This window comes from Arachis hypogaea, chromosome 12 (assembly GCF_003086295.3).
Source record: "Arachis hypogaea cultivar Tifrunner chromosome 12, arahy.Tifrunner.gnm2.J5K5, whole genome shotgun sequence".
In the NCBI taxonomy this organism is placed as follows: domain Eukaryota; kingdom Viridiplantae; phylum Streptophyta; class Magnoliopsida; order Fabales; family Fabaceae; genus Arachis; species Arachis hypogaea.
In genome coordinates this window covers 14588319-14660407 of record NC_092047.1, presented here as the reverse complement: position 1 = coordinate 14660407, position 72089 = coordinate 14588319, and the positions used below count along the sequence as shown (strand labels likewise).

Sequence of the window (72089 nt, the reverse complement as noted above, 5' to 3'; positions counted from 1 at the left end):
TAAACTTGGCCAAAGTATGGACGATTATATATTGCTGGAAAGCCCTGGATGTCTACTTTCCAACGCAATTAGAAGCGCGCCATTTTGAGTTCTGTAGCTCCAGAAAATCCATTTTGAGTGCAGGGAGGTCAGAATCCAACAGCATCAGCAGTCCTTCTTCAACCTCTGAATCTGATTTCTGCTCAAGTCCCTCAATTTCAGCCAGAAAATACCTGAAATCACAGAAAAACACACAAACTCATAGTAAAGTCCAGAAATGTGAATTTAACATAAAAACTAATGAAAACATCCCTAAAAGTAACTAGATTCTACTAAAAACATACTAAAAACAATGCCAAAAAGCGTATAAATTATCCGCTCATCAACCTACAAGAGACTCCGATACTTAAGTTAGCATGGGTTTTAAGCAGGTTTTTAGTAGAATCAGAGTATGAGTTATACCTGCGTGCTCCAGTGTATTTATAGTAGTGTGGAGTGACCTTTCTGGAGATCAGATAGTTATCTTATCTTATCTTATCTTTGAGTGAAGTCATCTTATCTTTAAGGAAAATCGCCTTTATCTTTCTAAGCTTTAGCTGCCTCTAGATTTGGGCTGTATTCCTTCGTTTGGGCCTTCTTTGGTCTTCTCTACCGATTTGGCCTAGCTCTTTGATAAGAGGTCGGTAATGGGCCAACCTTCCAAGAGGTCAGTCATGGGCCAATCTTCCAAGAGGTCGGCCAACTCGGTCCTTTATAACTCGAACCGATGCATGAACAGGTTTCGTAGACAAAAACATCCAAATCCTAACTTTTTTGTTGATTTTTTTAATAAAATTTCTAAACTATCCTCACCCTCAACTTCAGCTCACTTTTTCAATCTTTCATATCCCAACTTGCACCTTTAAAACCTTGCCATGGAGTCTGAAACTACTCCTACAATAAGCCAGACCGAAATCAATGGTGGTGGTGGTGGTAGAAGACCTCAACCGGGTGTTAAATAAATCCAGTATGGTGAGCTCTTTCCCATTTTTTCACCACATTCCTTCACACAAAGAAAACCACCAAATTAAGAAAAAAAATTAAAATGATTAAAAAGTGTTCCTTTATGGTTCTTTTTTTTATTCTTCATCAGTATTGGTTGATTCTATTGTTAATTTTGGCACTGCAATCCTCTATTGCGTTACTATCCAGAGCTCCCACCATAAAGGTTCATTTCATCTATCCCCGAAAGCGTAACATTACCATTTAATTTGGTGTCGATACCGTAGCCGTCGCCGAAAAGAAGCTCCATTGCCTGCCGCCATCTTCAGCCGCGTCCTGGAGCTCTTGTTCGGTCCGACGCTAATGTTGCCTTTGAGGAGGATGAAGAGGTTGGAGGTGGAGGAGGTAGTCACGACACTGGCAACGCCGAGGCAGAGGAGGGTGGCAACGAGGGAGGCTTGTGTGAGAGGGTGGGTGATGCTCTGCGATGAGCTAGAGGTCTCCGAGGTGGCCGAGGAAGAGCATGGAGACGATGGAGTGGGAGTAGAAAATGAAGGTTTTGAGTGCGATGGGGAAGGCCATAAGAAGAAGGAATTTGAGTGCAATGGGGAAGGAGGGATTTAAGTGCGATGGGGAAGGCCAAGGAAAAATCGATGGAGCTGAGTAGAAAATGAGGGATTTGTGGCGGTGGAGTTGAGGTTGAGGGTGGGGGTAGTTTGGAAATTTTATAAAAAAATTAAAAAATTAGGGTTTAGATACTTTTGTCATATGGAACCCATCTTCTATGGGTACAACGTTAATTTCCTTAGTTAATGGGTACTTTTATCAGCTTTTGTAAATTTTATGGGTACTTTTAGTAATTTTTCTTTTCAAAAATTACAAACATAAATACAGTCTTTTAATTTACCAAACACAGATTTTGAGTTTATACTTTTAAAAAGGTACAAATACTTCTTTAAAAACCTTTAAACCAAACCTAACAATATAGATTTTGCTTTACCTAATCATCTAATAATTTTTTTTCCATTTATAAGACCACATTTAAGTATAATGATTGAGAAAATCAAATTTAATAGTTGTTGTGACAATGTGTTACCCGATAATTATTGAAAAGAAAATCTTATGGATAAAAACAAATGTATAATTTTAGACTTGTAGTTATATGTGTTAAGAAAATATTTCTAAAAGAAAAAAAATTGATGTTATAATAATTTAGACTATTTTTTTTTTTTTGCAAAATAAAAGAGATTAACACTCCAAACTAATAAGAAAAATAAGAAAAACCGTTAAGCATAAAGCTAACACGCATATCCAAGGATAAGGCATGAAGCATATCCGGAGGGGTTTGTTAAATAGGTGGAGACCAATAGGGAGAACTTGCCCTTTTTATAAAGAGAGTTTGCGGTTAAGTTTGCTTCTCCCAAGATGTGAGTCCATTCAACATGCTAAAGTTCACGCACCAAATTATTGATACGGTAATGCTAGAAAGACAAAAGAAATAGCCATAATTTACCTTATTTAGTATTCATTAATTTTTACAATAATTAATGAATGCTAAATAAAGTAAATTATTGTTATTTTTGGTTAATTTTCTTTAGTTACTAAATATTTTTGTTATTGATATCATCCAACAGCAGTTTATCAGGATGAAAAATAGGACAACCTTCCTTAATAAAATTGATGGTTGATCATAAATCTTATTTAATATTAAGATGATGAAAATTATTTGCACCTATAATTTAGAGTCCTCTAACAATTTCCCAAGCTCCGCATTAGTAATCGAACAACTCTCCAAATTGCAATAGAAACCTAACATATATTACCCAAATGGTTCCTAAAGAGACTTCCATCCGTTGCACTATTGTTTGAAGAAAAGAAGGAGCCACCCACATTTAGTTTGATGCAAAATCCTGGAGGAGACTTCCAACGAATCAACCGGTTAGATTCATTTCTTTTTATTGGATTGAGGGAATAACGGAGCTACATAGTGTTCATGACTTCTTCATTGTGGGATCTAATAGAACCACCAGCAGCAAAAGGTAGAATATTTTTTCCTTAAAAAATGAGAGAGCTTCGATAGTACTACAGGGAGGAAATAGTAACTCCAAAATTGCAAGCCCAATTATTGCGTGTAAAGAGATTTTTTAATCATCCATTCATTGCTATTGAAGTTGAAAAATTAGGGATAAAGTCATGAGGCTTCAAGAGACTTCACACATAATTAGTGTAAAAGCAATCATGCAAAACATGCATAGAGCTTTTTTCATGATGGATGCATCACGAACAGCTGGTAGAAGTTGCTAAGTTCCTTCTTTTTCTTCTTTCAACAGTGGTTAAAATTTCATCATTAGCAACTAATCAAAGAAAAGACCGAATTCTCTCCGAGCCTCTCGACTTCGAAATTAGCTTGAAGACTCTATCCGAATTGTTAGGATCACCATGAATAGATTGATAGGCCAATTTCATATTGAAAATACTATCTGCTGATGGAGTCCAAGCAACAATATCAGGACCTTTCCAAGAGAAAGGAGGACACATCACTAGGATTTTTCTCATAACATGGTCCGGGAGTCACTCTTTGAGTTTGTTCTCATCCCAAGCTCCTGAAACGAAAAAGGTCATTTAGAAATGCACATAAATCAGATCCGGTTATTACCTATTCAGTGTGTTGGGTTAATTTGCCTAAATTAGGCACTCAATTGTGTTCCTAGAACTTAATACTTGAGTAATCTCTAATGCAGAGTTAAACCTCAAAGTAGTCCCTGAAGTTACACTAGAACCTACATAAAGTAGTCTTTGAAGTTAATAATTACCTAAATTTGTCATCAAAGTTGCACTCTGGGAGTCCTAGTAGTCCCTAAGGCACTTTCCATCATAAAAAACTGAGCTGGATTGATTTCTGCCAAAATGACGTCATTTTGTATTTATAAAAAAAAAAGAAAAACCTATTATTAGCCTTCGATTCCCCCTCTCCAACCCCTTTCCCCAACCCCTTTCCCCATTCATTCTGGCCATATCCACATCTATCTCAAGTTCAAGACATGGCCATCCAAATCACCTTCCTCATAAACCAAGTAGTTCCTGAGAAGAATCTTGAGAGCAGAGAAGGAACAGAAGCTCATGAAAACATGCATCCATTATGTCGCTTCTCAAGAGAGCAGGGTCAAGTTTTTCAATATGGTTCGTCATGAAAATGAAGATCTTTTCACATTCTACCATGTTCTCCACCACCACTACGCTGCTGCGAGTTCTATGATAGAATCCAAAGATTTCCCCAAAAAGTTTGCTTCCCAACCTCTTCATACCGCACACTCTAAGGTTCTACTTAATCTTCAATAATTCTCAATTCTGTTGTTTGCTTGTATAGAAAATTTTGAAAACCAAAATCTTTGTATTTTCATTTTTTTTTCTTTATGCTGTTTATTCAAATTTTATTCTTTTTCTTTTTTGATTTTTTTTGTTTCTGTAGAGCTAGATGGTTGAAACGATGACGGAAGATGATTTTTCTAATGATTTTGATGAACGGTCGAGGATTCAAGTCTTTGGAGAGGGAGAGGGATGAGCTTGCAAGCAAGAGCACAGAGAAGAAGGAGCAAATTAAGAAGCTCATGATAGAGATTGAAGGACTCCGCAGCAACGGCGATGAGATAAGGGAGAAGGTTCTGTGATAGAAGATTCTGGATGACAACGTGTTCCCAAAGGACAGTGGCGCCATTGAAAGTGTCAAACATGGTGTCATTGTTGGTGAGGATGAAGGTAAAGGCGGAGGAGTTGAGGGCGCGTGTGAGGCTAAGGCAGTTGAAGATCTTGTTGAAGAGCTTGGGATGACAAAACAGAGCTCCGGTGTGAACGCCGCTTGGAGTATGGTTTAGGGATATGGTGAAGGGGGAAATAGGTTGGGGAGGAGGCATCGAAGGCTAATGGGTTTTTCTTTTTTTTTTCTTTTTTATAAATACAAAACGACATTTTTTTGGTAGGAATTAGTCCAGCTCAGTTTTTCGATGACGGAAAATGCCTTGGGGACTACTATGAGTCCCGAAGTGCAAATTCGAAGACAAATTTGGCTAACTATTAACTTCAATAACCACTTTGAGGCTCAAGTGCAACTTCAGGGCCTATTTTGAGACTTAACTCCTACACTGTGCCAGATAGTATTTTTATCAACATTATTCCAAGCAAAGCATATCCCCTTCCAAAAGTTGGCAGAATTATTTTCCCTATAAACCCTTGGAAGAATATCATTCCCACAATATTTGGATATAAATACTCTTGTTCATAATTACATACTTTTTCTTTACTAATCCATAGCCTCTCTTCATTATGAAAAGCTTGGTTCATATCCCTTTCAAGTCAAATTCTAAGACCTCTAGAGCACTTCACTTGCTAACATCTCTCTAATTCATCAAATGGATCTTTTTTATTGTTCAGTTTCACCCAAAAGGAAATTCTTACACTTACGATCAATCAAGTTACTATTAGAAAATGGTAATAAGGCAGTTTTCATAACATAACTAGGGAGAGAAGAGAAAACAGATTTTACCAGGGTGGTTCTTTCGGCTAAAGATAAGGAAAAAGCTTTCTCGTTATTCAATCTTAAATTTATCTCGTTGATAATCTCACTATAAGTATTTTTTGACACCTTAGAATGGTGAAAAGGAACACCAAAATATTTTTTTAGATAATCAATTCTGGAAAAATTGAAAGCACTCCTTATTTGACTTCTGATGTTATTACCCACATTCTTTGAAAAGACCACACAAGTCTTTTCATTACTAACTTTTTGACCCAAGCTATTGCAGAAGGCATCAAAGACCTTATTAATAACATCATATTTGTCCATACTGGCTTCTGCAAAGAAAATCAAGTAGTTGGCAAATTGAAGGTGAGAGAGCTCTAGGAAATTCCTATTCAACTTAATAAACTTTAAAAAATCATGATCAACCACCGCATTAATAAGCTAAGGGAGTCTTTTCCTGCACAAAACAAAAATATAAGAGTAGATGAGATCTTCTTGGCAGATACCTCTTGAAAGAGAAAATTCATCCAAGGCTTTTCCATTTCAATAAACTCATCATAGCAGTAGAAATACAATTACAGACCATAAAGATGAAATGAGAAGGCAACCCAATATTAGTGAGAGTGTCTTCAATGAATTTTCATTTGAGTCTATTATAAGTATTTTCTAAATCAATCTTGATAGTCATCCATTCTTTTGCACTTTTCTTATTTCGCATAGAGTGAATATCCTCACGAGTGATAATAAATTATCAAAACTATGTCTCACAGGAACAAAACTACTCTGAGTACGTCTAACAAGATTAACTATAACTTTCTGCAATCTTTTTTATAGAATCTTGGCTATAATTTTATAAGAAATATTTCAAAGGTTGATAGGCCTCATTTGTTTCAATTTAGTAATAGGCTCCACCTTTAGAATAAGAGTAAGCAATGTCTCATTGAGTTCTCTAATATTCCAAGTGTGGGCAAGAATAGAGAAAGTATAGGTGAACAACACATATAGTAAACAACGCGAACAACGAATTAAAAAAAGGTTAAATTAATTTTAAATTTCAGCATATTCTTAATTAATTAATTATTATCAGGTTTTAAAATTTGAAAATTTAGGATTAGCAACCCTAAACACCACGTACGGTTGCTCCCAATCCCACCCTAATAAAATTTACTATGTCCGCTGTGCAGCCTACACAGTGCGCCTCCAGTCGACATCTACAATTCACCATCATCACCGGAGGCAGCTTTGTGGCGAGGTGGCTTTCCTTCCAAGAGCGTCGCTATCTTCCATACCCCGTGCAGTCGCAGTCGTATATGTTTCACAATCCTATGCTCCCACCTTCGTTGCGGTTCACTACCCCAAGACCGGTCCGGATATTTATTTTTTATACAGATGAGATGTTTATTTTTTATGCAGATGCAGATGGTTATTTTTCATGCAGATGCGGATGGTTATTTTTCATACAGATGGGATGTTTATTTTTCATGCGAGATAGGTTGCTTACTATTACCAGGGGTGTTGGGGATGGCTTAGGGCTGACGACATGACGACTCCGGTTCTGTAGAGCCAGCGGCGGTAGGGATGCAGGAGGTGGCGTTATGGATGGTAAATGTTTCAAAAAGAAGGGTGTAACACCCTACCACACAGAGTTTTATGCTTAAGTCGTAAAACAGAGGTGGTATGCTATTACGACCTCTAAAATAAAATATATACATAATAATATTGAAAAGGATACAGTATACGAAGAGCCTTGAAAAACGGATAAAGCAAAATGCAAAATAAAAAAAAGCGCAACGCTTAGGAATCAAGATTACTTATGTGCGAAGAAATCCAAGTTTCATAAGTATAACTAAACAGAAAGTAGGCATAAAGGGTCAAAAATACAAAATAACAAGCCCCTAACTCAGCCTGCAAAGCTAAGGCTGGCCGGAGAATATTTACATACATATATACATAACCCAAAATCTGAAATAGGTACATAAACCCTAGTTCTCCTTAATCCTCTAAGAGGTACAAAATAAAGTAAGTTGTCGGAGAGTTAAATACATAAGTTTATACACAATTATACACCAAAATAAAGTCCCAAAAATAACTTCGCTGCAGAACTCCAGACGCCTACCGAGGAGCCTCTTAACCTGCATCTAAAAAATAACAACATTGTATGGAATAAGAACCGGGAATTCTCAGCATGGTAAAGGTGTCACGCACATAAGATATAAGGTCCTGGGAATGCCAGAGGCAATCCTAGAATGCCGACACTCAGATTATAAAACTTAAAGAACTAAGTAGAAACCATAAGTCAAGGTGGTTTTCTAAGGATTCCTAACTTAACCAAGTCTTAAGCCTAACTAAATCCCTAACTTCTCTAACTTTCCTCCGTTCCTCCAACTCCGGTGAATTTACATAGACAAACAAACAGACAATGATAAACATGGATAGAATACAAGTAATACAGATAGCAAGTATAACAATTAGCATATTAAATCATTTAGGCAATTCCAATTAATGCACAAGCAAGTAATTCAAACAATATGCACATGATGTATGCCTGTCCTATGGCTAATGAGCTCATCTGTCGGTTATACATCCATCCCGACATGTCCTAGTAGCTAACCATTGAACAGTCCCTCTGTACGCGCATCCCCAAGCTCAAAAATAAACCATGGGACAGAACCCAAGCTGACATGGGGGAGACAACACCCCAAGCTCAATAATATTTCATGGGAAGAATCATCCCAAGCTGACATGGGGGAGACAACACCCCAAACTCAATAATATATATGCATGCCCATGGGGAACCCGGGGATTTAGAGTACCCGGTCACATCTTACGTACAGGGGGTCAACGAATATCTCAATCATATTCAATCATAAATTAGGTTACATCATTTATTCATTCATTAACTCATATATGCATCTCCGGTATACTCGCAATATTATCATATCTCGCCAACAAATCGTAATCATTTAATAATCAATCATATTTCCTTATTCTCAATATTGCCTGATTCTCTTAACGGCCTCACACATTACTTTCATCATCTTATTAACTCAAGTGCGCTCTTCTAACCACAAGTTATATTTCCTAAATCTTTCTTCAAACCCAAGTTAACTACTTCTCCATAGCTTAACATTTTCACCATACTTACAACTAAGGTGTAGGGTTTAAAAGAGTAAAAGTAGAGGTTTAGAGGTTCAAAATTAAGCTTTAAAACATAAAAATCCACTTTGCTGAAAACTGGGGTCACGCGTACGCATGGCCCACGCATACACGTGGGCATACAATTTTCTATACTCGCGTACGCAAGCACTCTGCTCGAGTATGCGAGATATCCAACTCGAATAAGTTGGTCACGTCGCGTGCAATGGTCGCGTACGCAAGTTATGCAGAGCAGCAAAATGCTGAAAATGCTGCAGAATTTTCAACTTTGCACTCCAAACTTCCGACGCGCATAACTTTTTCGTTTTAAAACATTTTTCATCCGTTATTTGAACGGCGTAGACTTCACGGACCCAATTTTCATATGAAATAAGCTTGAAACAATTTGGGATTCGGAAGCCAAGTTATAGCCCGCCGAAGTTTGGCTGAAAATCATATTTTTTTCAAAAATACCAACCTCTATTTTTACCAAATTTTCATTTTCAAACTAAACCACTATCAACCAAAACACTTCCAAAACACCCATAATCAATGCCAAATGCTTTTCAACCTTTAATCAATCATTCAACCTTTTAAACTATTCAATTCTCAATTCCTCAACTCAATCAAGATTCTCAAATTAATACACTTCAAGTCAATACTCATCAATAGTTATACAACAACATTGTTACATATACTAACTCATACTCATTCAACCAATTTATGCTCATACCTAACTAATTCTCATTTACTCAATGACCTGTCAATACACAAATTCATGAGTTTTAACCCCAAGAATTCATAATCAACATAATCTCGTACTTAAACATTAAAGTATCATCATTAAATCACCAATCATCAACCCATTTCAAGACAACTCAATATTTTCATTAAGGTTACTAACTCATAACATACATACATGCTTCAACCTATCTTATAGTCATCTAACCTAAGTTTTCACAAAACATTATATATTAAATACGAGAAACCTAAACCATATCTTGGACGATTTTCCGATAAACTCGGAACACTTCAAGCATTCTCGCACCGCAAGCTCATCAACACAGCCCCTCACCGAGGAACCTAGCTTCCAAAATCGATCTCAAGCTCTCATATCCTCAAATTAATTCCACTTCTCAACCAATTTCCAATCTAACAACATAATTACCACTATAATTAACATATAATTCTCTACCTCAACATTTCACAAGGAAATTGAGGAAGTTAACCTTGTCCACAGATCAAGTGAGCTAAACCCAACAAATCCCGCAAGCTAACTCGAACCTAAATACCGAAATTAAACAAGATTCAACATGGATACACATTGAATTTCAAAATTGGGAAGGAGAGAATCTAAAACTGGAAAGTGAGTTTCTTACCAAATTGTTGGGTGAGTTTTGTAGAGGATTTCGAGATGAATGCGTGGCCACTGACGGCTCATCAATCGGAGCTCCGAATCAAAAGTTATTGGGATTTGAAGATTGAGCTAGGTTTTGTGCTTGGAAGGGTGTTCTTCCCTTTTGCTGAACCTGTTCAGCATGTTTGCATGAGTGAGGAGGGAGAGATGAGCTGAGCTCATTAAATTGAGTGAGTTGGTTGGGCCATTGGGCCCACTTTGGGCCGGTTTGACCGATTCGGTCCGTTTGGCCCAATTTTAGGACAAATTCTTTAAAATTAGTGTCAGAATTCTTATTTTAATTAGCTTTATCTTATTTTACTATAAAATTTATATTTATAATTTATTTTATTAATATTTAATTTACTAATTAATTATTCACTAATTTTCACGAGGTTTACAAAGGGTGGCAGCACAGCAAAATGGTGGTATGGACTGGATGAAGAGCGGCAACACTGACGTACGTCTTTGATGGCAACGACGACGGCGTGACAGAGAAGATGAGTGTGTGTTTGGGAGGATACTGTAAAAAAAGGTTATGTTTTGATATAGGCTAGGGGTTTTTTATGGTTATTGGACCTGAAATGTGGCCCGTTATTTATGTTGTTCGCATCTCTCATTGTTCAATTAGCGGAATTCACAAGAATATTATCAACCATCCTACATAAATCCGAGGCAACAACATTTCTCTTATTCTAGTAAAAGCCTGCTTGTATATTATATCTCCCAGGGACTTTGAAATTGCCCATACTAAAAAGAGAATCTTTAATCTCTTGGTGAGAGACATTGTAACCAATAAGATTCAAATCTTCATCACTTAAGATAGAAAAGGCATGATTTAGCACAAATGGAACATAAAAAAGATAATCACAATAAAGTTTGGAGTAGATCAATTATCTAGTTTTCAACATCACCTTGTAACGTAATTGTACCATAAATTTTTTTTATGTTTTTGTCACCACAATTAATTCACTAGCATTCTTGACTTTTGAAACCACAATATCTTCTCCTTAGATAGTAGATCTTCATATTCCCTACCACAATTAATTCACTAGCATTCTTGACTTTTGAAACCACAATATCTTCTCCTTAGATAGTAGATCTTCATATTCCCTTCAAGTCTTAATAGTAGTTTTCTTCCATAAAAAATTAAAATAACCCTAAATATTCCTTTTTATAATATTTTATAATTTATCTTACATCAAACACAAAATATAAATATTACAAAAATATTTTGTTTCTTTAAAAAAATTAAAAATTTTATTTAATATAAAAATTTAATCATAAACTTTTAAATTATGGAAACATAATTATAAATTTGATGACGTATAAGAACGGCCAATAAAATTATTAAGGCTAATTTTTTTATATGAAAATTATATGTGTGTTACACTGGTTATGGAGGTTAAGGGGCTATACATTGTTGTGACGGCGGCATTTTTTTGAATTGACGGAGAAAAAATCAGACTGTCCAATTTCTTTGCGGAGAGAGAGGAACATAAATCGGACGGTCCGATTTGTGTGGAACAAAAATGTTCGATCTTTTGGGTATGAAAATTGGACCTACCGATCTGATGCATTAAAAATATTTTTTTTATTTCGTTAGAACGCTAATCAGACGGTTCAATTTGAATTCTTTAAAAAATTTGAAATGGTAAAAAGGAGGTCGAACCATCCAATTTGTTTAGTTATATAAACACCAACTTAGCCGAACTCCCCACTTCTTCTTTGTCTCTCAATTTTCAGATCTTCTAAAACTCCTTTCCTTTGTTCTTCCTCTCTATTGTTTTAAAAAAAAATAATACCAAGATTGAGAGTGTTCAATGTGAGTATATTATCATGGATGATAGAGGTATGTTAAAAGTATATTATCATGAACAGATTTTGTTACAACATCTGAAGGAGTGAAATTTGTATGTGAGAGTCCATTAGATATTGTTATTCCATTCATTCTATCATTTGAAGAACTAAAGGGTGTGATTTGTGAGAAGATGGATTCTCAAATATCTAGGAGAGTGTTGTGTATTTTGTCCATATCTCATATATCTGTGTTTGGTGGGTTTGTTCAATTTCAAACCAAATATGTAACCAATGAAGCGAGTATGCAAGAAATGTTTTCAATGTATATTAAAACTCGGTCCCGAATATCGTTCATCGAATTGTATATTGAGTTCGGGCAATTTGAAGTGGACTGAGATATTGAATTGGAAGATTATAATAGTGATAGCGAGAAAGAATTTGAAAGTAACTATGAGGTCGTTGATTCGGGTGTAGACGAAGATCAAGCTGACGGCACTATGGAGGCAGATGTGGCGGATGTGGCAAATGTACTAACAAACCAACATCCGTTTGAGGAGCCTACTTTCATGCGCTCGTTGGACTTGGAGGCAATGCATGCACCGAAATTTCCTCAATATATAAATGTAGGTATGTAATTTGCACATTTATATGATAGAGGGTACAGGACCAACATGTAATCTGTGGAATATAATTTATTAAATAGCATTGGATAACTTATTTATTTAATTAAAATATAGGATAATTACCTATTTATATATATATTTAATAATTGTTTATGTATATTTTTTAATTTAGTAAATAGCATTTGATTACTTATTTATATTCATTTTTGAATAATGACAAATATTGAATTATAATTTTTTTATTTATACATAGATTTTATAATTTAAAATTTATTTATTTAGCTAAAATATTTAATAGTTATTTATAGATAGATTTTAACTATTTAGAGATGTATTTAATAATTATTTATCAAAATATATATTTTGTGGTATGATTGTAGCAGAGCTTCCTGTTGTGACGGATGGTGAATTCACCGTCGGAATGGAATTCAGTTCTAGGGCGGCAGTGATTAAGGCAATGAAAGATTATACCATCCATAGAGGTGTAGATTATCGGGTGTATGAGTCAGAACCAATGACATTCTATGCTAAATGTACACGATACAACGCAAGTTGTGATTGGCTAATCAGGATTAGCAAAATGTGCAAGAAGTATTGCTGGGAGATAATCATTAAGGAGGTATAATGGTAATCACACTTGTACTAGGACGACCGTTTTTCAAGATCATTCGAAGCTGGATTCCAACATGAAGGTTGTAGAAGGCTTAGAGAAGAGGGGTTTAATCTATGACCTTCTTTTGCTTTAACGAAATAACCCTTTAATTACTAACTTCCAATCTGAATCTGTTTGAACTCAGCAACGGAAAATTTATGAGACAATTTTGTTTTGTCTCATGAATATCAGAAAACAGAATAGAAAAGGGAAGAGAGAAAACTGACACCATCATGTATTCTGGTTCAGTTGCCTCGTGCAATGCAACCTACATCCAGTCTCCACCACAACAGTGGTAGAATTTCCATTATAGTTAAAGTATTATATATACCAATTCCACAGGATTGACACAATCCTTTCCCTCTCAAGTTCTACCCTAACTTGACTTGGCTATGCTAATACCTAACTCTTCACTCTTAGTGCTTACTTAACTAAGAAAGGGGTACCTCATAGGTACAAGATACAAGACACAATAAATTACCTAAAGAAATCTGAAATAACTCTAGACTTTTCACTCAAGTGTATCACTCATCCTTTTGTCACTCTTTGGCTTTTTCTTAAGCTCTCTCTTTCAGCCTTTTACCACTCAAGAAATTACAGAAAGATATACATTAAAAAATAAAATTACAATCTGTAAAATATGAAGGAGATTGATGCTTCAGCAGCCTCTGTTGCTATGTGTCTAACCGGGTTGAGCAAACACTAATCAAGTTTTTTATCTTGGCGGAATGCTTCTTTCTCTAGATAGCACTGTCCAAAACGTTGAACCTTCTCAGGAAGCTCTCAATGAAACTCTAACTCTGGTTCTCTCTCCTTGCCTTCAGAAGGATGAAAAATTTTCTTTTGTATCTCCTTCATGTTGCTGAGTTGCTCTCTTCCAAGTCAACTCCTCGAGCTGTGTGCTACCAACTTATCCTTTCACTTTCTTCCATTAATCTCCAAAATGAAATTTTGAAGCAGATCCCTTTTTCTTGACTGAATGCCTCAAAACAGCAAGAAAAATATTATCAATGATAAACCCAGATCTAAACCCTTGAGCTACTACTTTGTCCTTAAGAAATAATCTTGGCCTTTGATTTACAGCAGTGTTTATCATAAATCCCTTTCTCCATTTATCTCAAGTTGGAGTGGCAGAGAGTTTGAGAAGGAGAGAAGAAAGTAAGATGCATGCAAAAGGAAATGAATCACCTTTAGCTTCTGACTTAGCTTGATATAGTTTGATGTGGGTGATTAGACCTCAACCTTTTTTCTTAACCCTTCTCTTTCTTTCTTCTTTAGTGAATAACTTAGGAACGAAGCTCTCTCTCTCTTCTCTGAGTCTGACCGAAATAAAAAAGTGAACGTTGCTTTGAAGGCAAGCACTTAGAGAGATCATCTTGAGAGAAACACCTTGGGCTTGGATTTTATTCACTTACCATTCAGCCCATGTGATTTCTTTATCATCTCTTATTTGGGTTTTGTTTGTAAATGTTGCACACTATCAGTGCTTCTAATTTTGTTACCTTTATTTGGGCTGCTGCAAGATTAAGTTTTGGCCTGCATCACTTTAAACAAAATCATCAAAACTAATTGGGTAGTTAGCCTAATAAAATTAATGTTTGTCATCATCAATTATGTTAGTTAATTTCTTAACTCAACAATCTCCCCCTTGATGACAAACATAATTGTAACATTAATCAAAAGGAATTAAATTTGAATAAAGTTAAGGAACTTCCCTTTGAGTGTTGTTACTTGCTTTTGTGTTGCTCCCCCTTTCTTTTTCAAGGGTTGCTCCCCCTAGATTTATGCTCTTTTCTTCTTTCCTGTTTGCATATTCTCATAGGAAGCATAACAATTGGACTATACTCAACCTATTATTCATCAATGAAGCAAACAGCAACAATAATTTCAAATTCTGATAAAAATATATCAAATTCTATGCTGCTACTACTCCCCCTTTTGTCATCAAGGGTGGAAAAACACTCAATACCAAGTTAAAAGTTGCACCTTAAAACCTGCACAAAAGTGTTAATACAAAGTCCAAACATCTAATTAATTGAAAATTAAGGCAACAGTGTTTAAGCAGTTTACAGTCATCCGAAACAAAACATAGAGTAGTTCAAAAAGAAACAACAACAGTATTATGAGACAAAAGTAAACAGAAGGCAGTAGCAAATGAGACAATTCTAGTCATCTGAACCAGCCTCCTCAGAATCATCCTCTTCTTCAGCATCAGTGGCAGCATTGTCATCCTGTTGGAGATTATCAATGAACTTTAGGAAAATAGTCATTCTATCTCTTGATTTTCTGAGGAAGTTCTCATGCTTGCTTGCTAGCTTCCTATGTTCTTTGCTCATAACAATCATATGGTTTGACTAGGAGACAAATTTTTGTACCACATCCTTAACAACCCCAAATAGAATGGATTTTTGTCCAGTTGATACTGAGGTACCCTCGGTAGAAGGAAGAAGAGAATCCTCAGGAACAGATTCATCATCATCATCATCATCTAGAACTATCCTCTTAGAACAAGTTTGTCTTTTTTCTGCTGTTTCACTGAACCACTTCCTTTTAGATATGAGTGCCTATTTTCATATGACTCATTGGATAAATCAACACCAAAATGTTCAAAAATACAAGTTAAGAACATGCCATAAGGAAGGGCTTTATCTTTCTCACTTCTAACAGAATCAAACATATATCTTATCATTAAATAAGCAAAAGAGATTTCTGTTTTTGTGAGAATAGCATACAAAATAAGAGTGTCAGTGTAAGATACCCTTTGATATGAACCACTCTGAGGAAGGATGATATGGTTCACTATGCGGTGCAACTGAGCACGTTCATAACCCGGGGCTTTGTGAGTAGGGGTGATGTCATCAATCAAAGAAATATGTTCACATACATATGTCAGAGCATCACTGAAGGGGAGACCTACCCCTTCATCCCACTTACCCAAAGTGTAAGCACAAGCCCCAACTTCAGTGTATTTTAATGAATCACTAATCGTTTCATTATTTAACACAATGTCACAACCTTTCACATAGGAATGAACACTGCCCTCATGATAAGTCATATTAGCATAAAAATCTTTGACTAAAAGTGGGTACACTGGTTTTTTTATGTTAAAAAGATGATTCCAGTCCAGAAACTCCAAATTTTAACAAAAGAAAAGCCTTTCTTTTTTAGAATGGGTAAATCAGCAAGAAAAGTGAGACACAGGGTTTGGTACTAAATAACTCCTTCATAAAAATCATTATTCATGGCAGACCTAAATCTGTGAGGGTTATAATTTGAGTGAGAGGTCATGAAGTGTGATTTGTGTGCAAAGGGGTCAATGTTTGGTTCCCTAACATGTTTAAGAGGAATATGTGGTTTACCTCTCTGAGGACGAATAGGAACAGACCTTAGCTTAGGTTAAGTTAGCTCAGGGACTGGTTCGGCTGCAGCAGGGCGTTTCCCTTTTGAGGTACTGGGTTTCGAAGAGCTTGGTTTCGAAGGAGGCTCCTTTGGTGGTGGCATCGGCTTGGCAGATGAAGGGTATCTAGGTGTGGTCTTGGTCCGCGCTATAGGATTCATGCAAGGAGGAGAGTTAGGAGGAGAAGGTGAGGGAGTGAACGTCTGGTCTCATGAATGGGTAGAAGAAAAAGCTTTTGATTTTGCTGGAAGCTTGAGAAGCTTTTCACGAGGAGGTTTTTGAAGAACAGTTTTCTTCTTCATTAGGTTTAACCCTGATTTTCGAATGAAGTGTAGCACTAATGGTAGTAGGGGAAGAAACCGAAGGGTTAGTGGAAGACTTTATGAAGAGAGAGATTTAGTAACTGCCGTAAAGGAGGTTTCTTGTACCCATGCAACTGCATCACTGTGACTTGACACTGAAAAGACTTGACATCACAAAGAAAAAGTGATTAGATTTTATTAAAAATAAAATAGAAATAGAAATTAATTTTAAATTTGAAAACTTTTGACTAAAGGACAAAAAGAATAAAATAAAATAGAATAAAACACATGGATGATGTAACACTCATTTGGGCCTATAGGTGGTTTATTTTAAGGAAACATGTTGGACCACCCAGAATCTGAATTTTAAGGTTGGCCCAAATGATTTAGCACATGCACATCAGCCCGAAACGGTTCGGAGAGATGATTCTTCATTTGTCCAGAATTGTCTCATACTAACCTGTGAGACAAAAATCTCAACAAATACATTAGCAATTTTCAAATAATGAATCATGACTTAGAATCCCTAGATTAGTCCTAAGCATGCAGAATCTGTCTTTAGCTAGTGGTTTGGTGAAAATATCCGCTAATTGGTCCTCTGATTTAACAAATTGAATGCTAATATCCCCTTTTTGAACATGTTCTCTTATTGAGTGAAATCTCACTTCAATATGTTTAGTTCTAGAGTGCAAAACTGGATTCTTTGAAATATTAATGACACTCATATTGTCACACAACAAGGAAATATTTTCAGCATTTAATTTATAATCAGCAAGCTGTGTTTTTAACCACATAAGCTGAGAACAACAAGAAGAAGTATCTATATACTCAGCCTCTGTAGTGGATAAAGTCACTGTGGACTGCTTCTTACTTGACCAAACATTTAGAGACTTTCCAAGAAAACAACATATGCCTGATGTGCTCCTTCTATCCACTCTGTCTCCAGCAAAATCTGCATCACAATAACCAACTGCAGAAAAATCATCAATCTTAGGATACCACAAACCAAAATTGGATGTGCCATGAACATATCTAATGATCCTCTTCACTGCTGAAAGATGTGACTCTTTTGGTTTTGATTGGAATCTTGAACACATTATAACACTTTACACAATATCAGGTCTAGAAGAAGTTAAGTACTTAAGAGAGCCAACCATTCATCTATATTTAGTCTCATCTACATCTTTCTCAGTTTTTCTCTTTTCTAATTTTGAATTAGGGTGCATGGGAGTTCCCATGGATTTGGCATTTTCCATACCAAATTTCTTAACTAGTTCCTTGGCATACTTCTCTTGATGAATAAAAATACCATTTTCAGTTTGCTTAATTTGAAGCCCAAGAAAAAAATTAAGTTCACCCATCATACTCATGTCAAATTTACTTGTTATGAATTTTCCAAATTCAGTACAAAGGGATTCATTGGCTGATCCAAAAATAATGTCATCAACATAAATTTGGACTAGAATGAAAGAATCATTAGAATTCTTGATAAATAGAGTAGTGCCTGTGGTGCCTCTTTGAAAACTATTTTTCAAAAGAAAAGAGCTAAGTCTCTCATACCAAGCTCTAGGAGCTTGTCTTAAACCATAGAGAGCTTTTGATAATTTGAAAACATGGTTAGAAAATTCTTTATTTTCAAAGCCAAGTGGTTGTGCCATATACAATTCTCTATCTATTATACCATTTAAAAATACACATTTCACATCCATTTGATATAATTTGAAACCACAATAAGCAGCATAAGCTAGAAGAAGTCTTATGGCTTCCATTCGGGCAACAGGGGCAAAGGATTCATCAAAATCTATTTCCTCTTCTTGGTCATATCCTTGTGCCATCAATCTTGCTTTATTTCTAGCAATGCTTCCATCTTCACCAAGCTTATTCCAAAATATCCACTTGGTGCCGATCATTTTCTTTCCACTAGGCTTTAGAACTAATGTCCACACTTGATTCTTTTCAAACTCATGAAGCTCATCCTCCAATGCCTTTACCCAAGAATGGTCATCAAGTGCTTCCTTGACGTTTTGAGGCTCCATTTAAGAGAGAAAAGCAATGTTTGTTTCTTCATTTGCTTTTCTAATGGATGAATGAGTTTTAACACCTTGTGACACATTCCCAATGACAAACTCCTATGGATAGTTCTTCAAGAATCTCCATTCACGAGGTCTTGTGGACTTAGAAGCAGATTCAGTCACTGAGGGATTTAAGGAGCTGGTGGTTTTTAGGATTTTCTCTAGATTCATGAGACAAAACACAATTTTCTCGTGTTGGATTTTCAGCACCTGCAAGTTCTGATTCAGTTTGCTCAGAATTTTCACTTTCATGATTTTGGGCTTTTTCATCATCCTTTTGAACCTAATTTCCTGTATCACAATCTTCCAAAATACTTTGAACCAAGTTAGTGTCACAAAATGTAACATATATGGACTCCTCAATTATTCTAGCATCTTGATGATAAACTCTATATACTTTACTAGTTGTGGAATAATATCCTACAAATAAACACTCATATGCCTTTAGATCAAATTTTTTCAAATTATCTTTGTTATTTAGATCAAAATATTTGCATCCAAAGATATGCAAGTAATTTAAATTTGGTGGGTGACCTTTCCAAAGTTCATAAGGTGTTTTTTTTAGAAATTTTCTTATGATGGTTCTATTCAAAATGTGGCAAGCTGTGTTAACCACTTCATCCCAAAGGAATTTTGGAACATTACTCTCACAAAGCATAGCTCTTGTCATTTCTTGGATGCTTCTGTTTCTTCTTTCCACAACACCATTTTGTTGTGGTGTTCTAGGATAAGAGAAGTTGTGAGATATTCCAAATTCCTCACAAAAGGATTCAAATAAATGATTTTTAAATTCAGTTCCATGATCACTTCTTATTGAGGTGATTTTTAAATCCTTTTCATTTTGAACTTTCTTGCTAAAAATTTCAAAGGCGAAAAGGCTTCATTTTTGTGTGCAAGGAATAAAACCTAACCAAACCTAGAATAGTCATCCACAATTACTAAACCATAGTGTTTACCACCTAAGCTTTGAGTTCTTGTTTGACCAAATAAATCAATATGTAGCAATTCAAGTGGTCTTTTAGTAGAGATGTCTTCCTTTGATTTAAATGAATTCTTAGTTTGTTTTCCCATTTGACAAGCCTCACAAGTAATGTCCTTGTCAAATTTAATCAAAGGTATACCTCTTGGCAAGCTTGTTTATTTGAAACATGCTTGCATGACCCAATCTCTTGTGTCATAGCTACTTTTTAGATTCCTTAGAATGAAAATAAGCTACATTTTGATCTTTTAGTTCATCAAGAGTAAGTCCATACATATTATTACAATGCTTAGCAATAAATAGTACTTCATTTGTCTTTTCATTCACAACACAGTATTCCAATCTTTTGAAAGTCACCAAATAACCCAAATCACACAATTGACTTATACTCAAAAGATTATGCCTCAAGATATTTACCAAAAAGACATCATCAAAGAAAGTAGAGTGATCATTACCTACTTTTCCAACAGCCACAATTTTACCTTTTCTATCATCTCCAAATGTCACAAAACCTCCATCATACTTGTTGAGTTTGATGAAGAAGGTTGACCTTTCCAGTCATGTGCCTTGAGCATCCACTGTCCAAGTACCACATATCCTTTTTGTTCTTGGATGCTAGGCAAATCTGCATTAAAACTTCAAGTAACCTTAGGTATCCAAATTAATTTTTATCCTTTGAAGTTAATCCACCTTGGTTGCCCAAGTGCATTGAAATCACAGACAACATTGTAAATTTGGTTTCCTACTTTTCTTTTTTCGATGAAGCATTGTAAGTAAGAGTGACCAGTTTTCTTACAATTAAAGCAATGATTTCTTGATGCATGTTGCTGAAATTGATTTGAATTTTGATGCTGAAAATGATTAAAATGTTGAGTTTTTCTGGTTTTTGAAGGATAAGTATTTCTTTTGGCAAAATAATTTTTGTTGCTGCTTTTCCTTTTTGTAAATGCCTCATAACCATAATTTCTGAAAACATTCGGGCCTTTTGAATATGAGGTTCTATTGTGAAAATGTGGATTTTTGAGAGAAACCTCATTTGTTGAAATATAGCCCAGACCCGACCTATTTGATGTAGGTTCGGTTCTTGATGATGGTGCAGTTTCACTAGGACAAAGTTCTTCAAGTTCCTCTTCATATGTGGGAATATATCCAAGATTAGATTTGTTGGAAGTGGATTTAGTTTTTTATGAAGAAGCCACAAATTTCATAGAGGAATCATTGAAAACTGCACTTTCATTCCTTGGTTACAAATCCTAAACAAAATTTTTCAAACAATAGTCTTTGACTAGTAAGTAATTTGTCCAAGTTGTTAGAACTTTGAGCAAATTTTGCTAAGTCATCATTCAATCTTTTAGTAATTTCATTTAGTCTTTCATTTTCAGCAATAAGCTCTTGAGAAGGATCCATAATGTGCTTTCCTTTTAGTTTTTCAAGTTCATATTTTAGAAATCTGGTTTCTTCAATAATATCCAAAACACATTCAGGTTTCTTCACCTTTTCTCTCAAAAAATCATTTTCAGCTTTCAACATTTCTTTTTCAGATTTACATTTATTGTATTTTTCCAGCAGTTTTGAAGAATTTAGTGTGAGATCATCAATTATAACATGTAAATCATCTATAGACAAGTCATAGTAATTTACCTCATCAATTTGATCATCACCAGCCATGAAGCAGATTTGTGCTTTGCATTCGGAGTCTTCTTCCTCATCCAAATCATTCTCAAGATCTTCCCAAGATGCCATGAGCACTCTTTTGTTTTCTTTCTTTCCTTTGTCCTCCTTCTTGAGTTTTGGACAATTGAACTTGAAGTGTCCAGCCTCCTTGCAATGGTGACAAATCACTTTGCTCATGTCCTTCCTGTATTCCTTTGAGCTTGAACCTTTGTACTTGCCTTTGTTTCTCATTAGCCTTCTGAGTCTCCTAGCAAAAAATACAAGTTCATCATCTGAAAAACCATTACTAGACTCACTCTCTTTTGATTCTATTTTTGACTTAAGGACTATTCCTTTTTTCTTTGTGTCCGGGTTAGTGTGTGTGGCTTCATAGGCAAGGAGTTTTCCTCTCATCTCATCATAGGTTATGGGACTTAGATTATTACTCTCGGCTAGGATAGTGGCTGTTGTTTCCCATTCCTTTGTGAGGCTTCTAAGGAGTTTTCTCACTATGGTTTGTTCTGAGTATGTTGTACCCAGAGCATCAAGGTTGTTGATTATGATTGAGAATCTCTCAAACACTTCATCAATACTTTCTCCATCCTTCATGTTAAACATCTCGTACTCTTTTCGCAGCATATCAATCCTCGTTTCTTTGACCTGTTTAGTTCCTTCATGTGTAACCTGAAGTTTTTCCCAGATTTCTTTAGCTGTCTTGTATCTAGACACCTTTTGGTACTCTTCAAAGCTGATAGCACAGTGAAGAAGGTTGATAGCTTTAGCATTCAGCTCCATTTTCTTCTTGTCGTCATCATTCCATTCAGTTTCTTCTTTTGGAGTCACCACTCAATCAGCACTTGTTTTTGTTGGAATCTTTGGGCCGCTGACAACAATCTTCCATATGTTGTAGTCAATGGATGGATGAAGATCCACATCCTCTCTTTCCAGTAAGCATAGTTCTTCTCGTTGAAGAAGGGAGGCTTATTGTTTGACTGGCCTTCAGTTAGAGTATAGGCAATTGTGGTTGTGCCCAAGTTGTTTGCCATTGGACCTTTGCTCCAAGCGATGAAGCTTGATTCTTGAGACCTTGGCTCTTGATACCAATTGAAGGTTGTAGAAGGCTTAGAAAAGGGGGTTGAATATATGGCCTTCTTTGGCTTTAATGAAATAACCCTTTAATTACTAACTTCCAATCTGAATCTGTTTGAACTCAGCAACGAAAAATTTATGAGACAATTTTGTTTTGTCTCATGAATATCATAAAATAGAACAGATAAAGGAAGAGAGAAGCTGACACCATCATGTATCCTGGTTCAGTTGCCTTGTGCAATGCAACCTACATCCAGTCTCCACCACAACAGTGGTGGAATTTCCACTATAGTTAAAGTATTACATACACCAATTCCACAGGATTGACACAATCCTTTCCCTCTCAAGTTCTACCCTAACTTGACTTGGCTATGCTAATACCTAACTCTTCACTCTTAGTGCTTACCCAACTAAGAAAGAGGTACCTCACAGGTACAAGATACAAGACACAAGAAACTACCTAAAGAAATCTGAAATAACTCTAGGCTTTTCACTCAAGTGTATCACTCATCCTTTTGTCACTCTTTGGCTTTTTCTTAAGCTCTCTCTTTCAGCCTTTTACCACTCAAGAAATTACAGAAAGATATACATTGAAAAATAAAATTACAATCTGTAAAACATAAAGGAGATTGATGCTTCAGCAGCCTCTGTTGCTATGTGTCTAACCGGGTTGAGCAAACACTAATCAAGTTTTTCATCTTGGCAGATTGCTTCTTTCTCTAGATAGCACTGTCCAAAACGTTGAACCTTCTCAGGAAGCTCTCAATGAAACTCTAACTCTGGTTCTCTCTCATTGCCTTCAGAAGGATGAAAAATTTTCTTTTGTATCTCCTTCATGTTGCTGAGTTGCTCTCTTCCAAGTCAACTCCTCGAGCTGTGTGCTACCAACTTAACCTTTCACTTTCTTCCATTAATCTCCAAAATGAAATTTTGAAACAGATCCCTTTTTCTTGACCGAATGTCTCAGAACAGCAAGAAAAATATTTTCAATGGTAAACCCAGATCTGAACCCTTGAGCTACTACTTTGTCCCCAAGAAACAATCTTGGCCTTTGATTTACAGCAATGTTTATCAGAAATCCCTTTCTCCATTTATCTCAAGTTGGAGCGGCAGAGAGTTTGAGAAGGAGAGAAAAAAGTAAAATGCATGCAAAAAGAAATGAATCACCTTTAGCTTCTGACTTAGCTTGATATGATTTGATGTGGGTGATTAGACCTCAACCTTTTTGCTTAACCCTTCTCATTCTTTCTTCTTTGGTGAATGACTTAGGAACGAAGCTCTCTCTCTCTCCTCTGAGTCTGACCGAAATGAAAAAGTGAGCGTTGCTTTGGAGACAAGCACTTAGAGATCATCTTGTGAGAAACACCTTGAGCTTGGATTTTATTCACTTATCATTCTGCCCATGTGATTTCTTTGTCATTTTTTAGTTGGGCTTTGTTTGTAAATGTTGCACACTATGAGTGCTTCTGATTTTGTTACCTTTATTTGGGTTGCTGCAACATTAAGTTTTAGCCTGCATCACTTTAAACAAAATCATCAAAACTAATTGGGTAGCTAGCCCAATAAAATTAATGTTTGTCATCATCAATTATATTAGTTAATTTCTTAGCTCAACACAATACAATTGCAGAAACAATAAAGCCGTTGGTAGAAGTTGATCCATCTATAAGGTGAAATCAGTCATTACGGAAGTACAGTCAAAATTTAACTGCACCATAAGTTACCGCAAAGCATGGTTAGCAAAGCAGAAGGCAGTGGAGTCAATTTTTGGAGGTTAGGAAGCTTCATATGAAGCTTTGCCCATATGGTTTGAGACCATGTGTCATAAGGAGCCATCAGCAGTCGTTCATTTTAGAACAATGCTTGCGTACCAGGGGGAAGACTTGGTTCCTAATATCCGTGTACTACATCGAGTCTTCTTGAATTATTACCCTTGTATTTGAGCATTCAGACATTGTAAGCCAGTAGTGTAGATAGATGAGACTCATTTGTATGAAAAATATAAGGGTTGTTTGTTAGTTGCAATTTAACAGGATAACAATAACAATATCGTGCCTATTGCATTTGCGATAGTGGAGGGAGAGATATCTAAGGCGTGACACTTATTAACTTGCGACAACATGTAGTGACCCGTAATGGTGTGGGCCTCATCTCCGATCGACACGAATCCATCAGTTTAGCTATTGCTCGTAGTAACGGAGTTTGATCTCCTCCTAGAACTTTCCACATGTTTTGTATCAGGCAAATATAATTTAACTTCTTGAAGAAGTTCAAGGCTTCGTACCTGCAGAAATTTATCAACAATATCGGTAAATTTGCATAAAACAAAATTTGTTATTGTTATAGTTACTATTATAATGAATTTTGTTTATAGTTGACCTTTTTTTATCATAGGATATTCGAGGACGATTCGCGAGTACGAGATGCATTATCAGTGATTACGCAAGCAGAATGAGACTTACCCCAATTGGCTGAACCGGATCCCACACAAACAATATGTTTTGGTATTTGATGATGGATAACAATAGTTATAGTGGAATACATTAATTCGATCATGAAAAGAACATACAATCTCCTAGTCACTACACTTATTAAGACAATATTTTACAAGCTTAATGAATTGTTCACCAAAAAAGAGTCGAGATTGAGGCTCATATTAATGCTGGACATGTGTTCTCTAATTTCTTCGACACATACATCATAGTACTGTAAATTATCCTAGGCCTAATAATCTTGCCATATACCATTCCTTATCCTATATCAAAATTAAAAAGTTCAATTATTAACTGTTTCCTGATCGACAACTATTAGTAAAAAAAAAAACTTATATACCTTTATTTTCAGTGGGACATAATACATTTAAAATATATCCAAATCAAATCTTATATCAAAAAGAAAAATCAAAATCTTATCTATATATTTTTTGAAGGTATCTTATCTATTATTTTCACTTACCTTCCAAAAGCAAAATTTAGTAAATAATTTCAACCTGAGAATTGGAAATGATTTCTGCGCAATATTCAATTATACAAAATGGTTAAAACACTGCCAAAAATTAAAGGACACGACGTTTATGAAAAGCTTTTAACTAAAATAGACATAATTATCTTCACGCGTTCATTTTAATTTGACCAAGATTGCATCATAAATTCAGAATGGATAAGTACTCTGTTAACAAATTATTCAATTAGACAAATTTATTAATCATGTTTACAAATCTTGTTCATCTAAAAAAAAAAAATCAATAAACTTTATTATTGATCATATTCATTGCCATTAAAAAAATTGTCAAAGGTCTGGAAATATACAAATTTTTAATTAAGGAAGATACCGTTATAAAACCAATTAATTACTATATAATTTTAGTATAATATTTTTCTGTTAATCGTTTGATCCTTCGTGCCTCGAGCATGTCACCACCGTATAATAATTTTAGTATATTACTACTATCTGCTACTATATATATAATAATTAATAAACCACATGTATAAATTTAATTGCGAGTTTAATTAAAAAATTTAATATAATTATAATTTAATTTTAAAATACTAATAGTATATAAATGAGTTTTAAATTAGTAAAATTACTATTTATATCAAAATTTGTAATTATTTATTTATTAGTTTATAATCAAATATTTATTTATTAGTTTTTTTTTTTTTTTACCAAAGATATGAGACTCGAACCCGCAACCTCTTAATTGAGTATGGGGAGACTATGCCATTTGAGCTATTACTCATTGGCTAGTTTACATTTCACTATATCTGACAATTTTATGTAATAGTTTTATTTGTTATAACTAAATTATTAATTAGAAAAACCCTAGCAGAGAAAGAGTACGTACTCCGTACTCAAGGAGAATGAGAGAAGGAGAGAGCGGGGGCGAACGGTTGAGGGTGAAACACAGTGAGGAAGATGGCCATGCCATCGGAAGAGATAAGGGGGAGAGCGTGGGTGGGTGTGTATCCGGTGTTAAGGAGGGTTCTTCTTGAGAGGGGTTAGAAAAGTCATCCAAGGTCTCTTTTAGAGATAAAGTCATTGGTGCAGAAAAGTCTAAGGCCTTTGCATTAGTAGGGTCTTTATTTGGGGATGGTATCGCGACGGTGACAGGTAAGCAGGGTGATTCTCGTCCACCAAGTGTCAATTTTACCAAGGAGGCAAAGAGTTGTCTAGCTGAACCTTATAAGGAAGCTATCGTGATCAAGGTGCTGGATAAGCATTATGGCTACACGGCTCTCATGCATAAGCTTCGGATAGTATGGCGCATCAAAGGAGGGTTTGATTTGTTGGATGTGGGATTTGGATATTTTTTGGTTAAATTTGATATTGCTGCGGATCGTGAGAAAGTCATTCTTGGTGGCCCGTGGTTGATAGACGGTCACTATGTTGCAATAAAGCCATGGGATGTGGATTTTAGGCCATGCGAAAAATCCTTTGGATCAACGCTGGTATGGATTCGAGTCTCGGGACTTCCAATTTGGTGCTACCAGGAACAAGCAATGCTGCGAATTGCTTCTGCAATAGGGATTCCGGTGAAAGTAGATTTGGCTACTAAGCTTGCAGAAAGAGGAAAATATGCCCGAGCTTGTGTTCAAATTAATCTTGAGTTGCCTGTAATCAAACATATTATAGTGGAGGGTGTGACTTATGAAGTGGAGTACGAGAGTTTACCGTTGATTTGTGCTACTTGTGCACGATATGGGCATGATAAATCGTTGTGCATGGAGAAGGAGTCCTTGGAAGGAAACGGGAATTCCTTTGGTGATGAAAAAAATAATGAAGCCCCGACACTAGTGCCACACAACAATCATGAGATTCAACAAGAGGCTGAATCAGAAGCTCGTGATTTGGGTGAGAATCCTCGTAATTTGGGTGAGAAATTAGGAGTTGTTAAAGGGAAGGATGTGGTTACGAAATCATTGGCTCCTCACGTGCCTGATGGTCATGTTAATGAGGCATGCATGGATGATGGAGAGGGCTGGCAACAAGTGCTCCGTAAGGAAAAATTCACAATGGGCCAGTCATCAGGTTTGAAGGACCAAGATGGAAAGCAGCACAAGTTTGGTTCGAGAAGGGTTCCAAGACCCAATTTGCATGGTGATGGAGGTAAATCAATTGGCATTAGGATGTGGAAGCGAGAAAAACATGAAATTGCGCCATCTCCATCACGCAGAACTCCTGCACGTCGTGGAATTTCTCTACGGAAGCGTCCTCGGCCTTCCTCCTTGCAGAACTCGCCAGTTGATAAAAATGGTGGCACAATGGAGGAAACCTTAGTAGATGGAAGCATGGCAGGTGCAGTGTCAGGAGGTCCGAAGGTGGCAATTATTGAGGATCAGAGTGTGCCAGTACCGCAGGACAAACCACCTATTGAGGTTGGTGATTCTGTTTAGAGTTTTATGTTCTTATTTATTCTGTCCCTATTATATATGGATAGTTTAAATATGATTGTTTGGAATATTAGGGGTGCTTCTAATAAGTTAGCCCATGTGCATTGCAAGGAACTTGTTAGGAAATTTAGACCTGTTTTTTTTATTATGGTTGAAACTCACTCCCATTTTCAGCATTTAAAATTATTCTGGGAAAGATTGGGGTATCACTCTGTTGGTATAGTAGAAGCAGAGGGGCATAAGGGAGGTATTTGGTTTCTATCCTCTATGAAGGGTGTTTGTTGTAAGTTCATTGATGCTTTTGATCAGGGTGTTACTGTTGAGGTTCACTTTGATAATTTAATTTGGAGGTGTAGTGGTATTTATGGCAGTCCTCAATTTAATAAAAGGGTTCTCCTTTGGGATTATCTTGTTACACAATCCATGGTTTTTCAAGGACCTTGGATTGTTCTTGGTGATTTTAATGAAGTCAAATTTTCTCATGAATCTAAGGGCTGTCAGTTTTCTCATCAAAAAGCAGACATGTTTGCTACTTCATTAGGGGATAGTGGTTTGTTTGATCTGAAGACTATTGGGAGGCAATTTTCTTGGTACAGGATGGTGAAAAATTATGTTGACGTGGCAAAAAAGCTTGATCGAGTCTGTATAAATAATAGTTGGTTATCTATCTTTCCAGAGGCTTATGCAGAAGTTTTAAATAGACTTCAGTCTGATCATTGCCCTATTCTGGTGCGTTGTAAAGGTTGTCCTCAGCCTAAAAAGAATCGACCTTTCCGATTTGTTGCTGCTTGGGCTACTCATCCTGGGTATAGGGATATTGTGAACCAGTCATGGTAGTCTGGTAATAGAGGAATTCATGGCAAGCTTTCGGAAGTACAGAAGAATTCACTAGAGTTTAACTCGAAGGTATTTGGTAACATTTTTGTTAAGAAATGTGAATTAGAGCAGCAGATTAATTATTTACCAAAGCGTTTGGAAGTGGTGGATAGTATTTATTTGCGTCAGAAAGAGCGACAGTTGCTTGATGATTATAATAACACTCTAGTGCAAGAAGAGCTCCTATGGTTCCAAAAGTCCAGAGAGCAGTGGGTAAGGTTCGGGGATAGGAAAACAAGATTCTTTCATATTCAAACTCTTGCGCGAAGGAAGCATAATAAGATTCATGGCCTTTTTCTCAAGGATGGAGTGTGGGAAACTGATCCAGAGGTTCTGAGTCAAGAAGCAGAGTCTTTCTATAAAAGCTTATTCTGTCATTTGGATGATGTTGATTTGGGTTGCCTTGGTGATGTGCCTCTTCCTTCTCTAAATGAAGAAGCTTGCAATAACCTTACGGCACCAGTTACTATGGAGGAAGTCAAAGCAGCGGTTTTTCACATGAACTCTTTTAAAGCTCCGGGTTCTGATGGGTTTCAAGCTTTCTTCTTCAAAGAATATTGGGAGATCATTGGTCTTGATGTTTGGAAGATGGTTAAGCAGGCATTCTCCGGTGTTCCTCTTGATCCGAGAATGTTGGAGACTTTACTAGTTCTCATTCCAAAGGTTGAATCACCAGTATCTATGAAAGATTTCAGGCCGATTAGTCTCTGCAATGTAGTTTACAAGATCATCACGAAGGTCCTTGTTAATAGGCTTCGTCCTCATCTTGCGGAGATTGTTGGCCCGCTTCAAGGAGGATTTATTCCGGGACGAGGAACTCCTGACAACATCATTATTGCCCAAGAAGTCCTCCACTTTATGAAGAAGACTAAATCAAAGAAAGGCACACTGGCATTTAAGATTGATCTGGAGAAAGCTTATGACAGAGTTGACTGGAGGTTTTTAGCTCATACCCTTAAAAGCTTTGGTTTTCCTATTCCTACACTTAATTTGATTATGAATTGTGTCACTGCTTCTTCCTTATCTATTCTTTGGAATGGGAGTCGTCTGAATGGCTTTACTCCTAGCCGAGGTCTTAGACAAGGAGACCCTATGTCACCCTATCTTTTTGTGTTGTGTATGGAGCGATTGGCATGCTTTATTAGTCATCAGGTTGATTTGGGCTTGTGGGAACCGGTTGCTATTTCTAGAGGAGGACCAAGAATATCCCACTTAATGTTTGCGGATGACTTGCTTCTATTCTGTAAAGCTACAAAGAGACAAGTGCAAAATGTGATGTTGGTTTTAGAGACTTTTTGCAAAGCATCTGGGATGAAGATTAATGTGGAGAAGTCTAAAGCGCTTTGCTCCAAGAATGTCTCTGCAACAAGGAAAGAGGTTTTCACTGGGGTATCCTCTATCAGATTTGTCCAGGACTTGGGCAAGTATCTTGGAGTTACCCTTAGCCATTCTAGGGTGACTCGTTCAGCTTTCAATGGTGTCCTGGATAAGATTCGGAGTAGGCTAGCAAGCTGGAAAGGAAGTTTACTCAATCGGGCTGGTAGACTTTGCTTGATTAATTCTGTTGTCGCTGCTATTCCCACGTACCAGATGCAGGTCTCTATTTTTCCCAAAGGAATCATTAGTAAATTGGAGTCTATGATGAGGAATTTTCTTTGGAAAGGACAAGTTGATGGAAGAGGATTGAATCTTGTTAGTTGGAAGGTACTGGTTACTCCAAAAAAATATGGAGGTTTAGGGATTAGAGATCCTTATTGTGTAAATATTGCTCTTCTTGGGAAGCTAGTTTGGACTTTCTTCCAGCAGCCAAACAAGCTATGGGTCCAATTGTTGGATGCAAAATACCGATCATCTCTATATGACTGTTTTAGTTATCCTAAGAACAAGGACTCTCCCATTTCGAGGTGTCTTTGCAAGGCTTGGGAAGTGTTGAAGGATGGGTTTGCTTGGTGTATTGGAGATTTGAACCAGAATTTTTGGTTTTCTAGCTGGAGGAAAGAAGGACGGTTATCTAATGAGATCGATTATGTTCACATTTCTGATTCGAATCTCCGGATACAGGATATTTGGTCGGTTGGTAGGTGGCATTTGGATACTCTTTATTCTCCTTTATCTCAAAATCTGAAAGATAATATTCTTTCTTACAATCCAGATGAACAAGCAGGTCCAGAAGTGGGTTGGTATTGGAGTGGGTCTGCTGCCAAAGTCTATAACTCTCGCAATGGTTACTTGTGGTTGTGTAAGCAGCTGTTTGGTTGGGAGGAGCGGGAGAATTGGCTTTGGCTTTGGCGCCAGCTTGTTCCGGAAAAGCATAAATTTTTGGCTTGGTTGTGTCTTAAGGAGGCTCTTCCTACTGCAAGTTTTCGCTTTAGAAGAGGGATGTCGTTGTCGGATAAGTGTCCAAGATGTCTTTCTAGCCAGGAATCGGTTTTACATTGTATTCGGGATTGTCCCAAAGCTCAGCTTGTCTGGCATAGGTTGGATATTTCTTGTCATCCTTTGGATTTGAAGAACTGGTTCTTGTATCATAGCAGAGAGCATCCGTTCAAGTTCTTTTCGGGACTTTGGTGGATATGGCGAGTAAGGAATAATGACATCTTTAATCCCGATGAAACTTGGCCTCCGGAAAAAGTGATTTGTCTAGCATTAACTTCAGAAAAGGAGCTTAGGAATATCTTTGAATTACAACGTATGTCCCTTCCCTCTACTCTAAATGGTTTTTGGAATCCCCCATCCATTGGTACTTTTAAGATTAATTGTGATGCTAGTTATTTTGGTTCGGGTGATAGTGTTGGTTTTGCTTGTGTTATTAGAGATTGTAATGGGAGCTGGCAAAGGGGGTGTTTGGGAATGATTGAGAGTAATAGTATTCTTCAAGGAGAATTGTTTGCTATTTGGAGAGGATATCTCTTAGCTTGGGATGTGGGTCAACGAGATGTTATTTGTGAGACGGATTGTGTGGAAGCATTTAATCTTGTTACTTAAGATGGTTTTGGGTTTATTGATCCACTGGTGCTCAAAATAAGAGATATCATGCATTGGAATTGGCGGGTTGACTTTCGTTTGATTATGAGAGATGCAAACACGGTGGCAGATACTATGGCAAAGATGGCGATGAAGTTACAACTTTCGCATGTGGAGCTTCTTTCACCTTGAGAGGAGTTTAAGAGTAGTCTTAAACGGGACTGTCCCTCTATTTAGGCAGTTCCTTGTTTTGTTTGTTTTGTTTTTCTTTGTTTAATTTATTTCAGTCACCAAAAAATATCCTTAATATACAAAAGTCTTAAAAACAATTCTATCACTTTCTCTCTGAATTAATCGGTGCTTATTTAGTAATGAGATTTAAGTTAACTAATATGTATTTTAAAAATATATATTTAAATTATTAATACATTTTTTTATTTTTTAAATATTTTTTAATAAATACATATCAAATATATTATTAACTTAAGTTTTATAATTTTTTTTATGTTTTTTTAATTAATAATATTAACATATATCCTTATAATTAAACCATATTATTTTCAAATAACAATTAATTTGATGAACCTTAGCTTCATGATTATACTCTCAACAAAAAAAAAGGTCAAAGATGAAAAAAAAAGGTATAAGCATGTAGAAACTAAATTCTATAAATATAAATTCAAAATCAATCCTGATTTCACAGAACTACAAAAACCAAAATTTTATTTTTACTTGTTTAGCGAAAACAATAAATTGAAAACAAAAAGAGTGAAAAAAAAAAAAAAATAATAATAAAGGCGCGCAAGGTTCCCGCCTTCCTTTATAATGCATTTTAAGATTGACGCATTCGCGTTTGCATTTCCCTCTCTACTTTCTACCCTCACAATGCATCACTCTCACCCTAAGGTGGCCGCCCTGCCACCACCGGATGCGAGTGGTGGTGCCGTCGATATCTCCGACGGTAAGCGCGGGAAGAAGCGTGGCAATTACAATTGTGGCCGATGTGGCCAACCTAAGAAAGGCCACGTCTGTAACGTGAAAACTCCCATCTCCGCCGCCGTCACTGCCGTTGCCACCGCCATATCAACCGATTCGTCTCACTATGCCGTTTCTGCTTCTTCCTCCGCATCCGCGCTCCGGCAGGCGGCGCCGTCTCGCCTCCGCCGTGCCCTGTCGTTCGATGACTTCGATGACGGTGGTGCTGCCATTCCCGGCGGAGGGATCGATGCGTCGGAAATGGAGGATAGAGCGGTTGGTGATTCGTTTGCGGAGGCTGATGATGATCTAGATCTGAGAATGGATCTGGATTTGGATTTGGATTCGTGCGGTTTGCCGGCGAGTCTCCTGTGGGAGGTGCTTCGGAGGCTGCCGCCAGCGGGATTGTTGGCGGCGGCGCAGGTCTCCAAGGGATGGAGGGAGACTGCCAAGAGACTTTGGAAGGCGGCGGAGGAGCTGAGACTTAGGGTTCCGGCGAACGTTCACGTCGGTTTTGTGGCATCGATGTTGCAGAAATGCCCTGGGATCGTGAGGCTCTCTCTTAGAATGGAAAGGTGTGACTTTGTGTAGCAGATTTTGGATCTTGTTGCGTTTTGATTCGATCGAATAACAGCAACAATAAATAATAAATAACGAAATCTAAAATGTGTCGAAGCTTTGAATCTGAAATTGGTAGTTAAGAATCGCAAGAAGAAACTAACGCTGCTGTAATATGAATGAATCATGGGAATGGTGATAAGAGAAACCGTAGTAAATGGATAAAGTAAAAAGATTGGATTAAAAAAAGAGGGAGTGATCTCGTTGCTAGCTCGTAAAATAACACTTTTTTTTTTGGTTTATTCATGAATCTAACTCGTTTTGGTTTTTGCAGTGATTTTGACTCAACGATGCTGGCTTGCATTGCGTTTTCGTGTTCAAATCTGGAGTATATGGAGGTCTCGATGTCTGATGGCGCAACCAATCGGATCAATGGGTATTATTCGTGTTCTCATTCTTTTTAGTTTTAGTGGAAAATGAGTTCTTAGTGTTGTTGAACACCTGCATATGTGATTCATGTTAAGGTGTTTGGTTATACAATGTGACCTTAATGTTGTTTTGATTCAATACTTCAACCCTAGAAATTAATGAGCTAAATCTACAGTAACTAAATAATTTCTAGTACGATTTTGGATCTCAAGTTGTGTGTTAACATTGCTTTGTGGTGTAAATGTTGGTTGAAGCCGTGAAGAACTATGTGGTATATTGTCAAACTGTTTTTATAAGTAGAGGGTGCAACTTTTGTTTTGCCCCATTGTTGGTTTACATTTTGTTGATAAGTGCTCGAGACTGTAGTAGCTATTGGGTTTGTCCTTTCCTGTTAATTTCTGTTTCATAAGTGAAAGTCTTCATTTATTTTTAATTTATGTCCAATTACTTGTTCCCTTCTGAATTTATGCTACAAGCTACAAGTTGCTTTAATCCTTAGCTCTATACGAAAGATTGCTGCTTTGTGCTTATTTGCTTTATTTGTTGTTCAACGATGAGAAATTCAGGGCTGAGTTAGGCCGGTTTGTTGCTGACAAGAGAAGCCTCAAATGCCTCAAGATGGAAGGTTGTTCTAACCTGGGTGGCTTTGTCCTCTGTTCGGCTAGTCTTTCTACCCTTTGGCTGTCAGATCTGCACTCTCTTTCTAAAATGGTATTGTTACCTTTCCTTTCTCCTCTTGATATTGTATGGTGTGATCAAACTTTAGATTGATAGAAATGGGCAGGCATTGAGAGGGAGCTTTAGTTACTAACAGTTGCTTCGAAATGTCAGGTATTTAACTGTCCCCAGTTGAGAGAGATTTCGTTGGAGTTTTCTCGACAAGAAAATGATAGTACTGATCTAACAACTATGATTGAAGGACTGGGCAGAAATTGTTCAAGATTGCAGAATATACATATAGCTGCTTTGAGGCTTTCTCATGCTGCTGTGCTTGCTCTTACAGCTGCTCAATTGAGGTTTGTAATCTTGATCTCCATTTTCTGACTGTGATTAACAAATTTTGTTCACATAGAAGTTTTAATCACAATACTCTGAACTTTCTACATCTACTAGTTCATACATATTGTGCAAGCATTAAACGTCTACAAGTTCCGGATGGAAGACCTCCTACTTCCAATTTATGTGGCATGTCAAAGGATGTATATGAAATGAAACTGAATGCGTAACCTGTATGTAACATTCACACACAAAGATCATTAAATTTGCAATGAAGACTTTGGGATCAAACCTTAAATTTATTCCCAACCTCAATTTACATATCTGAAATCCCGGGCTCTTATCCGACAGGGATAAACATGCTATGTCAGGCCTATTTGTCATAAATTCAATAAACATTTCAGTTTTGTTTTTCTTCTATTTTGTTATGATACAAAATTCATTTGATTGGTGAACTTATTGGAATTCATTAAATGTGGAATCATCAGGGGGCTGCGAATGCTTTCTCTTGTTCTCGGATCTGATATTACTGATGCATCTGTTGCTGCTATTGCTTCGAGCTACCCTAATTTAGAATTGCTTGATCTCAGTGGGTATGTATTGTACCTACTTTAATTCATTCACCTTGTTGACAAGCTTCCGATGAAACTCAATGCAACATATTATAATTGTAGTTTGCCTCCTCCCCCCCCTCCCCCCCTCTCAATTTTCTTACACTTCTGGAACATATTTCTAATGATTATCCTTCATCACAGATCTGGCATAAGTGACAGTGGCATAGGAATAATTTGCAATGTGTTCCCTGAAACATTGTCAAGACTCCTTCTTGCCCTTTGTCCGAATGTGACTTCAAGTAATTTCCTCTTATAAGTTCGTTTACTTCACAAAACTCTAGTACTTGCTTGAGTTTCTGCTTACTAATCTACTGTAACATTTTTCAGGTGGCATTCAATTTGCTACTGCTCAGCTTCCGCTTCTTGAGCTTATGGACTGCGGCATGACCATATGTGATCCTGATTCACTTAATCCAACCACTGATGAAGACAACTGCAAACCACAGGAAACATCCAGCACAAATATGCACCTTACAAATCAAAAGTTAATTATCAAACATAGCCATTTAAAGAAGCTCAGTTTATGGGGTTGCTCTGGCTTGGATGTGAGTTTTATTAAGCTGAATATGTTTATTAAATATTATTTTTCCTGGCTTCGGATCTTCATATTTCTTCTTTCAATTAATATGCAGGCCCTATATTTAAATTGTCCACAGCTTAATGATCTGAATCTAAATTCTTGTAGGAATTTGCATCCAGGTATCATTTCATTTCCCTGTTTAGTTATTATTGGCTGAAGGTTTTATTTAACCATTCCAGTGATTTCTTGAAAATTGTAAGATTGATTTTTCTTTTTTAACTGAATTAATTGGCTCAGAACGACTGCTGCTTCAGTGCCCCACGTTAGAAAGTGTGCATGCATCAGGTTGTAAAGATATGTTAATTGGGGCTATTCAAAGTCAGGTAACAGTTATTCACATACTATTTTCCTTATATGTTTATGGATTAATGTACTAAATTTTGGGTCTGAGTTATGTTTAAGGAACAAATTTCCAGTTCATGAATTGAGCATAGTTATTGTGACCTTGTGGTTTAATTCTCCATGCTTCCATGGTGCTGATGTAAAATATATTTGTATAACTTGTATGCAGGTTTGCAATGCCTTTACTGCTATGGAGAACCAATCACCTTCTAAACGTCTACCTGATGGCTCGAAAAGAGTTCGGGTTCCTTATTTACTGGAGGATGAGGTAAAGCACAGAAGAAAAAAACGTAGAACTGCTTTACAGTACTTCTTTTCTTGAGTGGAACAGATGATCTCTTAAGTGTTTGGTTTTTGTTTTAATCCCCCACAATAGAAAATTGAATTAACTAAACTAACATAGTTTGCTTAATTCCTGCTATGCTTTGAATTGTTACACATGAAGATTTAATCTTATTTTTTGCTTTTACAGTGTTCTGAGCCTGATGAGAAGCGGAGGAAGATTGAGAGACGGCTTTGTAATGTGCTTGTGAACTGATCATCTCATGCCCTTTAATTTCCAATGTATACTTGTGCAATATATTGTATGTTGTGATTTTTAAGTTTCAGAAGCATAATCCCCTTAGTAGCCGGATATAAACACGTCATATTTTATTTTATTTTATTTTTTCATGTTAGGCTCCTTAATGAATGCCCTAAAACTGTATCTCATTTCAATTAGATAAATGTTCAAGTTGAGCCATTGTTATGAACATATGGTGACAGCTTCATTTTCAATAAATAAACATTTTTTCTTATGAGATTCATTTTTACCCCGCAGGCTTGTACTAAAGAGCTGCGAAAATGATTATGCTTGGATTAGCGTTTAGAATTCTGATAAATTTATTGTTTAGATAAGTAAATTGCATAGCTTATGTAGAATGTTAAAATCATGTAATATAGTCCAACAATTGATTCTTGAAACCTCATTACTTCAGGTAAAGATTGTTGCTTCATGATGAATTGATTAGCATTCGAATCCCAGGACAATGAGTGTAGTAATACATTTCAACAAGAACGAACAAGAAACAGAAAATACTAGTGAAATTGGGACTAAAATATAACCAATTAAGCAATAAAAATGAAACAATTGCTGTATGGAATGACATTAAACTCAACAATCAGTTTCAGTTTATCAATGACATCGCATGTAGTGAGGAATTGGATCATTACTAAGCTCAGTGTGTAACTGAAAAGGAAGAGACTTAATCATGAGAAAGAAGAATCAGTTTATGCAATTTTTTACGATGAACCTTCTTCTGGTGAGGAGATTATTATAAGAAACTACATGGGACAATTCATTGTAGGAGAAAACACTGAAATCCAATGGCATCACAAAGCCAAGATAGCTGAACTAAATGCTGGTCCTCCTTTGAAGAGAATTAGTATCGGATTTTTTTGAAATGATGGACAAGATACCATGTCGTAGACTATGAGCTCTTCTGCCTCTTCAAATGAAAGAAAGAAAATGACCTCCTACTGAGTACTTCGACTTGCATTATTTGCTCTGGGGAGAGTCTTAGAGATTTCAATTATACCAAGAGAGGGTTCATTTGGTTTCTGCATCCAAGCACATTTTCTCCATTAACCTGGCTGGTTAAGCTTAAAGTTGATGGTAGCTTGAACCCTTCTAATACCAGTGGATGTGGTAATGTGTTTAGGTCATCAAATGGGTCTTGGGTTCTTTGATGAGATTTTCCTCCAAAAGTTTGCACCATGAAGAAGACAAGTGTGAGCAACAAAAAGAAACGCCGTTGCCGGGGATCGAACCCGGGTCACCCGCGTGACAGGCGGGAATACTCACCACTATACTACAACGACTTGTTGTCTACGAGAGGAAAATAATATTTATTTATAGTAACTTTTTTGTTTTCCTATGCTGTTGTTGGCACTCTTGCAGTGTTGCTAACAGGCTGAAGGAGAAAAAACAATCTCTAAGGATATCTGGTTGTTTCATCCTTTGCATCTATGGTGAAATAACACCATTATTTAACCATGCTTTTCGATCAGAACCCGGAAATGGTATACATCTTTGTTTTGGGAAGGAAATCATTTAACATCTTAAATAGTATTTACTATGTGTTACTAGTTGCATGGTATTTGGCGATATGACTTTAATGATCTTCATTAAGTATCAGACAATTTTCACCTCCTTAGTTTTTAGAGAAAAAAAAAAATCATAAATAGTTGCTGATAATTATTTTAAAAGACAACGAAGTCTTTAAAAAATAAATACATTTTTTGGTTTTTGATCTTTATTTTTATGAGATTGATTAGCTCTTCTATCAATATTTTCTATTTGTATTAACGAAATAAGCCTATATGTTATGTTAAATTATTGATTTATCCATTAAGAACCAACTAGAATTAGCAAATTTTTTTCTATCAAGAGTCTCGTCTTTTAAAGATAATTATTAAGGCCGTTTAGTTTTTATTTTTATTTTTTTATTGCTTTTTTCAAATACTTAACTAAATTTATTGTATAAAATTAAGAAATATTATTAATTTTTAAATTATTTTTACTTAAAAAAACTAAATAAAAAATATATTAACGATTAACATATCACATAAATATGTTTTAAAAAAAAAAATCATTGATAGAGAAGCTAACTAATTTGACAAAATTAAATATCAAAAATTGAAAAAGATATATTTTTTTTTATTTAAAAATTTTGTAGTCATTTACAAAAATTATCAAGAATTGAGTATTCACTCTAATTTTTAGGAATCAGTGACCAAATCTCTGATTAATATACCTGGTATCACCTTAAATATTCAATCTTACGATTTTCACACTTCAAAAGTCTAATTTAGGGGTGAGAAGGATTTATTATTAGTTTTATTTTTATATGCATATGACTTGTACCAAAAACCATATTAACATATGACTCATTTCTCTTTAGTAAAATTTCATGCGGACAAATAACACAAATTATATACTTGTTGAAATTAAACCAAATACTGCATCATCATCACCTTTATATTATTGTATGTTAACAAAAGTATAAATGAGTTTGACACTCCTCAATCTACTAATTAAGGATATGACATGCTTCTAGGCTCATCCATGAATACTTAAGAGAGGATTCATGGATCATCTATCAAAATAGCTTTTATAAAACCAGAAAAAACCAAACCCATATCCTATATATGAGATATATTTAGTTTAATTATTTTGTTAGTCTTATAATTTTATTAAATTTATAATTAAGTTTTTATATTTTTTTTAATTGAATTTTTATACTGTTTTTAATCTTGTAATTAGGTCATTTTCATATTAAAAATATTAAATTAACAGAATATTTTTCTCTAAAGATATGTGATTAAAGATCTAATTAGGTTCTTAAATTATAGATATCTTCAATTTGCGAAAAAAATATTCCGTTAACTCGAATATTTTTTACACTAAGAAGGATCTAATAACAAAACTAAAAACAGTGTAAGAACCCAATTGAAAAGAAGAAAATATATAAGATTCTAATTAAAAATTTAGTAAAACTATAGGAACTAATAGAATAATTAAACCGATATATATATATAAACCGATATATTTCAAGTTTTTTTTAAGTATAACAACTAACAGAATAATATGTATATATAAAACCAGAAAAAACCAAACTAACCCATATCTTATATATGAGATATATTTTGTTTAATTGCTTTGTTAGTCTTATAATTTCACTAAATTTATAATTAAGTTTTTATATTTTTTTAATTACATTCTTATACTGTTTTTAATTTTGTAATTAGATTATTTTCATATTAAAAATTTTAAAATTAACAGAATATTTTTCTCAAAGATATGTGATAAAAAATCTAATTAACTTCTTAATTATAAATATCTTTAATTTACGAAAAAAATATTCAGTTAACTTTAATATTTTTTATACTAAAAATGATCTAATAACAAAATTAAAAATAGTATAATAACTCAATTGAAAAAAAAATATATAAAATTTTATTAAAAATTTAGTAAAATTATAAAGACTAACAGAATAATTAAACAGATACATTTCAAATTTTTACTAAGTATATTATGTATATATATATACACACTCCATTTAATTTCTATGTAGTAGTAGTATGTAGTATTTGTTTAGAGATTTAGTTTTAACTGATGATGAGTGTATTATTTTTTTGTTTCCGTAATAGAACTTAATCATGGCTAAATTATTAGAGTTTAGTTTCTTAATTAATTCTTAATAGAGTTATTTCTTTAACAATAATGCAAAATCTACTTTACTAAAATAAATTAAAGTGCATGCATATGATAATATAATGGCGGGGCACAGCTTCTTCGATTTGTCCTTTGTCACACAGTATAAATAGGAGAAAAGATAAATAAATAATAGAATTTTTGAAATTTCATCAATTATTTTTCCATCACCCTTAAATAGCTAGGCTAGTTGTAGTGTTTATTTAACAGGATTCTGAAAATGGGGAAGCAACAATTGTGGTTCACCATGACAAGGAGGGAATTTCCACCATAAAATTAAATAAAAGACATTATTGCAAATAATTTTTTATACATTTTGAGAAATTCTTGGAAATAATTTGCGGTGATGATAGTTATGTTTAGAATTATTGAAAACAACAATTTGATATATTGAGTGTATATTTTTCTTGAGAAGTAATTGTCATCAAAATATAACTATAGTACTGTACCGTTGTATTGATGAACCATTAATTCAATTATGATATTAACTCGTTATTTTTGGTAAGGTCTAAAAACTCACATTATCAACTTGCTGTTGTGGGGGCCTAAAAAGAGTACAACTCCAAATATAAATTGAAGATTTTGTTGAAATTAATAAGTTACATTTTGTCAGAAATTTAACTATGTGTCTTCTTTTATCAACTTAAATTTTTAAAATAAGTAATTTTATGATATTATATTAGAATTTTTATAATTGAAAAGAATAAAATTCGATTTTTTATTCAACTTTTAAAAAAAATTAGTACAAGACAAAAAAAAAAAAGAAAATCTATATAAATTTCGAACAAATCTAAAATAAACTTTTATTTAAAAGAATGTGTTAAAAATATAAATATTTATATATTTTTTTATTAATTTAAATTTTTATAAAAAATAATTTCATAACAGGTTTAATATTGATTATTCTATTAATCTCATAGTATATCATCTCTCCAAAATTCTTTAGCATTTATAAACGAGAAATGGTTGATTTTTGTTTTGGCACATTTTCGAATGCAGATAAAGTGCATTAATTATATTTTTCTCTTCTCATCATTATACTTATACACTTCCGTAGAAACTTAGGTACAGTCAATTTCACATGAAGTTGATAACTGAGAGTTGTTAGATAAAAATTTAGTCAAATCAATCAAACTATTTAACGGCTCTCAACTATCAACTTCACATGAAGTCAACTGCACTTGAGTTTCCACCATACACTCTTAATTAGTTAAACCTAACAAAAAAAAATGAATAAAGTTCTACATCAAAGTAAAATATTTAATTAAATTTATTTAAATTATTATAACAATTTTTTAAATTAAATGCTCCTTCTCCTTTTCATTCTTCTCTTTCTCTTCCTTGTATTTCTTCTTTTTCTTCTTCCAAATTCACGTAAGTTCTTCTTCTTCCCTTCTTTTTTTCCTTCTTCTTCTCCTCCTCATTATTTTTCTTCTTCCAACGAAAAACATGCAGACTTCTTTTTCTTCTTCTTTCAAATTTGCACACGCAAGTTTTTTTTTCTTCTCCTCCTCCTCCTCCTCCTTTTTTATCGTCATTACCAATAACACTAACATTTTGCAAACGTGTTTATTAGTTCTGATTTTCTCTACTGCCATCATTAAATAATTTCGGTTCATTTTTAATTTATTTCGGTTTATTTGTGTGTTAATTTTGGTTCACTTGATGCTGCTGATAAGTATTGACCAAATTTTTTATTCACAAGTAAACTGAGATTAATACACAAATGAAACAAAATAAATTAAAAAATGAACTGAAATTATTTAATGATGGCACAAAAAAAAAACCAGAACTAATAAAGAAATTAGCAAAATGTTGATATTGTTGGTGATGACGATAACGAAAGAGGAGAAGAAGAAGAAGAAGAGGAGGAGGAAGAGAAGGAGAAGTAGAAGAAGAATCTGCGCGCACGAAGAAGGAGAAGAAGAAGAACAAGCGCGGAGGAGGAGAAGAAGAAAAAAGTGCGTGTAACGACGCTCTTTTAATAAGAATAATTTTTGTTGGTATTGGACTTACTTGAATAAACTCAGATAAAAATAAATACTTAAATGTGTAGTAATTCTTAAAAAAATATATATATACTATAAAATATGCACAGCAAAAAATATATAAATAATATTTTTCCGTATAAAAGTACTTATAAATTATTTATGTATTACAGTACACCCCAAATTTACATTCTTATAAAAGTAATATTATACCTCTAAATTTTTTTATGAATAAAATTTAACCAAATTAAATAATAAAATTTAAAAAAATATTAATTATAATTAATTTTTATTATATTAGACAAATTTAATTAAACTTAATTAACAAAAAAGTTTTTGATGTATAACATTATTATTCTTACATAAAAATACAAATCTTTTCCTATTGACTATTTCAACCATTTTGGAACATACATCCTTGTAATTGCATTAATTGCTTGGTTTTATGAATAAGAGAAAATGAATGATGACACAAGAAATATCATAATCAAGATTTCTGTCAGCGCCCTACATTAAATATCACAAAATTCTATCGATGAATTAAATGAAACCAAGATAAGGGACCATATTCAATTTCAAAAAATGTTTGGTAATCGATAAATATTAATAAAAAATAATTAAAATTTATTTTATTTAATATTTATTAATTATTATAATAATTTTTTTTATCTTTTTAATATTACCGTTTAATTTAATTTACCGGTTTATAAATGCATTTTGAAGAAGTTAGCTCAATTCGCACCTATACATATATATGTTTGCACTAATAATTTAATTTAATATTTATAAATTTATATATATAACATATATAATTACATATTTATTATATTTATAATTATCCAACTAATAATTCTAATTAATAAAAAATTATATACTTATTCTAACAGTAATTAAGAATACAATAAAATAAGGTTAGATGGTTTTAGACTAATTTTTTAATTTTCTTCCAAATATTTTATTTAACCAAAATTTGAATTTGCACGTTCATATAATAAAATAATAAATAAATTAAAGAACATGCATCAATGGTTATGCATAAATGCTCCATGAACATGCACATGATCTTGTTCCCCCCATCCACCATGTTCAGGAAACATCTCAATTATAGTTTAGCTAAGCTTGGTTTGGTTCTTAGTTCTTAGACATAAAACAAATAAAGTCTTAAAGGAATAAATGAACAATGATAAAATAAAATAAAATAAAAAAGAAATGCAAATTGAAAAGTTAAAGTAATAGAATACCATAGCTACAACAACAAACAAGCACATTATTAACATTATTATTGAGCATCCACACACAAGAAGAAACTTATTTTTTTAGAGAAAAAAAAGAAAAGAAAAAGAAAATGGTCATGCAACATAATTTAGAGTCGTTATAGTTTATGTTTCATAATTTATGCTTACACATGCATATGCATAATGCATTTAGCTAGTGCTATGTTTGATAATTGATATTATATATAACAAACCATGATAATACACAGATTAATTAAAATATTATAATTAAAACTATATATTTTGAAGACCATGCTCTCTCTGTCCATCTTTGTCTGCTATAGTCAACTGGGCACCACAAAGGGATATGGAGCAGGTTATGGACACTGCTATAACCACCACTACTCTCTAGCTTCTGTTCTTGCATTTCTCCATGGCTCTAGGTGCTACATTAACAAAATAAATTATCTTTAATATTCTTTTTAGAAGAAATAAGATCAACATATTATTATTCAATAGTAAAAATTTATGTGCAATTATATTCATGTGAAATTATTATTTAAATAATTTAACATATTTGACTAAATTGTTATCTAACGATCTCAATTAACAATTTTACGTAAAAACAATGCACGTGAAATTTTCATCTTATACAATATATGTATGCACTTCATTTCTTTCATTATTTATTATTTTTATGTTAAAGAATGGCGTTCATACGAGTAAATAGAAGAAATTATTGAATAATGATGACTAAATATATAAGGGTTTCATGCGTGAAATAAAATTGGAAAAATAAAAAGAACAAAAAAAAATTTAAGATACTAACCCAGTCCAATTGCTTCTTTTCCTTTCATGATACGTAAACGCTTGCATGATTCCACAAACATCCTGGTTAACATCAAAGCAAATATTGATGTTATGCTAAAATCATAGAGTATATATATATATAGTTACGTTACTTGGCTTGTACACATGTTAAGTTAGCCATCATGGAAAGGCATATTAAGAAAGACAAGTAATAGAAAGCAAAAGAGTGAGGGAAAAAGAAGTACATAATAATTTAAGAGGAGTACTAGGGCCATCAGATTTTGTGAGTTGTAGCTATCAATAATGTATTTAATAGTGTGAGATTTCATTTAATGGTGGAAAATCACTCATTTTCTTTTTACTGACTAAATGCTAGCCAAATTTTAATAAATCTATTGCCCCTAGACTTTCCCATAATTTAATCCACAACTTAGTAGTTATAACAACTCAGATGTTCTTAATTATGAAAGATTTCTAATTTTCTTTAATGATACAATAATTATGATATGTATTATATAATGGTACTTGTTTCTAATTTAATTTATTTGAAAAATTTTGTTCATTCTAATATATCTTGATAAGATACTTTTATTTGGTGAACTGTAATAATCCTATAATAATTAATAATACAACATAATTAATAAAATTTAAATTATTTATTTTTATATTTACAATATATACAATTTTTTTTTTTTTGAAAAGGTATACTCCAAACTATTCTTTTTTTTTTTTTTTTACTTTCATTTTTTCCCCTTTTAATTAATTACAAGCTAAGCAAGTAGGTCCAAGAATAATGTGGTAGAAGTGATGAAAATAATTTAGAAAAGAAAAGAGAGAAAATGAACATACTCCCAAGGAACATCACCGACAAGCATCCAATCTCCATCCTTATCTTCATAAGTTGGGACATAATCAGAATTGTTCAATAAATCCATCAAAGCTCTCTCATTCATGAAGAAATCCTTCATTCCTTCTGATTCACAACTTCCTTCATTGTTTTCAATCATTCATACCATTAGATATCTAATATGATTCAATTATGGATATAAACTAATAATAGTAAAATTTTGCATGCATGGTTACTTGTTTTCCCTTTCCTAAGAAACTAATCAACTTCAAGATCCGTTATTTTCACTAATTAGTTAGATAATTTTATATATTCATATAAATGCAAATTATTGAAATATTAATATTAAGAAACTTAAATAACAGAAAATAAAATTTTATTATTTTTTTAGAGAATCTAAAACAAAAATTACTAAAAATAAAAATAAAAAATACAAATACAAATCAAATTTATCTTTAATTCTTTTTTAACTTTTTTTTATTTAGTATTATCCTAATAAAAAAATATTCTTGAAAAATAATTAATATACCCATACAAGTAATTAATTAAATCTCCTAAAAAATTCATTAAAAAAATATATAATATTTTAAAATTGAATAATATTATTTTGGAGGAAAAATATGATTAAATAGGAGTGTAGGATGAAGGTGCAAACCAATAGTGAAAGAGCTAAACATTTTGCCTAAGGCATCAGAGAGCTGAGGGTAACTGTTGTAGTTCTTCAAGTCCACTTTGCGAAGGTAGGGTGCACCATCCATGCTTACCTTCACAAAGCTTCCATTACCATTTCCATTATTGTTATTCTTCTCATTCTTCTGACTCTCTTCTGTGCTGCTTTTTTGAACTGCAAACATGTTCTTCCTGTATGACCTCACTGGTGGCCATCCCACCACTTGAGCCCTATACATATTTTAATAATATTTTTATTATTTTCATGCATAATAATAATAATAATAATAATAATAATAATAATAATAATAATAATTTATACAAATAATAAATTATTTGTTAAATATGAGTCACACAAAGTTACAAATATTAATGAAATCATTTACTGTAGTGGATGACGAAAGGCTACGAAAGATTTTGTGGCAGTTTTAAATTGTCACCATATGACCTTAAAATCATCACTATTAATTTATATAAATAATAAATTATTTTTAAATATGAGTCACACAAAGCTATACTTGTATAAATATTGATGAAATCATTTACTATATATAGTATTTTACAAAAAAATTGGCAAATAGTGGTGGCTGACGAAAGACTACGAAAAATTTTGTGATTATTTATAAAAAAAATTGGTAAGTAGCGGTGACTGACAAAAGGTTTCAAAAAATTTTTAAAAACTAACAAGTAGCGGTGGCTGATAAAAGGTTACGAAAGATTTTTTGGCAGTTTTAAATTATCACCATTTAACCTTAAAATCATCACTATTAATTTATACAAATAATAAATTATTTATTAAATATGAGTCACACAAAGCTACACTTGTATAAATATTGATGAAATCATTTACTATATATAGTATTTTACAAAAAAAACTGGCAAATAGTGGTGGTTGATGAAAAATTACGAAAGTTTACGAAAGTTTACGAAAGTTTTTGTGGTTATTTATAAAAAAAGCTGGCAAGTAACGGTGGCTGATAAAAGATTACGAAAGATTTAAAAAAACTAGCAAGTAGTGGCGGCTGACAAAAGATTACGAAAGATTTTGTGGTTATTTATAAAAAAAGATGGCAAGTAGCGGTAGCTGACAAAAGGTTACGAAAGATTTAAAAAAACTAGCAAGTAGCGGTGGTTGACAAAAGGCTACGAAAGATTTTGTGGCAATTTTAAATTGTCACCATTTGACCTTAAAATCATCACTATTAATTTATATAAATAATAACTTATTTATTAAATATGAGTCACACAAAGCTACACTTGTATAAATATTGATAAAATCATTTACTATATATAGTATTTTACAAAAAAACTGGCAAATAACGGTGGCTAACAAAAAATTACGTAAGATTTTGTGGTTATTTATAAAAAAAAAATTAGCAAGTAGCGGTGGCTGACAAAATGTTACGAAAGATTTAAAAAAAGCTAGCAAGTAGCGGTGGTTGACAAAAGATTACGAAAGATTTTGTGGTTATTTATACAAAAAACTGACAAATAGCGGTGACTGACAAAAGGCTATGAAAGATTTTGTGGTGGTTTAAATTGCCATCATTTAAGTTTAAAATCGTCACTATTAGTTTATACAAATAATAAATTATTTGTTAAATATGAGTCACACAAAGTTATACTTTTATAAATATTGATGAAATCATTTATTATATATAGTATTTTACAAAAAAGCTGACAATAACAGTGGTTGATAAAAGATTATAAAAAAAATTTTTAGTGGTTTAAAATCGTCATTATTTAACTTCAAAATCATCACTATTAATAATTTATACAAATAATAAATTATTTATTAAATATAAGTCACACAAAATTATAAATATTGATAAAATCATTTACTATATATAGTATTTTGCAAAAAAACCGGTAAATAGCGGCAGCTGACGAAAGATTACAAAAACTTTTGTGATGATCTAAATCGTCACCATTTGACTTTAAAATCTTCATTCTGTGTGTAATGGTAACAAACAAATAAATTTAAATGTATAAATCTAATTTCAAGAAAAAACAAATTAAGTGGAATAATCCTAACAACAACAACCTAGATTTGAATCATAACAATTTATTTGTACTCTATCATCAAAATCAATTAGCTTCTTTAATTGGAGTGTTAGGCTAGCTTAGCCTGTGGGAACATTCATATCTTTAAATAATCTTATATTTTTTAACATTTTTCTTTTTCATAAATAATTTTTATTTAGAAAAAATTTAGGTAATTTAATTAGTTTTTTCTCAAGTAATGAAATGATCGAAATAAGTGAGTTATGTGAGAAAAAAGAAATAGCAGTAGAATAATGGAAGAGAGAGAAAAATAAATAGGAAAATTTTATTAACCCCAATTATGTAAAATGGTTTTTATTTATTTTAAAACTTTAATAGTTTTAATTTATATGAGTATTTTAAAATTAAACAATCATTTATAAAAATGAAAAGATATATAACTACCGAAATCCATTATTATACAACACATCAAGATTAATCATACGAGTGTATGTGTGTGTGTGTGTGTGTTTTCTCTAATGCTAATTCATGTCTCTTAATTAGCCTTTCCATTATTGAATACAAAAAAGATAAGTACCTATGTATGACTTAGCTTAATTATTATTGTAGTTCATCTATCACATGACAATGTTGTCTATCCTATGATTGATTTCAACCAATATTTTCCCAAAAAAAAAAATTATTATGAAAGCTAATTAAATTCAAGTAATTGGAGGGTTATTCAACTTAATCAACCAAAGTCTTAAATTTGAGTCATTTAGATGAAAGAAGATAGCATTTGAAAAGCTTTACCCCCCATAGTGGGATAACCTGACCCAACCTAAATTAGTTGAAATCCAATAGACATCAAATACATACACTTTGAGAAAAAAAAAAAAAAAAACACCCAAAAAAAAAAACATACACACACACAAAGAATTACTATACATGTGCATATTCATGTATGTGCATGTTCATCATCACCACCATATATATAGTACATAAAGAAATACCAACTAACAAATTATTAGATGAGTAGTGGTAAAAATTTATTTAGTTTATTTAGTCTTCCATAATAATAAGAATAACAAGGCATAAGCAAAATCAAATTATAGAACACTTAAAATGATCTATTCTTTGAAATTATATTATAAGAACAATATATATATATATATCAAAAATTTAAACAAATATATATAAATAAATATTTTGTGCACATCCACTTTTCCCTTTTTTTTATATTAAATCAATATATATACTCTCTTCTATCAAAAGAGAAATTATTATGACACCCAACAATTTCATACCCAGTTCAACTAAACAAGACTAACTTAGTGATAGATATACAAAAACGGAAAAAAACCGCAAATACATATAACATACATATGATTCTAGTATTATATATATAATCAAACATGTGACTTATACACCAAAGTTTAACCACAAAATTAATCAACCGCATATAATATATATTAAAACATATAATTAATGATTTAAAATTTTTAGAATAAAATACACTAAAATCAACTATTAAAATTAATTATTAGCATAAAATATACGTTAAAATATAAAATATATATTAAAAATAAATTAAATTTATTTTATTTATATAAAAATATACAATAATTAATTTAATACGAATTTTTTTATAGGACTTACTTAGCAGGAGGCTTGGCAGGATCAGAAGGAAGAAGATTCTTCTCCTTATTATTATTAGGAGATGAGTGGTTCTCAGCAACAACACCATTATTGTTGTTATTCTTATTTGCTTCCTTCTTTGGTGATGAGAGATTCAGCAACAAATCCACGGTAGTGTTGGAAGTTTCATCACTATTATTGTTCTCATCACTCTCAGTTTCAGATTCGGTCTCAGAGAACCCTCTCTTCTTTTCATTGTTCTTCTTCTTGTTGTTCCCTGGCAGCCCAAGCCTGAGCTCAGTTTCCTCAAACACCATCTTCTCCATTGATGATTTCTCTTCTTTCTTTTGTTTCTCTCTTTCTTAGCTTTCACTTTATAACTCTCTCTCTTTCTAAACCTCTTTCTCTTCTCTCTCTAATAAGCATATAGCTAGTGCTTTAGTAGTAATAATAGTGATGATGAGTTGTTATTATTATTATTATTGCAAGGGTATGTATGGGGAGGGAGAAGCTTTTGGGCATTAACATTAATAGAAGGGGGAGAGGGGGTATTTTTGTAATTTGGGTTTGGTATTATTGGAAGCAATGGGATTTTGACACGTGGAGGGGGATGTGGTGGCAAGAGTGCTGGGTGTAGTGAGGACAAGGTCATGTTATCTTTCCTATGATTGTTGAGTGGGAAGAAGTGGGAAGTGGACACCAATGTTGGACTTGCATGCTTTCTTTATTATCTCTTTCTTTTTCTTATTACTTTCTTTTATTTCTCCTAGGGTTTCCCCTTTCCACACAAACTTATTATCAAAAATTGAGTGAATTTGTTATTTCTTCCTTTATTATCATCATTGTTTTAAATTGTGGAGAAAAAAAATTAATTGTCTACCTTTTTTTTAATTTCACGTGGTAATAGTTACAATATACATCACAATGACTGCCATCTATTATTGCAAGTAGTAATAGCAAGAGAATCAAGTCAATTTTAGAATCGGTTTAAATTTGATAAGTTTGACTTATAAAATTTTGAGTCAAATTTGAAACAATGCATAAAATTTTAGAATTAAACTCATACTTTATAATTAGGATCAATCGTTAATAAGTAGCTCAATTTTTTTTAATGATATTTTTCAACTCAATAAACTAATAAATTGTTATATACACAAATTTAAGATGAGATTTATATTTATTATACTTTTTATTTAAGTGAATAAATAAGCTAATTCTTTAAACAACCTAAAATTAAGTAATAACTCAATTTTCATGCGCCGAATTTCACCGCATCATTATAAGTTTAATATTACAATAACATCTCCATCAACTAATAAAAATATCAACTGTTACAACATATATATATTTGTTATGTATAAAAGTTAAAAATGTTTTCTACATACAGAAGAAAAGTTTTCTAAACATTATTGGAGTTTATTATTAATATAAAGAATTTCAATATTCACTTGGTGGTATATAAATATATGGAGATATATGGTAGATAGCGAATACATTAGTAATTAAATTTAATTTGTTGGTGAAGCTAAGATCAGATATCATATATAGTTGCAGCAGGTGATGAACTGCGCTATTCATCTAGTTATATTATCGATGTTGGATCGATCATTGATCTTAATAACTTGCTAGCTAAGCTAGCTAGGATTGGTCAACAGAATTCCGAACCCAAGTAATTGATTTCCAGCTTCAACTTAGAACAAATAATTAAATGATGATCTAAAAACATATATATATATATATATTAACTAAGTCGGAAACTGATGGTCGACAAGTATCTCTGCATCACTTAAAATTTCTTTTTTTTTTTCTCTACCTAATAATAATAATACTAATAATAATAATTTAGGGTATTAATCTCTAAGGTGTTGCTTCAATCAGAATGGTGCACCAACACATGGTTGACACACTCACCAATTTGCCTTAAAAAAAATGCAAGAAAAATAAATAAATAGAAATAAAGGAACTGAAAAATTGTGTCCAAGATTTCTTTGCTTGTTGGCTAATTGTAATTAATTAATTAATTAAGTAGAAATATATTCATCAGGTACGGTTGACATTTGACAACATGCGTAGCTTCAATTTTGAGACACCAAAAATCTTGCATTTGACTATGTCTCTAACTTGTGGGGTGACTGTGATCCTCATTAATGAAAGTTCAGGGACATATATAATCTCAAGTAAATTAAATTTGATTTTGTAATCGACTCCCTTAACTTGTGAGGAAGCAAAGCAATAAAATGCATTTTGAAATTTCTAAGATTAAAGCTCCTAGATATATAGTGGATGTCTACTATTTTAGTTTTTAGATTACAATCTTTACTTTTTGCCATATTTAATTACATGTATATATACTTTTTGTTGTAATGTTGACCTAAGCTTATGATTTTCTACACAAATCCGTATACATATATAATCTTCTGTAAATAAACAAAATAGCTAGGTTGAAATTTGGTGTCCACCCTTTTTTTTTTCAAAATAATCAGTGATTGATTAGTTTTTCACGGTTTCCAATCTGACATACCAAAGATTAATTCGTCGCAGATTAGAGTTTTATTTAAGAGCTTGTTGTTGGCCAATGAGTTGCTGCATGCACAAAGCGAGATAGATCGGAACTCTATTTAAGAGTTTGTCATTAGCCAATAAGTTACTACATGCACAAAGCGAGATTCGAAACTTCTGACACTTACTTAAACGGACTAGTAAGTTAACCATTAGATCAACCCAACTTGATTATTATTATGATTATTTAACTAATGAAAAAGTCTAGGGGCCAGCAGATTTTGTGGTTTTTAACCATCAATTAGTCATCAATGATATTTTTAATGGTGTGAGATTGCATCTAATGATGTAGAATCATTCAATTTCCTTTTGATGGTTAAGTATTGGCCAAAATTTAACAAAAATACTGACCCTCTAGCATTCTTCTTAATTAAATTTGAAATCATTATGTATATAATAATTATTTCTAGGAATATGTATATTTTGAAACAGATAAATAATTAGTATCACAATTAATCAATAAAAATGTATATGGAATCTAATTTAAAAAAGTCAGTGCTAATAATGCCATTAAATTGGTCAAATGATTAATAAATTTGTATTATTTTCACAAGTCTCAATAATTTTGAGTTTGGGTTGTATATGAAAATTATTTCACAAACTTATTTATTAGAGAAACACAAATACAATATCTTAGTCGCATAATATATTCATTTATAATTTTTTTTCCGATAATTTAAACCGTCACAAAATTCTATATAAAAAGTGTAAAAAAATATAAGACCACATAAGGCACGAGACAAGATACATCTAAAACTAAAAAGATTTAAAAAAATACAACACAAACATCACTAACTTCAACATAAATAAGTGAGAGAATAAAATAGTAGAACACAATTAATATGATATTATTAATCTATAATTACCGTGTAAATAAGATATTATTATCAAAAAAATATGTTAAAAGAAATAGCCGCATGCATCATTTTGAGGCAATCAATCATGTTCCTAATAATGGGTTAATACATAATTGAGAAAAGAGAACTAAAATTTTGAATGGCATTATTGTTGATTAAGAATATAATTTAGGGTATGAAAGAAAAAATTAATTTTGGTATGAATAATAAAGAAAGCCCAAATTTGGCATTGGAAGAGAAGGGTGTAAGAGAATGTGGAGCCCACAAAAGAAGGCATGTGAGTTTGTTGGCACAAACCCATTCCCATGTGCGCCGCTGCAGGGCACCCCACTCACCCTCTTTTTTCTCTTTGCCTTCCACCAAGTCACCCTACTCGCTCAGCAAAATAATTTCCTTCTTAATTATTTAATTGTCCAGAGAGTTTCAGTATATCAAAATTTTTAATTTATCAAAATATAACAAAAATGTAAGAGATGTATAGAGATAAAATTCTAAAGTAGTCTCTGATATAGAATCTTGATATTATGTCATAAAATTATTTATTTTAAAATTTAAGTTGATAGAAAAAGATAATATTAATAGTTATATTTTAATATTTTTCTCAAGTAAATCTCTTTTAGATTTATTTAATTTTTGTATAGGTCTTTTTTTCTTTTTATTTGTCTTGTATCATTTTTTTTATTTTTAGAGTTTATCAAAGATACTCTTCCTCTCAAATAAGAGTTTCTTTTGGATTTGCTTGATTTTTGTACGAATCTTTTTTACTTTTTATTTATCTTATGCAATTTTTTTTTTGACTTTTGGATTTTCCAAAAATACTTATCCCAAGAACTTAAACTGATAAAAGAAGATAACATTAATGATTATGTATCTAACACTTTGTCGCAAACAAGAGTCTCTCTTGAGTTTGTTTGATTTGCCTTATACTTTTTTTTATTTTTTTATTTTTGGATTTCTTCAAAGATACTCATCCCAAAAACTTAAGATGATAAGAGAAGGTAATATTAATGATTATATATTTAACACTTTTCCTCAAGCAAGAATCTTTCTTTGGTTTACTTGATTTTTGCATAGATATTCTTTTTTCCGTTATTTGCCTTATGTTATATTTTCACTTCTGATACCATATCATGAAACTACTAATTCCAAAAATGTAAGTTAATAAGAAAAGATAACATTAATAGTCATATCTCTAATAAAGAGTAACTCAACGGAAAGAAAGTGAGTAATTAATATGGTGCAATCTTTTCAATCTTAAGAAATATTTATATTGCAATTGAGATCTCAATGACATTTTTCAATGCAAGCGATTAATCTTATAAATCACTTTGGGGTTTAACTCGAGATCGACAAATAAAAAAATTGAACGATAACTAATATATATTATCACTAACTTCCAAAGATTATTGATATTTTAGTTACATGTATAGATACTCTTGACTTAATGATTTCCACAAGAAAGAATATCACTAATCACTAATATCAATTATATATCTCGAACATATTATAAAAGAATATAAAATAATTGAAGAAATGAAAGTATCCCATGTTTATTTAGAAAAAATTACTATTTGTATATACTAACATTTAAAACATTAATAAAATTATCTACAAAAGAACAAAATTAACATTGTACTGAGAAAAATGAATTTTGTTTGACAAAAATACTAAACACTAAATTTTGCTTGATTCCACTAAAAACTTACTTAAAATTTTCGAACTACCCTCATCATTCCTACTATCACACCCTTATTTTTCATTATCAAGCCACTTCACTGTTATCATCATCAGCATCATCATTATCTTTATTATCAGTCAACACCATTCCTCGCTACTCTACCACCGTCACTTCTCACTCGTTCTCCATCATACCTTTATCTCTCAACGTCAATCTAACTTACTGTTGTTATCATCAGCATCATCATTATCTTTATTATCAATTAATACTATTCCTCTCTACTTCTCGTCCGTTTTCAATCACACCCTCATCTCTCACCGTCAAGCCACTTTATTGTTGTCATCATTAGCATCATCATTATCTTTATTATCGATTAACACTATTCTTCTCCACTATACCACTATCACTTCTATCTTTCACCGTCAATTCACTTTACTGTTGTCATCATTAGCATCAACATTATCTTTTTTATCAATTAACACCATTCTTCTCCGCTTCACCATCGTCACTTCTCATCCGTTTCCAATGTTAGTCTCGTCCCTTTGTGTTTTCAAATTCAACCTTTTTTCATTAACTTCACCACTATCTCCTTCACCACCAACTTCCAATGTCGCACTCTCCAACTTCACCACCACTACCGCATTATCTTCAACACCATTAGTTATGGTGGCACTGCTTACTATCGCATTAACCACACTGATTTAGCCTCCTCTATTGAGAGATTCGTATTTGACTATAAAGACTCGAACCCTAACCTGAAGTGCAATGTAACGTCTGAGAAAGTATCAAACCTCCTAAACATGGAAAATTAGGAGGTTGATGTAGAAGCCAAGACGAAGAAGAAGGAAGAAGCCCTTAACGACATAAGTGCCTCGTGTCAGAACTTTGGCTTCGAGCAAATGGTTCGATAAATTGAATCGTCGTAACTTTTTCTATGAGTAGGCTGGTGAGGGAGGACGCTAAGGTTAAAGTGATATTCGCAATGCTAAAGTGATTCTCCCAACCCATTGTTGCAGTCATATTGTCTTCACCTTCACGGTTCAAACCTAAAAAGCATGTTCTTCTTCTTCCTTTATCATGTGAGAAGCTAATATTACTTCTACCTTTGTCAATTCATCAAACTCTAACAAATTTACTAATTTATTGTTTTTTTCTCAATTACATTTATTTTTTGTTGAATTTGGAACTATCTTTGCTTCTATTGTTATTATTATTAAATTTGCTTCTAAATTTTTTGATGTTGTTGTTGTTGGTGGTGGAAGTAGTTTAGAATAAGAATAATGGTGACGGTTAAGACAAAATAAGATCTATTGAAAGTGGTGGCAATAGCTGGAAGCATAGTGAGTGTGAGGGTTAGAATTTGGGTGGATATGAGGAGTTATAGGATATGATGGTGAGACAAGAGAATATGATGGTGATAGTAGTATAGATGTTGAGAGTAATTTAGGATTTTTGAATCATTTTTAACCAATTAATTCAACCAAAGTTTAATATTTGGATATTTTTATCAAACAAAATTAATTTTTTATAGTTACAATATTGATTTTATTATTTAGTGAATAATTTTGTCAGCATTCTAAATATTCGTGATTAGAAATAATAATTTTTGTGTATTTAAAAAAATATTTAAATTTTTGTATATAAATTCTTTATCATTAAATAGTAACAAATTGTATATTTAAGAGTATCAGTGATATTAACGTAAGTTGGTACAGATAGATGTAGGTTTGTGTATTTTAACTATCTTTTTTGAGTTCGATACTCACTAAAAAATAAAAATAAAAATTATTTATTTGCAAAAATTGCCCACTTTATATTTCTACAGTACTCGATCGAAAGATTAACTTTTAAATTTTAACCTGATAAATATCCCGATGCACAAAAAAAAAAAATCAATGATACTAGAACCTTTATGAATTCTGATATTAATAATTAATAAGAATAATGAATCCTATAAATGCGGCATATAATGATTCATATTTTATACATTTATTATAAAACCTTTTGGTGAATATTCTTTGTTACTTTACTTTAATTTCCCTCGCTTAATATATAGCATGTAATAAATTAAAATAATTATCAGATTCTTTCCAACAATCTCATTCAAAGAGGATAATTATTTGTCTATTTAAATAAGTATTAAGAATTGAATTTTATTTTGTATATATAATAATTCATTAATTAGCAACAAATTTTTAAATGTAGTTTAGATTTGTAATAAATTAATTTTTAATTAACGAGTTATTAGAAAATACTATGAATAACCAAAAAAAAAAAAAAATAGAAGCCGAAAAAAAAAGGAGAGAACATTAGTAGTGTATCTTCTCTAATAATAATAATAATAATAATAATAATAATAATAATAATAATAATAATAATAATAATATCTTTCCTTTTATTCTGGTTGAAAATAATTGGTTCAGTAATGATTATTCATCATTTTAGATATTGCTAGTTTATTCTTATATAGGAAGGTGGTTAAGACTTACAGGAGTTACAATATACAATAGGGCATATGGAAAAAAAATGCGAAGCCTTAAATTGGGATTTTTGAGATTTGTTGAATTATTAAGAAATGAGAATGATAAAATAGAATCTACAACAGAAAAATTAAAAAATATAATAATATGATTTTTTAAAATGCATGTTATACATATTTACTGAATGATATATTTTATTTTTTTTTTAACATAAAAAAAGTGCTGTGATAGATAGAAAAGATAAAAATTATGAAATTTGTACATAAATTTTTTTTAGGATAAATTAAAAAATTAGTAGTCAAAAGTTTATATCAATAACAAAAATAACTTTAAAAGATACGAAGGATAAATAAATTTTCGAAAAATTTAAAAATGTGACAAAAAATTTAAATATTAAGTAAATATCCTAATAAAAAGATTTTAGAGATAAAATTTTGATGGAATTCTTTGCAAATATTATTAAAAAAATAAATTATTTTCATTCTTAAAATAAATTTAATAATTTTATTTCAAGTGAATTTCTTTTAGAAAAATATTGTGAATGATTATGTTTTTTCGAAAAAGGAGAGATTGAATTTTAATCTTTTTCTGTGCTCCTTTAAAATAATTATTCAAATTTCGCTACAAAAATTTAAATTAAATATAAAATTTATTTGTTAAATACAAAGTTATCATTATAAAAATGTAATATTTTTTATTTTTTTTTGTCATATTTTAAAATTATTTAAAAATTTATTTATCAATCGTATATATATTTAAGAGTTATTGTCAACAGTTTTATCTTTTTTACGTTTTACCGATATAGTATTTTATTGTAGTAATTTTATTTATGGATATATAATTTGATCCAATCCGGTCAGGTAAACTTACCAATTCGATTCGTTACGGAAAAAATTTATTGAGTACGGAACGAGTTGATTTACAAGTCGAATAGGATACCAGTTTAGGTTCAACCCTAATTTAAATAACTCATAATATATATATATATATATATATATATTATTGAATATTATATTTTTTATGTTCTTAGGTCAGATACTTGTAGGTTGAGAACGATTATAATTAAAAAGAACATGTTACAAACTCTTACAAATAAGATAGAATTGAATTTTAATAAAAAAATTAATTCGAAAATAAAATTAAAATTGGGTCTAAATTCTATTGATGGTCGCCCTAGTGAAAATATGTATATACATTTCCATAGAGAAATAATTTTTTTGAAAAACTACTTCTTGAGTCGCAAATCTAGCTAAAAGCAGATGTGACTTTTGAACATGGCTTTTTAGTTTTTACAATAGATATATATGGGAAAAATATTAAAAGGAATAAATGTAAAAAGTTAGAAAAATGATGAGACGGCGATCCTATATAGGGATTCATCACAGGGATTAGCTAAGAGTTGAAAAATCCAAAAAATGCATATTAATATGTTTTCTTATGTATTTTGAACGTAACTTTTTATGTTTTACATTGTTGTTTAACTAAATATGTATATATTATATAGAGAAAGTTAATTTTATTTAAGATAGTAAATACGTAACTATAACAATATAATTGTTATACTCTATGAAGGCAAAACATCAAGCCATTAATAAAAAGGAATTGAACCATCCTTAAGAAGTTTCCTAAAAGGTTTTCATTCTTTTTCATTTTTTGTTTTAACAGAAAATATAATAGGTTGTGTGTACTAACCTATGAATAATATATAGGGAAAAAGACATATTGGTTCTTGACTTTTTAAATTTTTGACAAATATATTTTTGATAAAATTTAAATACAAAAAAGTCTCTGACTTTAACAAACAGAGGACAATTTAGTCATTTCGTCTATTTGCCTCTTATACACCAAATGGAACTGACTAACGTGGCTGAAACGGTGTTCAGGTGTCCGTTACGGTGCCATGCTAGAAGGGGAATAAAGTTCGAAGGACAAATAAGTCATTGACGTCATTTTGCAAATAAAGTTCGAAGGACAAATACGTCCTTGAGAATTTAGTTCATTATACTTCTATTATGCTTCTATTATGAGAATTTAGTTTATAAAATTATGCTTGTATTTTGAAATCTAGTTAACTTGTTGTATTCTGCAATTTAAATTATTTGTATTAAAATTGCAGAAATTGGGATTGTTCTGTTTCTACTTTTTTTCTTAAATTGCATTAGTTTAGTTTTAGTGCATTTGTGTATTATATTAGAATTTGTTAAATTGCATTAGTTCAGTTTTCATCATACCAGTGGCATTAGTTAGCATGAGTTCATTTATGCATCAAGTTAGCATTAGTTCATTTGTGCATCATTCATGTATTAAGTTAGTATTAGTGTATTTGTGTATTATATTAGAACTAGTATTTTTATCCATAATAACATTACGAGAATAAATTTTTTAAAAAATTATAGTTCACTTTGTTCTAACAGTATAAACTATGCATGACACAAAAGATTTATAAAATCAAACTACTTTTACAAAAAAGTCGTAAGTTAACAAAAGTCTCCGATTAAGAAGACCAAGATACCTGCAGATAAAAAATTAAATAATAAGACTTTTGGTTATTATTTTTATATGAAAAAGTCTATTTTTTTATTAATAATTAATTTTAACATTCGTCATTTAAAATTTAAAATAATTTAATGTGTATACTTTTACATTTAAAATATTTTAATTGTAAAAAAATATCGGATGACATATTTTGATTTGTCAAATTACTAATATAAAATATAGGGTAAAAAACTTGATTAAACCAAGGGAGAAGAAAATTTACGGAAATCAGCCAAACTGAATTCCTAGACAGCATTCAACCAGAATCAAATTATTATATAATTCGAATCTATACGTTTCGAATTAAAATCCTATGTAGTTCGATATGACTTAATTCGAATTATATGCAAGCATGAGAAACAAGTAATTCGAAACAACTGGTTTTGAATTATTAAAGAGGAATTCGAATTCAGTTAATTCGAATTACTAAGAAAGGCTTGACGAAACATAAATCGAAACATATTGTTTCGAATTAGTAAGGAATTGTAATTCGAATTTATTTGATTCGAATTATAAATATATAGTGCGAATGTAGTTGATTCGAATTACCATGAACCGGAGCTCTATATATATGCTGTGAACTCAGAGTTTTTCTCATCAAAGAGGTGAGATGGCTAGTGAGGATAGTTTTCTAGTGCTGGTACACCACAGAGGATCGATTAAGAGAAAAACTCGGTCCGGCGTGAAGTTCACTGATAAGGATCCTCTATGTATTATCGTGAGGCCAACCACCAGCTACGATGCTCTCGTTAGCTCTGTGCTGGAGAAGCTTGGTCTGGAAGGAGTTAAAAGGGTTAAGAAGTTTTTCTATCGCATCCCAACCACGGTGCTCCATGATACCGTGAAGTATGATTGTTTCACGATCGGGAGTGATGAGGACTTGCAGGTCATGTTTCTTTGTCGTAGGCAATTTCCCGAGGTAAGGACACCAGAGCTATTCACGTCTTACTTGGATGCCTTATGTCCACCAGGTCTATCGCCTTAGTTCCGTTTTCGGTGTCTATCAGATGGGATTTACACCTCCCATTCCGGAGGGATTCTGGCCACCTTATGGCGGGCCTACCGTTATACCGGATCCGAACATGAGGCGTGCGAAGGAGGGTCGTCCGAGGTCCACCCGCATTCGCACCAACATGGATGATGCAGATCCGAACCGGCCAAAGAGATGTGGCCTCTGCAGGCAGCCAGGACACACTCGTTGGAGTTGTCCGCAAGCCGGACAACCCATCGGGACAGCTGGGAATGAATAGGAACGTTGGTGTGTCTGTTTTTTTTTTTGTTCGTATCAGCAGCTGTATTTTATTTCAGTTAGCAATCAATGTTCTAGGTGGAACTCAGTTGTATTGTATAAGTGATGAAAGTTGTAATTCGTACAAGATATGCTTGTTGAATGTCTTTCTAATTATGTAGTTAAGTTAAATGAGTAAAATCATGGAAATGATGGGATGACTGATAATACATAACATAACATCAAAGTAACTGCTGCACGAACAACTACCTTAATGAAACCATACATAACACTGATAACCAACAAAAAAAGATACATAACATAAACATAACAAGACGACATACACCACGATCCCCAAATCATCTAAAGAGGTGTGACCCCGTGAAACAACGGCGTGGAACCCGTGTCCTCTGACCTCTCCGTATAATAAATGGCTCTTCATCCTCAATGGAGTCATCGTCGTCATCCGGAGCTGCCTGTGTCGGCGTCCTGGGGGGGACATGCACGGGTCTGGATGATGACGAGCCGGCAACGGAATATGACCCCAGAGTCTGGGCCGATGCTGGCGTCCCACCCAGGGCAAAAGTCTGCACAGGAGGCACCGTGGCAGGCTCGTTCAGATCTACATCTAACGGTGCCTGTGTCCCTGTCGTGTGAACCCGTCCTCGTGCAGCATCATCCTCCTGCATGATGGTCCGGATATCCTCAAGGAAATGTGGTCCACCGAACTCGGCGACAATCCCATCACTAGCAAGGAAGTCTGGAAACATGGAGCCCGGACTCACCCATGGAGTACTCTCCTGAAGTGTCTAATCGTCACCGAGAACACCGACGAAATAATCTCCAAGAGGTCCACCCCCAAGCCCAGCGTCAGTGTGACTCGTGGGATCTCCCATACCAGATCCATACCACTCACCATCATGCCCCCCCTGACGGGGCCTATCAACCCCCACCCCATCACCTCCTCCAGCTGCATCCCCCCCAGGCTGATGGGCACCCTCTCTAGCAGCAGCCCCCCTCCTCCTGCCTCCACGCCCACATCGTCTCCCGCCACCCCTACCTGCGTCCTCGACATCCTCCATAGCATGATCCAGCCAGTTCCACTCACGCTGGCTACGACGTGTCCCGACTCGAGCTCTCCTCTCAAGACGACGTTTGTCAGGAACATCGTCGACTCGGTCCATCTCTAGAACTCGGCCTGCACCCCTCTGCGTCGCCTCATCCGGAATAGGAAGACCTCTCGGATCCCCCAATAATATCTCCGGCGACAGGAACCTCTTTCCGTGCTGATGCCACCATGCCAAGAAATCATGCGAGGGACCCGGGTCAGCCACTATGTCGAACTGTAAAATGTGCTCCGCACGATTCTGCCAGTGAAGATGCCAGTCAGGTAAGTGCGACGGGAACCAACGGTCACCTCCTCGCCCGTCCTTCGACATCAAGAAGTCGATGTTCAGGGCGGATGCGGTGGGGGCTGAACGCCGCCAAACTGCGGTAAAACTCTATCAACCTGATGCCACTCAACCACCGCAAAATAAATCAGGGACGTCACACAACGCCATAACATTGTATGACGAGGCTCCAAGACCTCCGGATGGACAACCTGGATGACGTCGAGTGCGCTATAGGGCATCCATATGAACTAAAAAGACAAAAAAGAAAAACAATTTCACGCTTCTGTTAGACCATATAAACTGAAAGAACGACTATAAATAGATATGGGCTCCGCGTACTTACATCCCGAGGCTGTAACAAGTCGATCTTCAGGCGAGCCATCTGTACACGAGGTCCCTTGTTGCTAATCCCAGGATTGTAACCAGACCATCTGCGCAAGAAATTATACATTTTAACGCGTTCATGACTCATTCTACAAGGCACGAAATTGCTTGCACAATTGAAAATTCATAACAATAAGGATACATAATACAAAACAATAACGGTACCTCGAGGCAAGGGGCCAGCTAAACGCATCATACCCAGTAGGCCTAAAAGAAGGAAACCTCCAGAAGATCCAAGACTGCAGTAACTGTAACGGCCCAGCTAACTTCACGACATGTCTGTTGGCGACTCGGCACATGCACCGGTACAACCAACCTAGTGCCGCCGATCCCCAACTGTAGCCACCCATCTCCTCAAGCCTAGCAACAAAGGGTAGCCATCTGATGTGTATACGATTGCCGGACTTGTCGGCAAACAGCTGCGTGCCCAACAACATCATGATATAGGCACGGGCAAAGCGCCTAACTGTCTCCTCATCAGCCCCTACGGGACACTCTGTAAATGTCTCCTGGAACCAGGTGCAGTTGACTGCGAATTTCTGAACTTGGTTTTCGGGAGGTAAAACACCGAGCAACTCATGGAACCACTGCCAAGCTGGCCTCCCACCCTCAATCTAAAGGTGGAAGTCTGTCAGGCAACCACTGACGTAATGTCCGTCCACTGGCAACCCCAGCTGGTAAGCGACGTCCTGAAGCGTGATGGTGCACTCTCCGAACGGCATGTGGAAGGTGTGCGTCTCAGGCCGCTACCTCTCGACGAATGCGCTGACTAGGGGCTCGTCTAGTCGGAACCATCTGTCGTTCAGTCTCGCAAGATGGTACAATCCGACCATCTGCAAGTACGGAACGTACCTCTCATCAAGACGCATCCCCTGCTACCGCCTAACGCTGGATATGCAACGCCGAGGCTGGGCAGTAGATAAACCGCATAATTAGAACAGATGCACAAACCACTAACGTATACAATATATTTCATAAAGAACCAAAAAATAAATCGTGCGACACATCATATATTAAGCCAGCGACCAACCTTGTATACACAAACCGCTAACATAAACCACGTGCAAAAACCATTAACAAAAACAACAATCACTAACAAGTAAAACCGTTAACGAAAACCCCTAGCCTATACCTCAACCCTAAACCACTACCCTAAACCACTAACAGTCACTGAAACCACTATACAAAACCATTAACAAAAACCACTAAGAAAAAATAATAACAAAAAACCACTAACAAAAACCACTGGCTTATACCACTATCCTAAACCGCTAACACTAACAGAAACCGCTATCAAAAACCATTAACGAAAACCACTTGCCTACATCACTATCCTAAACCACTATCCTAAACCACTAACCTAAACCAGTAACCTAAACCACTAACAATAACATAAACCATTATAAAAAACCATTAACTACTACCACTATCATAAAACCACTATCATAACCCATGAAGAAATACCGCTATCATAAACCGCTTTCATCAACCACTACCATAAACCACTAACAAAAAACACTATCAACAACGCAACATCATAAACCACTAACCTCTTCGTTGATTACACCGGCGATATGAGCAACTCCATCCAAACGATAAAGCCTCCCCAGATCATCCCCCATCGCCTGAATATGCCGCTCCGGGCTTACTCGGCCCGAATGTTGGTCGTTTTCTCTGGGATTTGGTGGGGTATGAGAATGATAAAGTGAATCGAATGAACTTGGTTCGAACTCCTTATATAGCCGAAATCCGTGTAATTCGAATCAATTAGATTCGAATTACTAACACTCACCAAATTCACCTAATTCGAATCAATTTGATTCGAAATTCACTCAAGTGCCATTTTCCAAGTAATTCGAAATGATATGACTCGAACTACTCCAACATAATTCGAAGTAAGTCATTTCGAATTATTAAGGAATTTTGCATGCATAATTCGTTTCTAATTGATTCGAATTACGTGGGAATATTCTTTGATAGTAATTCGATTTGAATCAATTCGAATTACTTGCAAACTGAATTCGAATCCTTTTGATTCGAATTATATAAAAATCTGTTCTGGTGGATTGACGTATCGAAATTTGATTTGGCGGATTTATGTTAAACTAAGCTCCCCTTGGCTCATTTGGGTTTTTTACCCTAAAATATAATTATATATAGAGTAAAAATAGTAGAGAGAAATAGAAAAATGGAGAGAGGTAGATGAGAGAATTTAGGAAAGGAGTTTATTAATTTTGAAAAAAAATATTTTCTCTCAATTTTAATAAGAGTGTCATGTGACACATTTTATTATTAAATTAGATAGTAATATATGATACATAATATAGGTATATTTCAATTAGATAGTAATATATGATACATATAGAAGCATAATGAACTAAATTCTTAAGGACCTATTTGTCCTTCGAACTTTATTTGCAAAATGACGTCAAGGACTTATTTGTCCTTCGAACTTTATTCTCCTTCCAGCGTGGCACCGTAACGGACACCTGGATACCGTTTCAGCCACGTCAGCCAGTTCCGTTTGGTGTATGAGAGGCAAATAGACGGAAGGACTAAATTGTCCTCCGTTTGTTAAAGTTAGGGACTTTTTTATATTTAAATTTTGTCAGGGATGTATTTGTCAAAAATTTAAAAAATTAGGGACCTATCTATCTTTTTCTCTAATATATAATATAGTTTAGTGTTTATGCATTTTCAGTGTAATACTCTTTTGTTGATATATATATATATATATATATATATATATATATATATATATATATATATATATATATATATATATATATTTAAGGGCAATTTACCTATTTAAATAAATTGCTAATCAAAATTATTAGAATACATATTATGTAAATTGAATACTAAAATGTATTTTTTTTAAACTATGTAAATCGCGACAGGAGTATCGCGGTTTACAAAATGAACATAATCCGCTACAGGGGTGTCGCGGATTACATTGACGAAAACCATCACATAAATCGTTACAGGAGTGTTGCGGTTTATGTGTGTTTTTGATGCATGCATAAATCGCTACAAGGGTGTGATCGGGCTCATCGTCCGAATCATAGTCCCGCATTGCGTTCTCATAGTGATCCGGCTCACCACTCCCAACAAGACCAGTAATCAAACCGGGTGACCTATCTACCGGTGCTAGAACAGGTGGAGGTGCAGGTAGGAGACACCTGGGTGCAACGACAGGCATCGAAGTAGAAGCACCCCCCACCGTCGTCGACTGAGAATTTGGCGCTGAAGTCCCGGAACTCTCCACATGGTCTTCCAACTTGGCAAACAACTCGTGTATTCTCACCTTCGGAAAACTCCGCCGACAATGAAACAACACCCCCATGTTTTCATCTGACCCGATGACAAATGTTTCATACTGCACACCACTCGACACGACCGCTATCAGAATCTTATAGAACACCTTCTTCACCGACATGACCCCAACTAACCCTGCCTTCTGCAATATGTTCCTCTTCAGATCCGACAAAGTATCAGTCAAACAGATAAAAATGCTCAGCGGTTCTTTATCCGTGAACTTAACACCATACCTGTTACTTTTTTTTTATTTTACCAGAACAGTGGACTAGAACCATCAAGCTTTCCTCTCTATCCATTTCTGAAAGTGTGAAAATGACTCTCTTCAAATAACTCATTCCCTATCTTGGTATTTATAGGCAAAGTTTACATAGTATAAATCGCTACCCCCTGTAGCGGATTACGTGCATTTTGTAAACCGCGATACTCCTGTCGCGGTTTACATAGTTTAGGGAAAAAATGCATTTCAGTATCCAGTTTGCATAATGTGTATTCTGGTAATTTTGGTTAGCAGTTTATTTAAATAGGTAAATTGCCCTATGTTTAATTATAAATTAGGCTTAATTACTCTATTGGTCCCTATAATTTCACCAAATTTTTAATTAGGTCTCTATACTTTTTTCTTTTCAATTAGATCCTTACATTACTTTAATGTTGTAATTAAGTCCCTCCTAATATAAAAAATATTAGAGTTAACTGAATATTTCTTCGTAAATTGAAGGTATTTATAATTAAAAATTAATTAAATTTTTGACTGCATGTATTTTGGTAAAAATATTATATTAATTTTAACATTTTTAATATGAAAAGAACGTAATTACAAAACTAAAAATAATGTGGAGACCTAATTAAAAAGAAAAAGAGTATAAAGATCTAATTAAAAATTTGATAAAACTATAGAGACCAATAGAGTAATTAAACCTATAAATTATTATATAAAAAAATTATATAATTAACTTAAGTAATTAAATAATTTCACAATCCTATCTTCAAGGTGGTTGGTTCTATATGCCCTTTGGACTAGCCTCAACAATTTGTTACACAACCACCCGAGCAAACTAACTCAATAACAAAATTCCAATGGCTTATTACCAAATTTGTGGCAGTAATAAATAGTATCGCAACTTCAAATTCAACCAAAAATTAAAAGTCTAAAACCTCCCTTATATTTAGTATTTTTTTTTTCCCATGTAATGTGTCAGCATCGCACATGCCATTGGATTTTAATTTAGCACTATAGAGTATAGACATAGCTATCTAATATATATAGGATCGACTTTAATTTTTTTGCGACAGAGAATAGAGAATAAATAGGCACTGCTACGTGAAAATTAGTTATGTTGTACACTAGCTAGATAGGTCACATTATTTCACATGCAAAACTTGTATATTTGGCTATACATACAACATTATGGATCCAACCATGTTAACATATTCTCTTTCCGGAACAAGCCCTTGCTATATGTTTAGCTTTTGCTATGGAAATTTTCAATTTATGACGTGACTAAAACCTAGCTTGTCTCTTATTTATTTATTTAATTTTTTGGGATACCTTATATAATTTTAGTATTAACTATGGTTTTGAAAATCAAATTGAATAGACTGATTTGACCTGATTAAGAGGTCATTAAACCAATCCAATTTAAGATAAAAATTATTTGACACTATTCAGTAACAAATAGAATAAAATTGGTAAAAAAAGTTAACCGGTCAAATCGATGTAATTTTTTAATGGTTAACTAATTTAAAATAATAAATTAAATTATATTTTAAAAAAATTATATATCATAAATATATTAATTATTTTATAATATTTAATTCAACTCCAATTAAAAATTTGATTAATTTGATGATTAATTCGATTTTCAGTACCTTATTATTAACATAAATGCATAGTACGCATACAAAAACCTAATTTAAACCTAATTCTGGAATTCCTGTAATGTCACCTACATGTCTCCGATAATAATTTCCATGGTGTTAGCGTATGGGAGTATAATAAAATAATTTTAAAACGTTAAGTATAAATTAAAATTGAAATAACATAACTGTTAAAGAAGACAAAATTAAAATATACTTATTTTAAGTTAAATACAAAAAAAAAACGTTAATTATTTTTTAATTGATTTTTTAATGCATTTTTCTATATATAACTTGGTAGAATCATATGATTTTTGTTAATTAAATACATTTATTATGGTTAATAAAATATTAAGCTTGTATATAAGATAAATAGATCTTCTTTCAATGTAATAGAAGTTTAAAACTTTGCCATTCTTAAAACTTATTTTAGCTAGTACTGTCGGTGTATTCATTTGCAAAGCAAAGAAATAAAAAATGAAATATATTGAAGAATTAGCGTGAAAAAAGTAAAGTTAATTAAGAATAATCAAGTAGTGAAAAACATGATCGAAATTTTAGGACAGTACGTGACTTATTATTGATACTGTAAAAAGCATCTGATCATGTCTTGAAATCAGGAGCATATTTGCTTCAAATTAACATATAACTTGAGCCTTCTGCTGAATTCAGCACTCACATGCCTAATTTCTTAAGCAAATCGAAATATGCATGCCCATCATTTATATTTAGTTTTACTTTTAGTTCAATAGGATAAGGATTAATTTTTCACCGACTCATAAATTTAAATTTCATTTAAGAATTTGTTACTAATAAATAAATTGTTATATACACAAGACTAGATTTGAATTTCGGACATTTACTTAAGTAGTTAAGTGAATTCAATTTATCACTCAATTAACCCAAATTAATAGTTTCTATTTTGTTGAGCATAAGAAGGATAAAAGTGACATTACTTAGCTTACAAGATAGAAAACCAAAACTGCATAACTCTAAAGGTGTTATATAACTATAGATGTAGTAGTTACAAGTGAGTGCTATCTATAGTTAACTATGAGCATCTCATTATATGTGAAGTGTATACAGTCTATTACAAGCAATCAATACAATTACACTTTTTTCCTTTTCTCCATTGCAGAACAAATTCTGCATTCTCATCATTTTCTCAATCTTCAATTTTTTACCTTGATCTCTGGTAACTATTATGGTATCAGAGTAAGACTCCGATCCAACTTAGAACTAGAATCAAATTTTCTACAAATCACTTTTAATTCAATCTCTACAATGAATATTAATTACCTTTTATCACTATTGGTTCTAAAAAATTTCAGCCAATTGGAGACAAATTAAAAGAATTGAAGTTAATTTTTTTACTTGTACTACAAAAAAAACGTTAAATACCATCAAATTTATTGGCGAATTTTTCGTCGGAATGAATCCGACGGTATAACTCTCGCTAGTAACTAATTACCGTCAGATTTTTCAATCCCACGGTAGGCACCATCAGATTCTGTGACAGATTCTTTATTCAATCCGCCAGTAATTACTGTCAAAAAAGTTTCGCTTGTAATTTTGGCGTTCTACTATTTTCTTTTCCGCCTAATTACCGTCGGATTTTCCTCCCAATAAATTCGATGGTAAATCCAAATTTTTTTAACACAATAGGTGGTCAAATTTTTTATTTTTTATTTAAATTTATATTTTTGCACAATTAATAGTCAAATTTTAAATAATAGAAACCAAATATGGTAAATTAAATATCATGCGTATAAAAAAATTAAAAGTCAAAAGAATAGAATATACAACGAAACAATCTACAACAAAACTCTAATAACTAAAGATTCAGATAATCGTCGTCATCATCCCCTGGTCCTGCTGACGCAACGGACTATGCGGTGATGTCGGTGCTCCTATAGCAGCGCCGCTGCCACTGACCCGCATCAAATCTTGGTACACCGTCATCTGTTGCTTCATCAGCTGAAGCCGCTCCAACTCTCGTCTCCACTCTAGCGTGAGGGAATGTGTGTTTGAGACGCGTGTGAGGATCTCCTGATACTTCTCCTCAGACTGCTGCAGCTATTGAATCTGTTGGTGAAGACTCCGGGTGAGCTCCAGTACCTGCTCCCTCAAATCGATGCCGTCTTCGAGATCGATGGGCTGACTGGTGATAGAGGCGAATGAATGTCTCAGTGTGAAGGTGTGGAGATTGTTTGTGAAGAACGATCCCAGCTCGTAGACACCGTTCTTGTATGGCTCAGATGCGGTTTCATGCCAGATCGTGTCAGGATTGACTTCACCTGACAAATAAAGGGTTTTGCATCCCTTAAACGCTGACTACAGATTAAGGGACCATGTTTACTGGTCGACAAATAGAGGGGTTTGTTGAGTCACAAGGCATTAAAATAGTACATTCGACTCCCTACTATGCACAGGCTAATGGCCAAGTCGAAGCTATTAATAAAATTCTGATAAGTTTGATAAAGAAGCATATAGGGAGGCAGTCTCAAAATTGGCACACTACACTAAGTCAAGTGTTATGGGCTTACAAGTGTTCTCTATGAGAATCAACTAAATCGACACCTTATGAATTAGTGTATGGTCATAAAGCTGTATTGCTACTTGAAATAAATTTGCAAAACATAAGGGTGGCAAGGCATAATGATTTGCCAGTCGAACAATATTGGTCGAGTATGATTGATGAATTAGATGAGTTAGACCAAGTTCGACTCATGATGCTAGATAGAATGATAAAGCAAAAAGAGATGATATATAAGTCATACAATCGAAAAGTGAAAGGAAAAATATTTGCAATTAATGACTTAGTATTGAAATTGGTACTTCCGATTGAGCAAGTCAAAGGCAAATGGTCTCCTTTATGGGAAGGACCCTTTAAAATAGAAAAAATTTTCGATAGCAATGCGTATGCAATAAGAGATACAAATAGCAGTTGAACCATGCATGTAAATGGTAAGTATCTCAAAAAATACCATTGTCACTAAAACAAATTAAGTCGATAATACTAAACAAAATAAGTGCAAAAGAGAGTTAGAGTAAGCTCCTAAACATGAGTTTCAGATCCTCTTGATGTTGGTCCAGGCCTAAGGACTCTTGCGCTGCTTCTTGGGCATTGGTGGCTTGAGTGACTGCTTCGACTAAACTACCTCGACTTGAAAATTTGGAAGCATGAGCCTTTTCAATATTTTTCGGTCAAAGAGAGAGAACAGCGTTGGTGGATGCGACTTTTTTTTTCCAGAATTTAGATCAGTCAATTATCTCTCTAAGGCTGCAATCTTCGACACCATTTGTCGTTCCTTTACCTGACCCCCCGATAAAACCTCAGTGACCTGAGACTTAGCCGTGTCATATTTTTTTCAGCTGAGTATCATAGTCGGCTAAAGTCTCAAGTGACTTGTTCTCAAGTGAATGCATGTCAGAGGAAATACGTTGATTGAGAAAAGTAAGCGCATCAGTAAGTCAAGCTTTTAGGACAATATTGTCATTGATATCCTCAATGGAACAGTTCAAGCAATCAAGAACAATGTTGATTCTGTCGATAACTTGAGGTTTTAGACCCATGGGCACAGCAGAAGTAACTTCTTTTATAACTTCTTTTTCTTTGGTCGACACTGCCTGAGTCGACTTCTCAGCTTGAAGGATAACAATGCTCAACTCTGGACCAGAAGACAATGCCATAGTTCCTTTATAGGAATAAACCTGTCGAGCTTCACACAGGATATTTTCCAGATCAAAGTCGATGTCATCGAAATTCAAATCTCCGTCTTCTGGGGAAGAAACATTAAAAGGTGGCTCCATGTATTGATTGACAGATTTTTGTGTCGACAGTACGAGAATAGTGTCTTCGTCTACGAATTTCTATGTTGACATTTTGACGAATTTCTGTGTCGAACATCCAGGAACAATAGTGGTTTCAGCAGTTGAGCCTGATCTATATGTAGGACCAGATTTTTGGTAAGTTTCAACATCACTAGGAAGAGGCATATAGCGAATTTGAAAAGGGCAAAAATATAAGGATCAGGTGATAGGCAAAAGGAACTTAACATTGAAAATCTAAACAAAAGAAGTACCAGTGGAGA

At 33.5% G+C, this 72089-nt stretch overlaps 2 protein-coding genes and 1 non-coding gene across 3 annotated transcripts; 1 reads left to right on the top strand and 2 right to left on the bottom strand.

Annotated features, from left to right (window-relative positions):
- The first annotated feature begins 32614 nt into the window (after positions 1-32614).
- On the top strand, positions 32615-37100 carry LOC112726962 (F-box/LRR-repeat protein 17). The gene is made up of 11 exons (XM_025776544.2): positions 32615-33354; positions 33672-33773; positions 34333-34477; positions 34598-34782; positions 35251-35355; positions 35518-35615; positions 35704-35921; positions 36009-36075; positions 36194-36279; positions 36468-36566; positions 36771-37100. The coding sequence occupies exons 1-11, from the start codon at positions 32630-32632 to the stop codon at positions 36834-36836; spliced, it is 1896 nt and encodes a 631-aa protein (XP_025632329.1). The 5' UTR covers positions 32615-32629; the 3' UTR covers positions 36837-37100.
- A 986-nt stretch (positions 37101-38086) lies between these two features.
- TRNAD-GUC (transfer RNA aspartic acid (anticodon GUC)) lies at positions 38087-38158 on the bottom strand. The gene has a single exon. It is a non-coding gene; the product is annotated as a tRNA-Asp (tRNA).
- A 5630-nt stretch (positions 38159-43788) lies between these two features.
- LOC112726961 (auxin-induced protein AUX28) lies at positions 43789-50496 on the bottom strand. Its single transcript, XM_025776543.3, has 5 exons — positions 49724-50496; positions 46068-46312; positions 45415-45553; positions 44585-44646; positions 43789-44201 (listed from the first exon to the last, which is right to left on the bottom strand). Exons 1-5 carry the CDS (start codon positions 50026-50028, stop codon positions 44164-44166), a joined length of 789 nt encoding a protein of 262 aa, XP_025632328.1. The 5' UTR covers positions 50029-50496; the 3' UTR covers positions 43789-44163.
- Between the last annotated feature and the right edge of the window lie 21593 nt (positions 50497-72089).

Bases quoted from the DNA above. Each gene is read 5' to 3' on its own strand.
- LOC112726961 (XM_025776543.3), bottom strand. From the start codon at position 50,028: ATGGAGAAGATGGTGTTTGAGGAAACTGAGCTCAGGCTTGGGCTGCCA. The intron at 46,313-49,723 runs GTAAGTCCTATA...AAATATGTATAG, and splicing joins CCTGCCAAGCCTCCTGCTAA to GGCTCAAGTGGTGGGATGGC. The intron at 44,202-44,584 runs GTTAGTATCTTA...TTGTTAATGTAG, and splicing joins AAAAGAAGCAATTGGACTGG to CACCTAGAGCCATGGAGAAA.
- LOC112726962 (XM_025776544.2), top strand. From the start codon at position 32,630: ATGCATTTTAAGATTGACGCATTCGCGTTTGCATTTCCCTCTCTACTT. The intron at 36,076-36,193 runs GTATCATTTCAT...TAATTGGCTCAG, and splicing joins TTGTAGGAATTTGCATCCAG to AACGACTGCTGCTTCAGTGC. The intron at 36,567-36,770 runs GTAAAGCACAGA...TTGCTTTTACAG, and splicing joins CTTATTTACTGGAGGATGAG to TGTTCTGAGCCTGATGAGAA.